General features: G+C 53.8%; 2 long non-coding RNA genes across 6 annotated transcripts; both read left to right on the top strand.

Annotated features, from left to right (window-relative positions):
* Positions 1-6,041: 6,041 nt before the first annotated feature.
* On the top strand, positions 6,042-7,051 carry LOC144292540 (uncharacterized). Its single transcript, XR_013359913.1, has 2 exons — positions 6,042-6,545; positions 6,797-7,051. It is a non-coding gene; the product is annotated as an uncharacterized LOC144292540 (long non-coding RNA).
* Positions 7,052-9,267: 2,216 nt separating this feature from the next.
* On the top strand, positions 9,268-31,014 carry LOC144292539 (uncharacterized). 5 transcript variants are annotated; one of them, XR_013359908.1, is made up of 4 exons: positions 9,268-9,468; positions 24,166-24,298; positions 24,448-24,758; positions 26,126-26,958. It is a non-coding gene; the product is annotated as an uncharacterized LOC144292539 (long non-coding RNA). The 5 variants fall into 5 exon arrangements; XR_013359910.1 differs by lacking the exons at positions 24,448-24,758; positions 26,126-26,958 and adding an exon at positions 29,854-31,014 and having other exon boundaries at positions 9,277-9,468; XR_013359911.1 differs by lacking the exons at positions 24,448-24,758; positions 26,126-26,958 and adding an exon at positions 28,929-29,151 and having other exon boundaries at positions 9,277-9,468.
* Positions 31,015-63,171: the final 32,157 nt, after the last annotated feature.

The following is a 63,171-nucleotide window of genomic DNA, read 5'->3' as shown; positions in this document are numbered from 1 at the left end:
ATGGAGGTGAGGGGGCACTCTGATGGGGACCTTGGTCCTCAGGGTGTGTGGTTTAGGTCCTTGTGCCAGGGCGGCCAGAGCAGCCTGTCCTCCGTTTGGGTGCTGGTGCCCACATTTGAGGAAGAGCCCTTTGGCCCTACCAGCCCACCAGATGTTTGCATCTGTGGGGCTGTGGGTCCCTTTCAGACTCTTTCTCCAACCTGGCCTCATCTGTGATGTGTTTCGAAATTCCCCAAAGTCCAGGGTGTGCACTTGCTTCTTGACCTTATTCTAACTCGCCAGCAATCCACACTTCTTGCCCCACCCCAACGCCGGTAGCTTTTCCAGTGATTTCAGTCAGGGCTGGAGTAGGATCCAGGGAAGTCAGGCCTCCATAAGCACACTTTTCTAGCCACCACACCTGGTCCACTCTTTGGCTCTGGTCTCATCTGTCCTGGGGGAGAATTGTCCCACCAGGGACACGGGATGAGAGATTCTTCAGGCTAAGCTTAGCATTGCCAAGTTGGTATGCACTGCTGGTGCGGGGATGCTTGCACACACCGGGCCTAAACCACCGCAGCAGCCGAGAACTGCAGGCACGGGCCACTGAGTCTTCCTATTTGCTAGAATCCCGATGCGGGGACAGCAGCTACCTCACCTCTATGGAGAACAGATCTCACGTGGTCCATGTGCCCACCTGCTGACCACATGGTGCTTCCAGCTGAGACACGAATGGTCACTTGAGGCAGGCATCCTCACTGGAGCAAAAAGGTCACACCCTTTGCCAGGGCCTAGAACATCATGGACTCAGAGATGCCTGGGTGGCTCAATGGTTGAACATCCACCTTTGGCTCAGGGTGTGATCCTGGAGTCCCAGGATCAAGTCCTGCATCAGGCTCCCCTCAGGGAGCCTGCTTCTCCCTCTGCTCGTGTCTCTGCCTCTCTCTCTCTCTCTCTGTCTCTCATGAATAAATCAATAAAATCTTAAAAAATACATATATCATGGACTCAGAGATTCAAGAATGGAAGCAACCTCATGGACTAAGAGCCCATCCCTCCCTCTACCCCTTCCCTGCCTGGAGGCCCTCAGCTTCTGTCTACATGCCCCCAGTGATAGGAAGCTCACTATCTGATGAAGCAGGCCCTGCTCTTTCTGGAAGGATCTGACTCAAAGTATTTCTTTCTCCCATCCTTCATCTGGCCCATCGTACCCCCTAGATCTCACTCTTGGTTCTGGCCTAGGCTTCCTCCACCCCATGATGGCCTCCAAGTATTTGGGGAGAAGGAGCAAATCCCCTGAGAGGCCCCCCCTCTAGGAAAGTTGGTTAATCAGGTCTCTTTCAGCTGCAAGTGCTAAAGCTCAGCTCTTAGCAGCTTAGGTAGAACCAGAGGACTTGATGGGCATCTCCCCTGGGAGAGCAGAATGCAGCTGGCTCCCAGAGAACGAACAGTGCCATCAGGAAGCTGGTGCTTGCTGGGTCTCCCCTTTCCTTGGCCCACCTGATTTCACTGCCGGGCAGAGTGGGAATGGAACGATGGTCCCAGGCACTGCCAAGGCCACATTCTGCCCACTGCAGAAAGAGCTCGTCTCTCCTGATGGCCCTAGGGCACTGGTCAGGGTTAGCTAGTTTCAGAGGGGATTGAAATTACAGGTGGCTCACGGAGAGTGTCTCTGCACAGGTCAGAGATGAAGAGTCAGAGAGCCAGCCCACTTGAAGGCTGGGGCTGACAGTTTCAGATTTGTAGCCCCGAGTGCCCCGAAGTCTGTGACAGTGAGCCTGGGGTGTCAACGAAGTCACAGGATGAGCCTGGCACCTTCCCGGAGAACTGCTTTACTTCGGTGGAAGTAATTTAAAGCACTATTTTTAGATAAAACAAAAAAGGAAACATCATGGAGCAGAGTACAGAATCTGTATGTAATTTTGAGTCAAAACCCAAGACTTCAAAGAGATGTCACACTTGTGTCAGGTTCCTTGGGCTGGTTGCCAGGCCTGCCAGGTAAACCTGTTCATTCTTGCATTAACATTTCAGGGGGGAGTTAAGAAAGTGCTGGAAGAGAGGCCCTGGGACCCACGGTCTGGGGCCTGGGCCTGGATCTCCCCATAGCTGCAGGGCAGGGCAGAGGGGAGATGGGTCGCTTCAGAGACTACTGCTCCTGCTGGGCCCTGGCTATGCGCAGCTCTGTGCCCCTGCCGGCATCAGCTCAGCCTCCTGTCCAGTTCCCCGGGTGTGCAAACCCATCTGGAGGACATCACAGGCTCTAGAACCCAGACCCAAGGGCAGGAGTCAGAACCCGGGCCAAGCGAGGGATCTGCAGGCCCCGGCAGGACATGCCAACTGAGAAGGGCAGGAAGCAGGTGCCAGCTCCTTCTTGCAGCTTTTCACTGAGCGGCGGGCACATAGGCAGGGCGTTCCCTGAAATATTTAACCCCAGAAGCTCACGGAACCAACTCTTTGGAACAGACCTCAGCCTAGTGCCTGGACAAGGTTTTGGGGGCCCCGTGGGACCAGGGTCGCCCCTCAAGGTTCTGGATCATGGGGAGATTTGGGAGTCCCAGGTGAGAGGCCTGGGAAACTGGGACATGGGGCTGCACACAGGGGGATTGGGACAGCAATTATTTCCCAACTGGCATGGACGTGTTTTGATGTCTTAACAACCGGGACAGCTGTCCTGGCTGAAAACGGGCCTGTAACATGGGTCCAAGAGAGAAAGATGAAGACTCAAGTCCGGCGCCTGTTATGTGCCAGCAACTGCTCTGAGAGCCCCCATGCATGTCATCTGGTTTAATGTTCCGGAGAGCACGCAGATCTAACATATCCACCTCAGAGGGTTAATATGGAAACAGAAGAGGGAGAAGCCAGGTGGCAAAGGTGCCAAGTAGAATCCCATTCACCCTCCTCCCTGTGCCCCACTCCGCTAGGGCTTGGCCATTCTCTCATGGGCAGATGGCGGGAGAGGCCAGCCATCTGCTCCCGGCCACCTCTTTGCCCCTCTTCGTTCTAGTTCATCGGTTCTCCAAGTTGGGTTTTCATTAGAATCGCTCCACGTGGTTGTACACACAAAACCGTGTGTACACGTGGGTACACGCTGGGGGGGGGCGGGGGCGGAATTAAGGGGCTTTCAAGGGTCGTGGTGTCTGTCCTCGTTTCGCCTCACCTGATTCAGACCTTGTACCGCAACAGGCTAGAACACACGACGCTGCGCATTATAATTAGCCCCACTTTGCAGGTGAGAAAGTGGGGTGTGGAGGCGTCATCTGTCCAAGGTCACACAGCTGGTGCAGACCAGGGGTGTGTGACCCCATGACCTTGAGCCTAGCCACCTCTGCATGCCTGGACTTTGAGTTCCATCATTCCTCAACATACTCGTCTGGGTCCACGCAAAGCCGGGGTTGCCTGGCGACTCTGGGGCAGAGCTGACCGAGCGCCACAATTCAAACCGGTGTTGATGTCTGTACATCACACGCTCCACTGAGGCTCCTGGGTCCCCGAGCCCCAGGCGGGTGCCCTCATGGAATGACCTTCAGCCAGCTTAGCCCAGCCAGCCCATCAGCCACCCTCAGTGGCTGTTCCCTCCTGCTCTAGGACAGAAACAGCTCTGTCTTTTGGCTTTAACCATCCTGCTTCATTTCTCCTCCCTGGAAACTCATTCCCAGAACTTGGACTCTGCTCTGGAGAGGCTTCCCTCCTTGCAGTAAAGCTTTCCACTCGGAGCTCACTTTTCCATCTCTTACTGTGGGTTTTTCCCTTCTGCAAGCCCAGCAGGTGCCCAGCTCCAGCTGCCTTGCTTCTCGACTGTAGGATTGCACGCTGGAAGGCAGGTTGCCTATTCTTTTCTGCAAGCGACCCACCTGGGTGCAGTGGTGTGGCAGACAGACTTCCCAAAGATGCCTTCCCATCCCATGTTCTTCCTACAGTATGACCCCGACACCGCCACCATCAAGGGGTAGGGCCTGGGCCCCTCCCTTCAACCTGCGTGGAACTTCGTGACCACCTCACCCAGGAGAATACGGTAGAAGATGCTGTGTGACCTTGTGGGCTATTGATCCTGCCTCGCTGTCTCTGGACAAAGTCTTGGAATCCAGCCACCTTGCGGGGGGGGAGGGGGCGGGGAACTAACACACACACAGAGACCTCACAGAGAGGACACCACAGTGCTCTAGCCCATATACGACGTTGACCACAAGATCCCTGAGTGAAGAAGCTGCCTCTGATGATCCCCGGCTCTGCCATCAGATCTCTCCCAGCCCCTCCCGGCCAAGGCCCCAGGCATTAGGGAGCGGAGACAGGCTGTGACCTGTCCGAATTTCTAACCCCTAGAATCATGAGGGTAAATTAAGTGGCTGTCTGATGCAAACCGTTTTTTTTTTTTTTTTAAGATTTTATTTATTCATGAGAGACACACAGAGGCAGAGACACAGGCAGAGGGGGAAGCAGGCTCCATGCAGGGAGCCCGATGTGGGACTCGATCCCAGGACTCCAGGATCACACCCTGGGCTGAAGGCAGGGGCTAAACCACTGGGCCACCCAGGCATCCCCAGGTTGGGTTTGGTTAAGAAACACAGCAATACAAACTGGAGCAAGTGGATAGTGACAGAGCAACATAGACAAAGTTGCCCCTGCCTGCTAAAGGGTCAGAGGCGGGACACCTGGGTGGCTCAGCAGTTGAGTGCCTGCCTTTGGCCCAGGGCATCATCCTGGAGTCCCAGGAGTGAGTCCTTTGTCGGGCTTCCTACAGGGAGCCTGCTTCTCACTCTGCCTCTGTCTCTGCCTCTCACTCTGTGTGTTTCACGAATTAAAAAAAAAAATCTAAAATAAATAAAGAGTCAGAGGCTGCAGGACTAGAGAGTAGCTGGAAGGCAATCCTGGCACATTGGGGCACCCAAAGTGCTGCCAAGGCCTCCAAGGGGGAATGGCTTCACAGCATGCCAAGGGAGGCTGGGCCGCAGCTGGAGCTGCCAACCTGGGCAGAGACCCCTGTCTCCATGGACCAGGTGCTCCTGGGCCTCCATGACCTCCAGAGGCCCTTCCTCCATCCTAGGGGCTACAGAAACTTCTGTGTCATCCCAGCTGGGGAACATTTACTCCTGGGTTAAGACCAAGAAGAGGAGGAACTCAGAAGAAAATTTGGAAGGAGACTTGAAATGGGTGATTTCTTGTACATCTGTGAGTTCGTGGAGTAAGATCTGGGCTGCCCAGAGGAAATTCTGTTAGAATGTTCTGTCCTGAGCCAACCTGACCTCAAGGTCTCAGAGATGCCCAACCGTGCCCCCAGGAGACACCTCTGTTCAGTTCACTCGGTAGCACTGGACCCTGGCAACAGGCACTTTGCAGGGAGCTCAGAGACGCTGCCCACCAGAGCCGAGGGCCTCTGGGGACAGCGAGGACCTCCCCGCCCCCAGCCCCCCTTCCCCCCTCCCCGCCGCTTCAAGGGGAGATTGGCGCAGAGGCTGGAGCTCCCCTGCGGGAGGGGGAAGGCGGGACCAGACACCGCTACCTTGCCCTGGCAATGCTCACTGTGGCCACTAGATGGCGGACCAGGGCCACCTAGAGGGACCTACCCTGGGAACCGGTTTCCTCCACGGAGCCCCAGGGTCACTATGGCTGGGGGGAGGGGGGCATGGGGTCAGCCACGGCTGTGGGTGCTGATCTGAGCCAACCAAAGGGCTGTGTGTGTTCCAGGATGCCCCGCTCTCCGGTGTCTTTGGCCACATCTTCCCATTTCACCTGCAGCAGGTCCCTGGTCTGGCCCTAGGACCCTACACTCCTGGACCTCTGTTCCCGTTTCTTCCCTGGGCTGTGTTCATGCCACAGCTCACCCCGGGGCGGGGCTGAGGGCTAGGGTGGGGGCGGGGTAGGGTCTGCAGCATTCAAACCTCAGTGTCCCCGGCGCTTGCCCACCTGCCAGCTCAGCGGGAGGGCAGGAGTGTCTTCACCCCCATGTCACTTGGCTGTCATGGCAATCCACGAAGCAGCAGGAAGGGCATGTATCCTCACCCCCATTATCCTCACCCCCATTGTGCGGATGAGGAAACCCATGCCCCCATGCGAAACGACTGGTCTCTGGCCACCCAGCAGAGCCCCATCTGCCCTGCTTCTCGCCCAGCCCACACTCCCATGCTGCCCTCGTCACCCTCTGCTCAATGGGCTGCCTGGCCCTTTCCCACTCGCTCTGCTTGAGAGGCGCCCTTTTTGTGCTTTGTGACCCAAATGATCCAGGTCTCCTGGGAGCCCGCAGCCAACACCTGGACCGGGTGCTTTGCCCTGCGCGGTGCCCCCTGGAGCTGCCCAGATGGCTCATGATGGCTTGAGGGCAAGGCCCAGGAGAAAGAGTCTAGGACACAGAATCAGACAATCTGGAGCACGTTTCACCAAGCTTCAATTCCTCAGCTGTGAAATGTAGGTCAATTTACAGAATTGTAAAGCTGGAAGCAAAGATGTCTCTGAAAGTGCTTGGTGATGGCGGTGATCGTGGTCACCCTCACGGCATCCTTACCGTGTGCCAGGCTCCCAGCTAAGCCCCTGAGTTACGGGGTCTCACTGAGTCCTCACAAAAGCCCTGCAAGGTCGGTGGCATTATTGTTCATGCTTTAATTTTTTTAAGATTTCATTTCTTAATTAGAGAGACAGAGAGCACAAGTGGGGGGAGAGGCAGTGGGAGAGGGAGAAAGAGCCTCCCCGCTGAGCAGGGAGCCTGATGTGGGGCTCGATCCCAGGACCCTGGGATCATGACCTGAGCCAAAGGCAGAGGTTTAACTGACTGAGCCACCCAGGTGCCCCTGTTCACATTTGACACACACGTTTATAACATTTAAAGTGCACAGGCCTGAAGTGTGCATCTCAGAGACGATTTACACCTGTGTAGCCGGCACCGCGACGGAGACCACTGCCAGCACCCTGAAGGCCCCCTCCTTCAGCCACTACCTCACCAAACGTAACCCCGCGGGGGCACCTGGCCAGCTCAGGGGGTGAAGCGGGCGACTCTTGATCTCGAGGTCGTGAGTTCGAGTCCTGTGCTGAGTGTAGCAATGACTAAAAAATAAACAAATGAAAGCAAAGGTGACCCTATAAAGTTGGGGTTATGTCCGCTCATTTCACACAGGAGTAGGGGCACCGGGAGGGGCTGTGCACAGCTGCTGATGGGCAGGACCCAGAGTGGCCTGTCTCTCACCCAAGGCCACAGTGGTCCCCGGAAGCTGGAAGGCAGTGATTTCTTCTTCGTCCTCCACCCCCCTCTCACTTTCCTCCTGTCCCTCCGCCTCCAACTTCTCCTCCATCACTTGGCCCCACAGCCTCTCCTTAAGGGCCACCTACTGTCATTTGATAAATTTACCACCAGATGGAACCAAAGGACTGAGTGGAGACTTGAGGCCGGCCTCTAGGGACCCAGACGGAGGCTGAGGCCTGGTTGGGGGGCAGGTCTGGGCGAGGCAGGGGTCAGTTGCTGGTGATGATGCTGACCCCCGGCCAGCAGAGATGGCTGAGGGGACCCCCACCCCGGCTCCAACCCATTGGCACCCGGACAGACAAAAGGGTGGAGATGCAGCCTGGGGCTCAGGCTGAGATGAACGCAGGGCTGGGAGCAAAGAAACCCAGGTTCTAGAGGGACCCTGCGTCACCGGCTCTCTGAGTCATCCACCTGCCCTGTCGCAGTGGGTGGTGTTCTCTACCAGTGAGGTAAAGTTGGTCCCACCTCTGCCTCTGCATTTACTCTCCCTTCCCCGGCACACTCTCCCGTCCAGCCTGCCCATTCAGCCAGCCAGCTCGAGAAGTTCATTGCCACCAACACCGCCCCCTGCCCGCCCCCGCCACCAGAAGGCTTCCCTGACTGCAGAGCTGTCCCCGCGTGTGTGATGATTCAGTGAGAGGGACTGGGCCCGAGGCTGGTGGTGGTCTTCTCCCAGCGGGGGTGCTTCTCCTTATGCAGGCAAGGGGGAGGGCTGGGAGGCTGGTCTGGCGTCTTCCCTCACCCGTGTCCAGCCAGCGCGCCTCTCCAGCCCCCCGAAAGTCAGCCTCGCAGCCGGCGGGCCAGGAAGAGCCTTCAGAGCTCCTGATTCACACACGGCCCAGGTCACACGGTACCTTGGTGCTCCAGACCGAGGCCCAGCACCCACTTGAGCCCTCAGCTCAGGGCTCCCCAGAAGGCCCCACCAGGGTCTAAGGGCCTGACCGCTTGCCTTCCCTGGCTGAAGTTCCTCGCCAGGCCCCTCCTCTGACAAAGATGCACTTGAAGATGTGGGCGGGAAGGGGAGGGGCTCCTCTTAGCTAGCGAGTCTGCACCTCTGTGCGGGCAGTGGGGGAAGGGGTCCGGGGAAGCTGCCTCCTCAGGCTGAAGTCCTTGGGGCTCCCTTGTACCCCTGTTGGAAGACACCAGGGCTGTTAAGAGCCTAGTATTTGAGTCAGACACTTTTGGATCCAAATTCCTTCTCTACCACTTATCTGAGTGACCTTGGCCAAATCCTTAGACTTCCGAAGCTCCTTCCCTCTCTCCTTCCTTCCCTCCCCCCCTCCCTCCCTCCCTTCCTTCCTTCCTTTCCTCCCCCCCTCCCTCCCTCCCTTCCTTCCTTCCTTTCCTCCCCCCCTCCCTCCCTCCCTTCCTTCCTTCCTTCCTTCCTTCCTCCCTTCCTCCCTCCCTCCTCCCTCCCTCCCTCCCTTCCTCCCTCCCTCCTCCCTTCCCTCCTTCCTTCCAGAAGGCAGACTGCTACATGCGGGCCTCATCTGGCCGTGTCTGGAGTCTTGGCAGTGTGACCACCCTACGTCCCCCTACAAATGGGCCCCGAGAGCTTCCTTGGAGGCTCCAGCAGGGCAGCCCAGCTACTTGTATTCCCTTGACGGAAGCACGGTCCTCCTCTTTTCAGGTACGGTCCCCCTTTTCGACCGAGCGCAGCTTCGGGGGGAGGGACACACGGGGAGCGGTGAGGGGGAAGGGGACACCCTTCACGGCCAGTCAACCCTGCGGATCAGGGGGGCGGCGGACGTCGCGGCCAGACCACGCTCACAAACAGGCGGGGGAAGCCAAGCCGCGGAAGTTCCTTAATCTGAGGAAGGGGACTAAAAGCCGTCGGGACCTCAGGCAGCGGTGCACGCTCCGTGGGAGAGCGCAGGCAAGGCCCCAGAGCACGACCTGCGCTGCAGCAGGCAGCCGGGCCGCCCGGGTCGGGGCGCTGACGATTGGCTGATGGCTATGCAAATAAGCCTATGATGTCACCACACGTAGACGCGAGAAGGGGCGGGCCGTTGCTCAGTGCCGTCTCAGCAGCCAATCAGCAGCAGAGCAGGTGTTGCGCACCTGCGGGGGGTGTGGCCTGGCCCGGGAGGGGGCGGGGCCGCGGCGCTCCAGCTGCAGGTCCGGACGCCTGCGCTCCACGCCTGGCCCTGAGGATGAAGGACGGTTTGGGCAGCTCTGGACAGAGGAGCGTGAGCTTCTCCGCCTGTGACATGGGCACGGCCCCTCTGCTGTCTTCCTCGTGGAGTAGCTGTGAGGATCAGGTGAGCTGAGGGTCAGGACAGGGTTCTGGAAGGTGCCCTGAAAATGCAAGGCACAAAAAGGTTTCCGTTCCCTGGATCCTAAGGGCAGTTAGCCAACCTGTGGAGCTGAGGGTTTGCTCTTTTAATTACTCAAACTTTCAAATTCTATTTTAGCCTTAGGATGAAAATATTTTTAAAAAAATACGACCTAATTCCCGACTTTATTAAACAGAGTGTCTTTTAATATAAGTTGTATTGCTGCTTCTGAAATCTACGGATGCCACTTTGTTATGCTTTCATTTATTTTCTTTTTTTTTTAAAGATTTTATTTATTTATTCATGAGACATACAGAGAGGGAGAGAGAAGCAGAGACACAGGCAGAGGGAGAAGCAGGCTCCATGCAGGGACCCGACGCGGGACTCGATCCCGGGTCTCCGGGATCACGCCCTGGGCCAAAGGCAGGCGCTAAACCGCTGAGCCACCCAGGGATTCCCCGCTTTCATTTATTTTCTTAAAGATTGATTTATCTATTAGTTAGAGAGAGAGCACGAGCAGGGGGTGGGCAGAGGGGCAGAGGCAGAGGGGGGGGGGAGAGTGAATCTCAAGCAGACTCCCTGCTGAGCACAGAGCCCATCACATAGCTTGATCCCAGGACTCTGAAATCATGACCTGAGCTGAAATCAAGAGTGTGCCACTTAACTAACTGAGCCACCCAGGCACCCCTGTTATGCTTTTTTGCTTTTTTATTTTTCCTTTCAAGTTTTGGTATCTTAACATCAGCCAGCATCTCTCACTGCTATCAGCTTGCCTCTTATCAGTTCTTACTTACAGTTTTATATCCTGTAAAACTTCCCACCTCTAATCTGTTGTGCATTTGGGAATCAGACCCTCAACGCTGTCAGAGGTATTTGTAAACTAAAATTAACTAGGTCTTGAGCAATAGGGGCCCACGAGCAAAGTGCACAAGCTTTAAATCAGGCAGTGGCTTCCTTTCTCTTGGTCTTGGCATGAGCCCTGGAGGTGTGTGGCCAGGGCCATTGGTCCTACCCACAAGGTCATGCCCTCCTCAAGGGCTCTTGTGGTCACACCCTCCATTGCCTCACCCCAGCTCCCCTCCTTCACCTGTTCTTCAGAAGCCCCCTGGCTGGATATGCCACCTACCCAGGGTCCCTGTCCTGTCCACCCCTCAGTTCACTGTTGCCCGCTTTCCAGAAGACAAACGTGAACACCTTCCTTCAAGGCTTGAAACCCTTTGTTTTCTCAGAATGAAATCCAACTCCCTGGCTTAGTACAACATTTCTCAAGGGCTCACCTTTGGGGACCCCTCTAGCCCTTCTAACCACTCTTCTGTCCTCATACCCTTTGCTGTAGCTACAAGGAAGTGCTGGAATGGGCTATGTTCCTCTGGCTCCACACCAGTTGTTCTCTCTGCTCTTTCCCCACTTCCTCACCTGGGAAAATTCAGCCCAGGTGTCCTCTCCTCTGGCATTCTCCGTTGGCCTCTTCTATGTTTATCCAAATGCCTCCCCACCATTGCCTCATGGACTGCGGTAGTGGCTTCAGTCACAGACTCTGGAGTCTGACCACCCGGTCAAGTCCCAGCTCTGCTCTTCCATCACCGTGTGACCCTGGGCAAGTCACCTGACTTGGTTTTCCCTGCTGTAAAACAGAACTAAAAGCAGTAGCTAGCTCATTTACATCATCTTGTGTGCAACTCCTCATGCCATGCTTGGCACATAGTAAGCGCCCAAGTAGGGGGAGCTATTTTGCTTATCTGTCCCATAATTATTGGTTTCTAGACTCCTCCACTAACCGCAAGCTTTTCAAGGGCAGGCACGGTCTTCATTCATCTGTATTTTTTCTCCACGATGTCTGGTACAGAAGCAGGCACACAGCGGCTGCTCAATAGCAGCCAAACACATGAATGGAAATCCAGTCCCACATTGGCTGGGAGGGTCCTTCCACAGCACGAGTGAACACCCAGCACTGTGTGAGTGAGTTTCCCTTGCATGTCACTCTTCTCCCTTGAACCAGATGGTAAGTTCTTGGGGATAAGGGAAGCAAGGCCGTCCTTTCCTTTGGCAGCGGTGCCAGTCACTGAGCCTGGTACACCAGGGCCCTGGTGGGGGGGCCTGAAAGGTGACTCTGGGGGTGCTGTCCGCGGTGCTGAAGAGAACTGACAAGTGACTAATTCTTCTGCCTGAGATGGATGCTGGGATTTGCTTCAGGGCAGCCAGGAATGGATTGTTCATCTCCAAATCTCAGCCAGCACATTTTGTTCTGACATTTCCTTGGCACCTTTGCCAATGACGTGATGTTTCCCGTGCGGCTCTTTCCCCTGCCTTCCAAATTCCTTGGAGAACTGTCATGATGTTCCCCACCATCCTCTCCCACAGCTGTAGGCACCTCCAAACTTGGATGCATCACCCAGAGACCCATATTAAAAGAGACTGAAATGTGACTTTTCTTTGATAGCAAAATTTTAGAATTTCAGTGGATGTGCAAGGGAACTGAGGCTTAGCCCGGTGAGGGGGATTTGTTTAAGGTCACATCGTCAAGAAGGGAGAGAACTCAGGATGGACAGGAATCTTCAAATTCACAAGCTTTTGATATGTTATGATGCCAGGATGCTATAGGCAGACATATGGGGTCGCCCACAGGATGGAGGTCAGAGTGTTTCTATTTAGCTGAAGGAGATGTCTTTGGTTTAAGCTGAAGGAAACCAAATCCCCTGGCCCCACCTTCAACCCATTGACCTCCCAACCGCCCTGCAAGGGTGGCATTGCCATTGTCCCCACGTTCCAGATGAGAAGACAGAGGCCCAGAGGGATGAGACCGCCATTGCGAGGCTACACAGCTGCCTCCCTGCCACGGTTGGTGTGAAGATGGTGTGAGGCACGCAGGCAGGAGTGGAGTTCCTGAAGCAGGCCTGGCAGAGGATGTGCTTGGAAATCACACATCTTCTTTCTTCTCCTGAAGGAAAGGATCCTCACATTTCAGAGTGGGAAGGAGCCTCTCTGCTCACGCCACCCAGCGCCTCTGTGATTTCACAGCCTTCAAGCACATTCTCCTGAGAAGATAATGGGAAAGACGATGAAAAGCAAAGCCAGTGAAGTGGCTGCCTGGAAGGCAACAGGCTGCTGCTTAGCAAGTGTGGTGAAAGGATGGGCTGAACAGGAGGCATTAAGGACATCTGAGGATACCTCTTATCTCCATGTGGCCAGGCCTGACCAGGATAATGAAAACCCACTGGACTCCATCCAGGAGTCAAATCCAGTCTCACAATTTAGAGCTCGGGGATCACAGTTTGAGTCACCTGTGATCTAAGAACCTCACTTCCAGATGGGAAACACCTAAGAGTGTCAAGAAGGCATGAATGTGAGGACCCACGTAAAGCATCCTGCACGGTGGCTGGCACATAGTAGGCACTCAATAAATGTCAGTTAATTTGCTTGTCATTTCTTGTCCTTCCAACCTCACCGATATTTATTCATCAAGTATTTATTGAGCACTTACTATGTATGGGGTGCTATTCTGAGTCCTGGTGACCTGTCAGTCAACATGCTAGGTGCCTGCTCTCATGGACTTGACGTTTTACCAGAGAAATCAGAAGAAAAGAAGTAAATAATCAAGAAAATGGTAGCTATCGGTAAGTGCCAGAAAAGAACATTGAGCTTTATTTTGATAGGGAGTGGAAGGTGATACCTCCTATTTAGATAAGAGAGTTGGGGTGGGCCCTTCTGAGGAGATAACAATGAGCAGAGGCCTCAATGAGGATCTGGAGGGGAGAGCATTCTAGGCAGAGGGAACAGCCAGTGCAAAGGTCCTGAGGTGGGTACCAATTTGGTGCCCTGAAAAGGAGGCCAGTATGACACGTGTAGGCAGCAAGAGGTGGGATAGGTGGGCAGGGACCCGAACAGGTAAGACCTCCTGGGCCCCGGTGAGACACGTACATATATTTACCTTCTCCCAGTCTTGACGGTCCTTCAGTTCTTGGAAACTTCTACTTTTCAGAGCCTGTTGTTAGGTTGTAAAATCAGTTCACCCTGGAGGTTGGGGTGGGGGCCTATAATCTTAGTAATGAACCTCTGCCCTAGGTGCTGACCTTAAAATTCAGAACAAGAAAGGTCCTTGGAGATAGTTTACAAGTTGGAAACTTTCATTGCTCCAGGGGATCAACTGAAGCCCAGAGGCAGAAAATGATTTGCCTAAGGTCATACTATAAGTTACAGATGCTACCAGTTAGGATTATATACCTCTACAAGTGACAAGAAAACCCCCAAATCGGTAGCTTAAAAAGCTCATTTCTCTCTCCAGTAAACAGAGAGGTAGGCACTCTAGGCTGGTACAGCAGCTCCACGATCATCAGGGACCTAGGGTGCTCCTAATTTGCTTTACCATTTTCAACCGTAACTTCCACCTCATGACCCAAGGTGGCTGCCCCAGGTGCGGTGATCATGTCTGCATTCCAGAGAAACACAAGAGTTGAAAAAGAACATACCCTGCCCCAAAAAGACATGTCCTCGGTGTTGTGATTATATTGCATTGGCTAGAACTCGGTCATGTGCCCACACCTACCTGCAAAGGAGGCAGGAAATGTAGTCTTTCCACGGGACAGCTATGTGCCCAGCCCCGAGTTCGGGCTGCCACTCATCAGGAAGAAGGGGAGAATAGATAGTGAGGCCAGCGGGCCAGCTCTGCGACAGTGCCACAGGTGAGACTGGAATCCACGTGTCCTGACACCCTGGTGTTCTCCGCACTGCACTTTGCCCCAGGCAGCCCCCACCATGATGAGCACATAGCAGCCAGATATAGGGGAACCTCTGTGGACGGTGGCCTGGAGGAAGTAGGGGAAGGGGAGGGTCAGCAGGGGAGGAGCCATGGCAGAGGGAGCCCCAGCTGTTGGGCCCCCCCATGGCTTTCACTGGGCTGGCAGCTGGCCCAGGGGCCCAGGGCAGGGAGACATTGCTGTCCCCTCCTGTGGAGGAGGCAGCTGGTGACACAGCTCCTGACAGCTCCCCATTGTTCCCAGTGGACGGAGTGGCAGGTTGGTGGGATCCCACTGTGGCAGCAGGTGGCAAGCCAGCCTGCCCTGCCCCCACCCCAAGCATTCCCCCCCCCCCCGCCCCCTAGGCCTGCAGGGGGATGGGGAGCAGGGTTGGCCTGTGGTCCTCACTGGGAGACCCTTTCCTTCTGTCCTCCCTCTCAGCCTCCCTGCCTCTACTTCTCCCCCAAGCCTCCTGCCCCCGCTTCCCTGTTCTCTCTCTGTCATTTGCTTCTTTCTGTTCCCCAGAGTCTTTCTGTCTTCCCCTCCCCCCTTCATTTTTTCCTTCCTTCCTGCATTTCATTTCTTCCCTCCTTTTATCCTTCTTTCCTGTCAGAACTCCTCCCCTATCCACCCTCTTGGCTGCCTACCCTTCACTGCCGGATGCCCCACTCTCTGGGGGCTCCCCGGCTGCTGGGAGAGACTGGGACAGAGTGCATCCAGAAGCAGCTTGGGTGGGAGGTCACCCCGCTGACCTCTCCAGCCCTCCCCCCCATCTCTGTTCACTGAGCTCCCACTACATACTAGCCACTTGGGCAACACTTGAATTTACTGACCTCCCTGCAGATGACTGAGGCTGGTGACTATTATTCCCATTTATAGGTGGGGTAACTGAGGCTCAGCGGCAGGGTTGTTAGAAGCCACCCAGCAAAGGCCGAGAGCCGGAACAAGGCAGGTGGGACCCTCAGTGTTGAGCCCCTGTGGGTCACAGCCCCTGGGCGGGCACAGAGAGTGAGAGACAGTGCAGGGTAATGACATTCTGTTACTGATGAAGAGATGGTGTTTCCAAAACACCATCCACCCAGCTCATGCTCGGAGTTAGACGGTGACCGGGCGCATCGCACCCCCCGAGTGATAAGGCTCCCTCCTCTCACTGCCTTACTGCACACCTGCAGCTCCTCGAAGTGACAAGGCCAGCCCTGCTGTGACCATCCAGCCTCCTAGGTCATCTCTGGGCAGCACTCGGGCCAGACCTGGGCTCATTTCCCCAGCCCTCCTCGGGTCCTTCCAGCACAAGCCCAGACCCTGCAGGCTGCTTATTCAGATCCCCCTCACGAGGCACCCCTGCGTTTCCCTGGGCTGTGTGCTCCCTTGTTGCTACAAGCTTAAGAAACCTCACGTATTCTTATTGCAAGCGTCTTCCTGGGTCTTGGGTGGGCTGGCTTCAGCACCGCATCCAGCCGGGTGGCTAACTTGGGTGGGAGGGGTGGGGAGCATGTACAGAGCTCGGAAAGCTCTGGCAACGTGGCTTCTTAGACTGGTAGTATCAGAACTTAAATTTAAGTATTTTTTTAATAGAGCTTTTGTTCTTTACAATGTCCGTTTTATAAATTTTTTATTTATTTTTTAAATTTATTTATTTGTGAGAGACACAGAGAGAGGCAGAGACACAGGAAAAGGGAGAAGCAGGCTCCCCACGGGGAGCCCAATCCAGGATACCCCAGGATCACCACCTGAACCAAAGGCAGATGCTCAACCACTGAGCCACCCAGGCGTCCCTGTTATATAAATTTTTAAAAGATTTTATTTATTTATTTGAGAGAGGCAGAGACACAGGCAGAGGGAGAAGCAGGCTCCCTGCGGAGAGCCCGATGCGGGACTCGATCCAGGACCCTGGGATCACAACCTGAGCCGAAGGCAGATGCTCAACCACTGAGCCTCCCAGGCGCCCCTGTTTTATACATTATTTTAATGTAAATATGTTTCACAATTTAAACTTACAATTAAAAAAGTTAATATAGGGCAGCCCCGGTGGCGCAGCGGTTTAGCGCCGCCTGCAGCCCAGGGCGTGATCCTGGAGACCCTGGATCGAGTCCCACGTCAGGCTCTCTGTATGATGCCTGCTTCTCCCTCTGCCTGTGTCTCTGCCTCTCTCTCTCTCTCTCTGTGTGTGTGTCTATGAATAAATAGGATAAAATCTTTAAAAAATAAAATAAAATAAAATAAAAAGTTAATATAAAAACAGAAAACCAAAGCCAGATCTTTGCTAAATGCCCAGGGATTGACTCTGGACCTATTCCTGGCACCAGTTGGGCTGAGACCCACAGGGCAGCTCCAGGCCCTGAGCTGGGTCCTGGGGGGAGTGACCCTGGAGGGAGGGGCCTGGGATCTTGACCCTGGAGGGAGGGGACCTGGATAAGCTATAAACAAACTGCCCCTTCCCTACCACCCTCTTTCCAGACCCTCCCCACTCACCCAGAATCTTTGCCCCAAGCCCTGGCTTCATCTCCTTTGAGTAGAAGAGGGGAGCTTTGAGTGTTTATTTAGGGACTTCAAGCCCTTATATGGCTGGATTTGTAAAAAAATGTATGTGCCTACAGCATTCCATCCCCGGGATGGCCCGGGGCGTCAGCAGCCAGAGGACATTCTGGACAGGACCTGGGGAACAGGTGGGCCGAGGACCAAGGAGGCAGGTCCTGAACTGCCTTGGGACCACCTCTTCCCTCCCAACCCCGACTTTAGGAAAAAAGAGGCCGGACACAGACAGGAGACAAGGAGCACACAGGCAGCTGGCATCCACCCAGCCAGTGACTTTGTGGGGGATTCCAACCTTCTCGGCTATTTTCATCTCCCTTAAGTATTTTCTTGCCTCTGGGCTTGGCACCTGATAGGCCTCCCATCTAGGACCACCCTTGTTTTTGTTGCTTCTAAGGTCGACCTCATTCCTCTGGTCTGAAAGCCACCTCTTGAGGGCAGCCTTCCCTACCCTCTGCAGCCTAAGGGACCCGCCACCGCTCCATGCCCCTGCCTATTAGTCACCCCATTGTCCTGCTGAATCAGTGAGGTGTGCTGAAGGCTGGCTACCTCGGGGTGGGTTTCCCCAGGGCAGGCGTCTATTGTCTTTAAACAGCAAACTCTGTTTTTTGTACTTATTTTTTTGCTGCTACATCAGAAAATCCAAAGGTACTTTAAAAAAAAATGCATTTACCTAAACTATTTGAAGCGGTCCTGTATTTAGCATGTGAACTCCTCACTCCCAGAAATAGGTTAATCCCCGCCCTGGTGAACACTGGATCTCTGAAACGTATCCAAGCCAGAAAATACACCGTTTAACCGAAAGAAGCGGCTTTGGCTTTCTGGTTCTTTTTCTATAGCCACACTCAGTATACTTTTAACAGGTCTTAGTTTTGATTTCTGAACTTTTCACCTCTTGGGCTTTTAAACTTTAAACTTTTTTTAACCGTTTGAAATGGTAAAACTGAAATAGAACAGTGTCAGCTTGGTCAAGAAGGAACTTAAAATTCGGAGTGTGAGGTTAATTTTCTTTTCATTTCCTTGGTTTTTCTCATTGCCAAGAAAAGCAGCACAAGATTTCCTGCTTTTTTAATTTCCCCGATGATTTATAGATTTGGCAACAACACTATTTATGGGAAAACAGAAGAAGAAAATAATCTTTCTGCCTTAACAGAAGGAATTTCGAAAGGCACCGTGGAATGAATAGTCTTCCTGCATTTGTGATTAGATTTTCTCCCTGCTTGAACCTTTCCAGGGATTCCACTCCAACCCTGTGCTCTTAGAACAGAGCCTGAGCTTCTTGGGAGCCCATGAGCCCTCTAAATTCTGGCTTCCAGGGATCCCTGGGTGGCTCAGCGGTTTGGTGCCTGCCTTTGGCCCGGGGTGTGATCCTGGAGACCTGGGATCGAGTCCCACATCAGGCTCCCTGCATGGAGCCTGCTTCTCCCTCTGCCTGTGTCTCTGCCCCTCTCTCTCTGTGTGTCTTTCATGAATAAATAAAATATTTTAAAAAAATAAATAAATAAATTCTGGCTTCCATTACCCTTCTTTGCTCATCTGCTGACCCCAGAACTCTATGCTCCTATTGATCGAATTTTCCTAGTTTCCTAAACAAAATCTGCCCTGTGCTCTATCAGCCTCCTGGCCCTTTGCACATGCTGTTCCCTCTGCCCCACTTGCTTACCCTCCCGACTCGCTGCTCATCAGTCTTTCCTTGCACAGCTTAGAGGTCACTTCTTCCAGGAAGCCTTCCCTGACACTCCTGAATGAGTGTGTGATGCACACTGCTCCTCTTTGCTCAGACAGCTTCCCACATGGTCCCACATGTTCTCTACCATAATGCTTGTCCTGCTCTATCATCTTGGCAATTCCTCAGTTTCTTCTCTGTCTCCTTCACTAGATTCTAAGTTCTGTGGGGGCAGGCACCATGAATTCTGCTTACTGCTGGATCCCCAGGATCGACTATGATGCTTGACACATGGCAGATGCTCAGTTGGGGCCAGGTGAATGAATGAATGAATGCATGGCCAGAATTTGACTGACAGCCACCACCAAATGCTGGTTTCACATCTCTTACAATTTATCATTCATAGTTCTTGGATGATTTTCTCTTAGTTTTTTTTTTTTTAAGATTTTATTTATTTATTCATAGAGACACACAGAGAGAGAGAGGCAGAGACACAGGCAGAGGGAGAAGCAGGCTCCACACAGGGAGCCCAATGTGGGACTCGATCCCGGGTCTCCAGGATCACACCCTGGGCTGCAGGAGGCACTAAACAGCTGTGCCACCGGAGCTGCCCTTCTCTTAGTTTTTAATTTGGTCATTCACTTCATCCATCCACTCAATTATCTACCCCTCTCCCTCCATCCCTCCCTCCATATATTTCTATGGCTAGGCAGAAGCAGTAGGTTAAAGTTATGTAAGTCTTAGGGAAAGAAGAAAGCCAGGATCTCTGATGTTAATGCCAGAATGTGGACCAGACTCAGAAAATTGGAACATTGCAGGTGCACCTAGGCAGGGAATACCGGAGAAATGGATTATCCAGTTAAAGGGATTCAAGGCTCACACGTGCACAGGGAGCCCATAAATGTAGACTCACTCGCCTCTCTCTCCCCCTCCTCCTCCCTCCCCCAGCCCCTCCTTCCCTCCCTCTCTGCTCCTCTCCCCCTCCTTCCCTCCATCCCTTCCCTCCCTCCTTTCCTTCCTTCCTTCCTTCCTTCCTTCCTTCCTTCCTTCCTTCCTTCCTTCCTTCCTTCCTTCCTTCCTTCCTTCCTTCCTTCCTTCCTTCCTTCCTTCCTTCCTTCCTTCCCCAAGCCTTCGTGGAGACCTCTTTCCGGTTCAGGCCTTATCCTGAGGACTGTTGAATCAGACCCAGATTTTAGCCCTTTTAAAGATGCGCTGAATTTATAGGGGACCCTAGAGTAGGTACAAAAAGTGGTACAAAAGGCACAAGTGGCCTGTGTCCTAAGAGTGTCCCAGATAATGTTTCCTGAGCACCAGCAGGGAGGTTGCATGGAGGAGGGGACATTGAATGGGACCTTTTTGATGGATGCGTAGGATTAAGATATGTGAGAAGGAAGAAATGAAAGGAGCAAAGGCACAGAGGTGGGATAAATCCAGGCAGGTCAAAGGGAATCTGGCAGTCTCAGAGGAAGGCAGTGTGAAGAGGGAGAAGAGGGGGAGCAGGGAGAGGGTTCAGCCTGGGGCTTGGGCCGGATCATGGCCCCTGCCTCTTTGGCCAGCTGAAAAACAACACAGTGAGTAACTGATTCATCTTACAAGTATTCCGCACCCCCCGCCCCCCCCCCCCCCCCCCCCCCCCCCCCCCCCCGCCTTGCATTGCCGCTTTAGGGCCCATTGCTCCTTCCCTGATGGTCTGTGGTAGCGCTTGGCCTGCTCCACCTGCTTCCAGCCTTGTCCGTCCTCCTCTCTTCCCCTGTAGGGAGCAGCAGCTCCATAAAGGAGTATATCATGGTGCTGCTCCCTTGCCTGTAGCCCTCCATAGCTCCCTTGTGTCGCGAGCATAAATTCCAAGCTCCTTGGCTTGGACTACAAACACCCCCAACCCCTGCCAACACACACACACACACACACACACACACACACACACACATCTTTATTCCCTCCATTCCTCCTAAGCTTCCTGGGGCTGCTTTCATTTCCTTACATGGCTCCTCCACTTTCCTCTGCTTGAGAAAGCCTTCAGCTCCCACTGCTCTAATCTGTGCAGGCCCCTCCGCAGATTCTGCAGGTTGGGGACAGATATCGATTCCTTGGGGACCCTTTCCCCCTCCCATTGGGCCACACCTGTTGTTGCCTGTTTATCTGGTTCCCCCATTGGACCTTGAGCTCCTAGGAACAAACTGAGGGGCTCGCTCACTGTTCTGTGGCCATTCCCTCCGTGGCTCAGGAGTCCCTGGTGTGGAGCAGGCCCCAGGCTCTTGGGGCTCCAAGGGCAGGAGACAGAAGGCCTTAGACTGGTAGGGAGGGGCGCCCCCTCCCTCCTCTCCCAGCTCCCTGCACCCCCAGAGGCTGGAGGAGGCCCTGGGGTGAGGAGGGGCAGCTGCCACCAGGGAGCCCAGCCCAGAGCCCAGCCTGATGTTGTGAGGGAGGACAGGTGCCCTTACAGGGAGGCCTGGGAAGCCTGGCAGGCTCTGAGGCTGCCTCCAGGTCCCACAGGGGTAGAGGGTGAGGCCCGGACACTCGCCCCCTCACTGGGCAGCGGCTAGAATCCAACCCTCCGGGTCTGGGTGGGAAGGTGCCACCCCCTGGGGGTCTGGCCAGGGAGCGCTGGTGACTTTGGACTCTGCATCCATTTTGCCCTTTGAACCAGTTTCTCTATCTTTCCAGCTAGACCCGCCTGGGGCTATTTCTGCTTCCTCCTTGTTCAGCTGCCTGAGCAGCCTTGTGGCTTTAATTGGCCCATTTTCCGCTTGCTGGGAAGACGTCTCTTCCCTCCTCGTCCTGCTGCTCACCCCCACCACCCATGGGACCTGAGAGTAAAAGCTAGAAGTGAGGCTGATGACGGAGTGAAAGGCAGACAGAGACAGCTCAGGAGGAGGGAAAAGGTCTGGAGACAGGCAGAGAGACAGGGACAGAGACACAAAGGCGGGGAGCAGCCACACAAAAGAAGAGTGGGCCCCCCCCCGGAGAAAAAAAGACAGAAAGGCAGGAGATTGAGGGAAACACATAAAGACAAAGGGACGCAGAGAAGCGCATAGAAGGATTTACATCCCCATTGGAGCGACAGGAGAAAGAGGCAGCCCCCCCCACCCCTCGGCAGAGGGGGACGGTGTCTCCAGGGAGGTGGGGGCTTGGGGTTACGATTCCCAGCAAGCATCAGCTTCTCTGGGCCCAAGTGCAGGGCAGGGAAGACACATCACAGACTCCCCCACCTGCCAGAGACTGGTGGCGAGGATGTCAAAGTGCTTTGTCAACAGTAATGTCTTACGGAGGCGGTTGGGAGGGAATCATTGTTCCGAGGTGTGGGGCTTCGGCTGTCTGGCTCTCTCTCCTCTTGCATTTTAAATGAGTTGGGGCAGGAGTGGGCAAGGCTGCCCTCACCTCTTTGTTCTTGATCCAGAAACATTTACTGACCACTTCCTAACCGTGCGCAGCCTCCTTCCAGGGCTCTGGAGATACAAGGCCATGGAGGCAGCGTTGCTGCCCTCCTGCTCGGGGCCGGGCCGGCATCAGGGGGGTCAGGGTGTTCAATGTCTACTGAATACACTGACAGGAGGAGAAGCCGACACAGCCACCCCCACTATACCCTGGCATTGGGGACGCCTGGGTGGCTCAGAGGTTGAGCATCTGCCTTCAGCGCAGGGCGTGATCCCAGGGTCCTGGGATCGAGTCCCACATCGGGAACCTGCATCTCCCTCTGCCTGTGTCTCGCCTCTCTCTGTGTTTCTCATGAATAAATAAATAAAATCTTAAAAAAAAAAATAAAACAAAAAATCCTGGCATTGGCCCTAGCCGAGGGGGGTCTGGAAGAGACCGTCCTGACCTCTACCTGGGCAGTCAGGGACGGCTTCCCAGAGTAGGCGACTCAGGAGAGAGCCTTGCAGGCTTTCCCCGAGTGGAGAGGGCAGGGAAGGAACCCCAGGGCTCAGCCTCTGCAAGGTGCAGGGACGTGGGGAGGAGAGCTACTCAGAAAATGGAGGGTGAGGGCGGCGTGGGTGGGGGAACAGGGCAATGAAGCCTGTTGGTGGCCATGTCCAGCAAAAGGACAGCGTGATCAAATGTGAGCGTTCTCTGAGAAACCAGCTGACACAAGCCCAGGCAAGAGCAGGGGGCCCTGGGGCTGGGACACCAAGAGGAGGCAAAGGTCTCAGGGAGAGGAGGAGGGTCTGGGTCTGGGTCTGGATGGGGGAAGGGAGTTCCCACGGGTGAGTAATCCAGCACTGGGCCATGTGGCCTCTGGGGCACCCAGGTGCCCCTCGCTCGCCCACCCCAGAGCCCACAGCCACAGAGCCCCAGAGAAGAGGTCTTTGGAAACTCTGAGACCAGCTCGTCCAGGGGGGTCACAAACTCAGGGGTCACGGGGAGGTAGGTGGAGTGAGACAGTAGAAAATGAGGGGACCTGGGCAAACTGGGGAGCACAACTTCAAACGGCAATATGTTTTTAAACGTTTATTGAATACACTGCATGGGAGCGGAGGGCAGGACAGAGAAGGAGAGACTGCCCAGGTGCAATTTTTTTGAAAATAAGATGTTGGTCAAAAGAAATGGCTGGCCAGATTGGTCCCTCTGTCGTCGCTGGGCTCTGACCTCACCCCTCTGACCTCACATTTCACAAGGGGGAGACTGAGGCCCCGAGTGGCCAAGAGGCTCGTCCAAGTGGGGGCCCCTTGTCATTATCCAGCTCGGTTAACACCTTGGTTTACAGGTGAGGAAACTGAGTCTCAGAGAGGTGAAGTAGCTGGCCTGAGGCCGCACAGCTGGGGGTGGGAGCTGGAGAGGGGGAGCCGGGGCCACTTCCTCAGGCGACATTCCTTTCAGGAAAATGACTCAGCCCCTTCCAGCAGCAGAGCCGTCGCTGAGGGAAGTAGAAACTCAGGAGGAGCAGGAACCGCTAATTGCCTGGCGGAGACTAATTGGCTGGGGGAGCGGGGAGGAGGGCGGGAGGAGAGGGTGGCTGGCGGACACCCTCCCGGTAAGAGCCAGCAGGGGGACAATGAGGCGACCCCAGAGGGACCTGCTCCGGCTCACGGACCCCCACTCCCACCCCTGACCAAGACCTGCCGCCGACCAGCTGCTGGGTGGGCGGAGGGTGGGGGGCTGGGGGCTGGGCCAGGGCTGGAGGCCCCTCCTCCTCCAAGGCCCAAATCACCCCAGCCCCGGGGCCTGCTGAGCTGCTGATTATCTTCCAAGCCGGACTTCAGAGAATAATCATCACAACCGATAATAATGCCTCCCACCAGCTCTGAGCTGTTAATGTCTTCGGGGAGCAGCGAGCAGCTTTGTCTCATTTGGAGGGAACGGGCCGGCTGTGGGGTTTGCGGCCTCAGGACAGCAGAGAGCCCAGTGGAGGTCAGAGGCAGCCTCGTCTGCCTCCCCGAGCCTGCTTCCTCCACCTCACTGGAGAGGCTGTTCTCTGCCCCTGTTTATCCTCGCAAGCCTCGCCTGGAGCTGGGACCTCTCCCCTGTGCTCACCCCACCGCCCACCCCGAATCCAGACCCACAGAACCGTTGCTCCACGGCTCTGGCTCTGACGTTTCTGCCTTTATTCTGCATCCAGTGCCGACCCCGTTCCAGGCTCAAGTCCTCAACAGTGAACTGCTCTGCATCCTACAAAACCCGATACCACCTTCTCTGTGAAGCCCTCCCTGATTCGCTCCCGCCAGACCTATCACTCCCTGCTCTGGGCTGTCACGGCTCTCCTCTCCGACGTTATAGGAAGATAGTACATCTCCTGTCTCTCTCCCCTTCCCTCAGGTCTGGAGCTTCCTCGAGGCCAGGGACACTGCACCTTACTTGACCTCTGTGTTCCCAAAGCCCAGCACAGGCCCAGCATCCGGCAGCTACTCACGGAATAGTTCTCGAATCAGATGGTCACACAGGCCTTACGGTTGGTGTTTCCTGTGTCTGTTTCCTCCACTAGACTGGGAGGCTCCTGAGGGCAGGGCTGAGCCCTGTTTATCTTCTCCTGCATGGTCTGATGCAGAGAAAGTCTTTTTTTTTTTTTAATTAATTAATTAATTAATTTATTTATGATAGTCACACAGAAAGAGAGAGAGAGAGAGGCAGAGACACAGGCAGAGGGAGAAGCAGGCTCCATGCACCGGGAGCCCGACGTGGGATTCGATCCCGGGTCTCCAGGATCGCGCCCTGGGCCAAAGGCAGGCGCCAAACCGCTGCGCCACCCAGGGATCCCTGGAGAAAGTCTTCAACGAGGGTTGGCAGGTCGGCGAACATAGGAAAGCGCTTTGATTGTTGTGGAGCAAGATCTAGGGGACAGACAGAGAAACAAATCCCTAGATGGAAAAGCACACGAACGAACACATGGTGCAGAGTGTGCCCTGAAGGGGGTGGGTATATCTATCTGCCTGCTTGTCCGGGAATATGTGTCTGCATTTGCGTACGTGGGTGTCAGGTGTGGGGCTGGGTGTGCAAGTAGGCGAGACCGAAGCCGTGCTTTGCCTGCGAGTGCGAGCGCGTTACCCTGTGCAGTGTACGGGCACCGTTGTACTATGGTGTGTACGTGTCATTCGTCTAGAGTTTGTGGGTAAGTCTGTGTGTATAGAACTGTACATGTGTCTCTGCTTTGTGTGGAGGTGTGTGCCTATATGTGTGAGTGTGTGTAGGTGTAGTGTTGCATCAGGGTTTAGAAGACGAAGTAGGAGGGAGAAGAAAATACAGAACTTGTGATTGTCAAATGCCAAGTGCAAAGAGCAAGAAGGCACAGGTGTTCCCAGCGGAGACCTGTTCGCACGCAGGCCCTGCAAGTCCCATCCCCAGCGTCGACTCCATTCATTCATTCATTCATTCGTTCCTCACTCGCGGCTGTGCAGCTGCTAACTCTGCTGGGCTCCGTGCTGGTTGCTCAGGATCTGACAAGCGTCCTCCTCCCGGGAATGCCCGTTCTCCGGGGGGAAGACAGACAACAAACAGTCACAGGAGTGCGCCATCAGCACCATGACAGAGGGACCCCTTAATGCAGTTGGGAGGTCCGAGCAGTTTCCCAGAGGAGGTGCCATCCCAGGACAATCGTCGGGCCTGGGATGGCTTTCCTGGGCAGCCGGACACGCTGGGGCTGCTGTGGGCTCGGTGTAGGGCTCCCTGTCCCTTCCTACGCCCAGTCCCCCCGCCCCGCCACCGTGCTGAAACCCCCACCTTTGCTGTCACCTGCCTCACTCCCACCACCCACCCTCCTAGCAGGCCCTGCAGAGAGGAAGGCTGTGCTAACCAAGGAAAGGAAGGAGAACCCTGGGCTGTGCAAGTGGAGAAGGCTCCTGGCACTTCCTCTCCTCGGCGGGCCTTGGGCCACGAGCCCATCTCTGGAGCGGTGGGCGCGCTTGTGGGCGTGTTTGTGCGTGTCCGGCCTGGCTGTTAGCCTGGCGGTTCCTGGAAGGCAGAGGACCATTTGTCCTGGTCTCCCCTTGCCCCGACCTCCCCAACAGGGCCCAGGGTGGCGGTGGGCTCAGGCAGGTCTGTCAGGCTGGACATTCTTGCAAATTCGACAGCCTGAGTTGGACCAGAAGCCCAGTGTGGTGGACGAAGGCAGCTGGTCCACAGACCAGACTTGGGGAGAGAAAAGATCAGGCTTCTGTGGCTGATATGATTTTAAATCCTTATTCGTAGGCAGGCCTACAATCCTTTTTTTTTTTTTTTTTTTTTTTTTAGAGATATTAGCCACCCTGGCTGCCCTCACTTTTTTTTTTTTTTTTAATTTCAGGAGAAAAAGCTTGATAGAATAAATGTGATGGTAAATGAACCAGAATCCTGAAGGCTTTCACTTCCACTCGTGCCTCTGTCTCACTGAGCACCTGTGATGCAGTTGGATCCGTGCGGCACCTGCAGGGAGAGGGGGGCCGGGATTTGATTCAGGATTCTGCCGCAGAGGAAGGGCAGGTTCTGCGTGGTTGGAGGAGAATCTCGAAGGGCTTCATGGAGAAGGTGACACTTGAGCTGCACTCTGAAGGAAAGATGTTTCTGAGGGAGAGATGAGCACGTTCCAAGGCCCAGAGGTGGGAATAGGCGGGTAGTTTTCAGACAATAGTAAGTGGCACCCTTTGGCTTCGGACCCAAATATGGGCCAGTTCAGGGAGGCATGAAACGGTGAATTCGAATGGGAGCACCTCGTGGCCACTCTGGGCTTCAGTCTTCTGTGACCTGCTGTGTGGCCTTGCTCTGTTCCCCTCTCCTCCGTGCTAGCGGGTGTGCAGGTGATAGAACCATAGACCCGAACCATGGAGGCCAAGACAGAGATGTGTGGCGCTCTCTCAACCCTGTCCGCTGTGCCTGGGCGCAGACACTGGCCGTTGGCTCCTGGGGAGGTTTTGTGTTGTTATGTTTGAGGGTGCAGTGTGATGGGTGAGGGTGCAGGCCTAGAGCCAGACTACGCAGGTTCAAATCCCAGCTCCGGGGGCACCTGGGTGGCTTAGCAGCTGAGCATCTGCCTTCGGCTCAAGTCATGGTCCCAGGGTCCTAGGATCGAGTCCCACATCAGGCTCCCTGCGTGGAGCCCACTTCTCCCTCCACCTGTGTCTCTGACTCTCTCTGTGTGTCTCTCATGAATAAATAAATAAAGTCTTTAAAAAACAAACAAACAAACAAACAAACACAAATCCCAGCTGTGCCCCACACTAACTGAATCCTGGTACAATGTCCCTAAACTTTCTCCGCCATGGGGATATCATGAGCACTCACTTATCAGGGTGCTGGTGTGGGGGTTCCGCGAGCTAGTACCAGGCACGGCCCCCTCACCCTGACCCCCACCCCAGGGTGCCTCCATACAGTGCTCGTGCCTCCAACCACTGCCTGTGGATTGTTGCTTTGTCCAGTTTAACCGGCTCTCCCTACTGTGGGTGGGGTGTGCGAGGTCTGGTTGGGGTCTGCGGGGGGGCGGGGAGGGCTGGGGGCTGGAGGGGGCTCGCTGATCTCCTGGCCCTCCCAGCTCTGCGGCTCTGTGACCTCACCCCCAGGGCTGGCCCAGGAGAGTTAGCCCTGGGGATGGGGGACGGCCAGCACCCCGTCCTCTCCGGCACAGTCTCCCCTCTCCTGGGGCCCAGTGCGTCCCCTCTGCTGCGGGGCTACTCCCCATGCTCCCCGGGGCCCTTACTGCTGTCCCTCCTCAGGAGCTCCAGCTCCAGGCAGGGGTCTGGGGCTTCTGGGGCAGATGGTGTGGCCCCTCAGGGACCAGCTCTGGGCTCTGGGGAGGGGGGACCAACTCTGGCTCACGGGCAGCCTGCATGAGCTGTCAGAGCCGCCCTGGGGCCAGATTCCCTGGGGCCAGCTTTGCAGCCAGAACCTCTTCCAGGTAGGTCCTGGTGCTTCCAGCCCTTGGGGACAAGACCCCAGGTGTGGTTCAAAGACCACCTGCACCGGAATCACCTGTGGCTGGGGGTGCGGCGGGCTCCTGACACAGGCCAGTTCCCTCCACCTTGCACCAGGCCTCCTGCAGGGGAATCTGGGGCTCTGGGGGCCTGGGAGCCTGCAGGGTCCCCAGTGTATCCTGCACATTCCAGTTGGAGAAGCTCGGGGGCAAGGGGCAACAGAGTTGGGGAAGCCCCGAGTATCAGGAATCCTAGTACTGTTTGCGCCTCGTCGCCCCACTTCCCGAAAGATGCCAGGGAGTCGGTTTGGCCCGATGAGCAAGCCTGAGCCCGAGCCTTCTCCTCTCCCAGCTGCCTACACTGCTCACACGTCCCCGCAATTTCTAAATTCAAAATGGGGCCATGTTCGCTGTGTGTCAATCCCTTCCCTTGGGCGCCGTGCCTTCGGAGGCTGCCCACTGGGGAGGCGTCTGGGCTCCCGTTCTCTGGGGCTCGCAGGCAGGAGACAGGGAAGGCACCCAGGAGCCCTGCTGCGGGCCAGGGGTGCGGGCCTTCCTGGCCTAGAGCGTGCCTCCGACTTTCTAGGCACAGCGAGCGCCTCCCAAGCCCCTTTCTCTCAGAAGTCCTGGTTTTTCCCTCCATCCCCCGTGGCAGCTTGGGTGCCAGCAGGCTCACCTGCAGAGGGACACCCATACTGGGCCCTGGAGCAGGCGCTGGGGTGGGGGCGGAGGAGTCTGACACCCACTCTGGCCCCTGCAGATGGTCCGATGCCTTACTCACGCAGCAAACGTTCCTTAACACCTGCTGAGTGCGGCTTGCAGTGCTGGTGCTGGAGGGGGGAGGGTGGGGGATGGGGAGACTGTTTGGGGGCGTAGAAAGAAATAGAAGACTGGGGGAGTGGAGAAGCCCACACGCGGGTTTAGAACAATCACTGAGCAGCCTGCCAGGCAAAGCGAAACACACTCATCTAAATCCAGGCTGCACGCGCTTGTTCGGCTGGCCCGCACTGGGGGTGGGGGGTGGGCGCTGTCTCAGAGGTATAGGGGGGTGCACTAGGCTGGAGGGGCAGGAAAGAAGCCTGGGCAAACAGGGCTTGAGTTCTAGTCCTGGGGCCACCGTGGTCTTGCTGTGTGGCCTTGGGTAAGTCTCTTACCCTCTCTGAGTCTCTGTTTTCCCCACTCCCATCTTCTCCCCCATATATAGGCCCTGGCAAATGGCAGACTTAAACCAAGTTTGCCTGACACCAAGTAAGGGATGTGGCTTCTTGATCACCTGAGTCAACTCTCAGCTGCAGGTCTGATGTTGACCCAACAGGCATGTATAGGGTAATGGTTAGAAACCCAGGGATTTGGCGGTCACAGACTTCCATGGGAAGCCGGCTCCATCACTGACACACCCATGTCCCCACTCTGGAGTGGGCTGGTCTTCAGCATCATTGCAGAGAGGATCAGGGGAGACGGTCCTGGCTGGGGCAGGGGTGCCTGGATAGGGACTCTAGGACAGGGCGGGGGCCTGTATAGTAATTATTAGTTGCAATACCTGCTTTTGGGGAGTTTCAACAAGTACAAAAGTGGAAAGAGTTTCGCTTCTTTGAAAGAGCATGAAGCCTGGGGTCTGAGGGATTCCAGGATGAGGGGTCCAGCACAGCGCCCAACAGGCCGTCAGTCAGCCCTCCCCGCTTCCAGGAGACCCTGCTCATCCCTCTGATCCCCCCCTGGAACGTCTGCAGCTGACTCTTCTTACCTTCCTCTCGTGCCGTACTTGCACCCTAGAGACAACCGGAGCCCTCCACGTGGCCTGGTGTCTAGCCGAGCCTCTCCCCCAGGCAGCTTGGTCTTGGGCTAAGCCTGCTCCCGCCCCTGACTGTGCTGCCTGTAGTTTAGGAGCTACATGTACAGGGTCTGAAATTAGAGACCTGTGTGCCAAATCTGGTTGCTATTCATTGGCTGTGTGACCTGGGACAAGTCACTTAACCTCTCTGTGCTAATGAACCAACATCATGGGACTCTGGTAAAGATGAAATGAACCAATGCGTGTGTAACACGTAGCACGGACTAAGCCCTCAACCAACATGTTGCTCTGCTTCGGGTGAAAGCCAGGGGGCTATCGGATCTGTTTTCTTCAACAGAGCTGTCTCCCGGCCTGGACCAGTTGTGCCGGAAACCGTAGGAGTGAGTAACGAGAAGGATCCATGTGAGTGTGTGGTCAAAATAGAAGCTGCCGTGGCGAGGCGAGAGATGAGGCGTCCAGGGAGAGCCTGCCTGGATGTCTTCAGCGCGGTGCGCCTATAGGTTCTCATGGAAGGAGCAGCCCGCTGAGGCCTGTGGAGCCACCTTGCACACACCAGGACCCAGGTGCACGGCCACGTCCAGTGAGCCTGTTGGTGGGGGTGGGGGGACTGGGTTCAGCAGGGAGGGCTCCCCCAAGGAGCAAGGGTGGAGCAGGGCATGAGCAGGGCACAAGCAGGTGGAGCTGGCCTCAGCAGAGACAGGAGAAGAAGAAGCCACGTGAGGGCGAGCAAAGTGGTCTGAGCCTGGAGACTTAAAATTCTTCCCCTGTCTTCCCTCTTCCCTCCCTTTTCTCCTTCCCGTGGTCTCCCGGAGGTCTCCCTGCCCTCCTCCAAAGTGATCTAACCCTGACCCAGCAGGAGAGAAAATCCAGCCCGACCGCGTTTTATGTAGAATGTCTCCAGAGTTGTTATATCCTAAGAGTGCAAAAGAAGGAAGATTCCATCCACTTCAAGACTCCTGACTTGAGGGATAAATATGTGTACATAGGGTCAGAAGAGAAACATGCGAATGTAAGCAGGCAATCAACCTTGTGTAAGCACAGCCAGATGAATTAAGGAGTGTATGTATTAGCAGAGTGCAGAGATTGGGCTAGGAGCTGCGGAGACAAGCCCTTGCGGGCTGGTTTTTTTTTTTTTTTTTTTTAAGCCCATGACAGAGAACCTGGAAACAGGGTTCAGGGAAGCCCTCGGAGCCACCAAGAACCCAGTAACATCCCAGGAGAAATTCCCTACCCTCATCAACCTCAACCAGCCGGCCTGTAACTGCCTCCTGGGGGGGCTAGGCAGCCCCAATTCACTGGAATAATGGTTTTTCTTAATGGGTGCCTATCTTCGAACTCCAGGACGATTTGGGGTTACATGTAGAGCAACTTAAGGCGATCAAAACTGTGATATTTTATTTTCTCTCAAATGCTTACTTGCAACGCCAAGATCATTTGGCCCATTAAAGTGAGAGCCTAATCATTCCAATTTAAAATATAATTGCCTAATTAACTTCAATGCGTGAGTTTAAGCTGAAATCTTTCTAAGCTTGGGCTCAGCGGTAGAGTATTTAAGAGAATTTGAGGTTCACCACCTACACTTATTGAATTCACTAGATGTAAAAAGCATTAAGTACCCAGGGAGATTTCCTTAAAACTTAAAAACAGGCAAAGGAATTAGGGAATCTAACTGATGAGTCTGAGAATGTTTTGGAGTTATCCCCTACTCTCAGAAAAGTCCCCAAAGCCCAGCGAGCCTGACCAAGGACGAGATGGAGAATTCCAGCATTGTTGGAACCACCCCCCACCCCCAGCACTCCTACCCATCACCTCCCATCTCCTCCTCTGGTCTCTCCCCATCCACTCACTCATAACATTAAGTTTATAAATACAACGTGGATTGTTTGAGGCCTGTGTAATCACTCAAGTTTGTAAACAGGACTAAGTCATTCAAAGACTTCTCAGAAGTGGTTGCTAAAACCTGCTCCAAACAAACAAAAAGATTCACAAGCGGACTTACCAGTTGCAGAGAGAACCGGGGTTCAGAAATGTCAGTTTAAAAAAAAAAAAAATTGAACTCTAGTTATTCAACTCAAAGTAAACCCATGAGTAAGTCGTCTTTTCTGGGCACAATCACCACTTGTGAAACCCTGCCAAAACTTCAATGAACTCCGTAAAATCTGGTTCCAAGTCATGGGCCCGAGCCCTGAAGGATTTTTCCTTAAATTACCGTCCTGCCTAATGACTTTCCCTAGGTGGAGGGCGCACCCCCAACAGCCAACGCTTGCTTGCCTACGACTTAACTTCCAAGTGCTTCAGATAGACGATGCGATCTATCTTTTCTGAGACTTTTATTTTTTTAATTTTTTAAGAAGATTTTATTTATTTGCATGAGAGATGGAGATAGTGACAAAGAGCAGTAGAGGGAGAAGCAAACTCCCCTTGAGCAGGGAACTCCCCACCCCGAAGTGGGGCTCGATCCTCCGCTTAATCGACTGAACCACCCAGATGCCTCTTTTTTGTTACTTTTAGTTTATTTATTTATTTTTATTTAAATTCAATTTGCCAACATATAGTATAACACCCAGTGCTCATCTCATCATGCGCCCTTCTTAATGCCCATCACCCCGTCACCCCATCTCCCCTTCTGCAACCCTTTGTTTCCCAGAGTTAGGAGTCTCTCATGGTTTGTCTTCCTCTCTAATCTTTTCCCCACTCAGTTTCCCTCCCTTTTAAACTGTCCTTGAGGGCAGTTAGTGAAAGCAAACCCGTGCACAGACTCGGGGGATGGATGGTTAGCATCTGAAGGACTCCTCAGAAGCCCACAGTTCATAGGGGCTACACAGCTGATTCTTGCACAACAGAGGGTGCTGGGGCGGGAGAGGGGGCATGAGGGGTGCAGTCCCCACACAGGCAAAAATCCCCCTACCCCACAAACACTTCATTAATAGCCTGCTGTGGACCAGGAAGCCTTACCTACCATTAACATCAACAGTCGATTAACACACATTTTGTGTGCTGTATGTATTATATATACTGTATTCGCACAATAAGCTGAAGAAAATGTTATTAATCATAAGGAAATACATCTACTGTGCCTTTCTGTATTTATTGGAAAAAAAAAACACCAAAATACCTCTACATATAAGTAGACCCACGCAGTTGAAACTTGAGTTACTCAAAGGTCGACTGTACGGGATTTAGTTGCCTTACCTGCCGGCAGCACCAGAGGGCTTGCTCCTTTGCATAATGGGTGAAGCCGTGACTTCTCAGTGAATGCAGTGGTGTAAACACTGTGTAGAGTGGCTGGAGATGCTGCGTAGGCACTGCCCCTCCTGTGGGAACAGGGTCTTAGAAACCAGTGGGTCCGACAGCCTACAGAAAGCCTAGTGTGCATGCCCATCGGTGGAGAATTTGTAGCCTGCCTCCTTCTAGAATCTCACATGAATTGGGCACTAGAGTACTACTGTTCCGTCTGCCTCGGGTGAATCTTTCAAGCAAGGAACATCTAACCAGGGACCTGGGTATCTGTGGAGTCACACAGCCGGCACCTTGGGGACCCCTCCTTGTTAATATAGTGTGCTTACTAATAAATGTGTGTATGTTTGGCCAAATTTGGTGTGAGACATGCTTTCGCTGTATCTTCCCATAGGCAGCCAGGTTGTGGGGGAGGAGAGGGTGGGTTCTCCTCTCCCTCTCCCCATAAGAAGTTACTGGTATTTATGGAAGTGAGTCCAATATTTGTGGATGACTCCGTTGGTTCAATAGAGAAGCCCAGCAGTGGGATGCCACAGGGGAGGCTGGGAGACGTACCTTGAGGTGGGAATGCCCCTACCCTACAGCCACCCCCAACTAGCTGTCGTCTGCTCCAGCTCCGGGTTGGGTATTTGGAGCTTTGCTCCTTCAGACTCCCTGAAAACCTACCTGGGGGCTCTTGGCCTCACCCCTGGCCAATCCCACCCAGGGATGGAAGTTTGGGCAGGGGTGGGAACTTCTTCCTTATAGTGGGTCCGGGGTTCCTGCTCGACCCTCCCATCTTCTCCTCTACTTGTTGTCAATTGGACAGCGTCGCTACCTATATGTGCGCATCTCAGCAACGCCATCCAGGCTGGAAGCGTCAGCCAAGTTTTCTTCGAAGTGCTCCTTGGAGGTCCCTTTGAATATGGCTGTTTTGAAGACAAAACGGCAGGTACTTAACCCAGTGCCTCCCCACTTCCTTCTTTCCTTCCTTCCTTCTCTCTCCCTCTCTCCCTTTCTTTCATCCTGAGTGTGAAGCTCTCTAGGCCCAAACTGAGTATAAGCCAATCATACATACATGTCATAACTTAATTCTCTGGGAGCCACGCTCAGCCTCAATGGGTGCTTTTGCGTCCTGCTCCTTCCCTGGCTCTTTCTGACAACAGAACAACTCACACTGGGGCCCGAAGAAGACATCCCCTTTGGGTCCAAACCCTCCCCCAACCACACCAACAGCAAAGCCCCTCCCCGCACCCCCAATCCCCGGGAGCTTCCAGAACACTCCAGACTGCAGGGGGAGCAGCCTGTCCTCTGAGCAGCCCCCCACCCCCACCTGTCTCTGGGAGGACTCCTTCCACTCCTAATAGCTTCCTTCCCCCAGCTGAGCCCCGGGCCCAGCCAGCAGGGAAGCTGCATTGTCTTCATATCCGCACCCATCTGCTGGCTTCCTGGTCCTCTGAGCCAGCCAGACAATCAGAGCCATGACGCTAGCGATTGGTTCCGATTGGTTCCTCGGAGGAAAACAACTCATACAATATGGGGAAGGCGGCTGGATGGGGAGGAAGAGGTAGGCCAAAGTGGGTGCTATTTTTGGAACAGTTTTCAAAGGTAACATGTAAATATGCTCCTTGTTAGGATTCCTTCCAGAAGGCATTGAAGGAAGTGGTGTCAAGTGGCCCTGGTGTCAAATGGCTGTCAACCGAACAGTGAATGGTAGGGAATGTGTTTAAAAGGCTTTTTATGTGTGCCCCCTGCCCCTCCAGCACAAGGACGAGGCTCCCCACTCGCCCCACCTTTGCTTCTTGTCTCCCACCTTTCCCCGCACCCAAGCACTCCTTGACCTCAGAACCTGGCTCTGCTGCTGGGAGGTGACAGTGGACTGCCCCGCCCTCCTGCCTCTCCCAGGTTGTCCCTTGACCATCCATCCTGTCACTTCCTTCCTGGCCTTAGGGGTCACTTTGTCCACAACATCTACACTTCCAGTGTCTCCTGTAGGAATTGAGCATTTTAAGCCATCAGATGGGGCTCAGGCTCTGCTGACATCGTTGCTCCCTCCGGGCTCTATGAGCGTCCCTTAACCCTTGAGGATGCTGCAGAATCCAGGATCCTGAAAAGAACATGGGTTTGGGGTCAGAAAGATCTGGGTTTGAAACTGGTTCCTTGAACTCACTAGCTGTGTGTCTTTGGGCAAGTCACTCAACCTCTCTGAGCCTCTGTCTCTTCATTTGAAATGTGGAGATTTGGAGAGTCCTCCTGGGGGTTAGCATGCTCATGGACCAGATCCACTTCCTACACATCCTGAGTGCTCAAGCCATGGCAGTCCTTCTCCCTGTCTGCCCACCTCCCCCATCCCCTTCCTAGGTGTGGAGGAGAGGAAGACGCTGGGCTGGCTGGCTCCGGTGCGGGGCTGCCTGGCAGACAGGAGAGGCTCCAGCCCCAGGGTGCAAAGAGTCCTGTGAGTCTTCGCCTCACTGCAAGTAGCAGCGCAATCTAGGGGGCCCCTGGGGTGGAGGTGGGGGTAGGGGTAAGAATTGCGGTCAAGGATGTCATCCTTCTGAGCCAGGAGCTGTCATTAGTTGTTCTGGCCCATAATTGGGCTGTAACTACCCTCTGACCCAAGATGAGTTTGGGGACCGTGATTATCTGTGATTAGTCTCTTCGTGCCTTAGAATGCTGATTCCACACTGTCTCCTTCCCACCCCCCACCCCAGCCCTTCTAGAAGGGCCTGCCAGAAACACTCAGACAAGAGCTTCTTGCTCAGAGGCCTGCAGACAACACTCTTGCTCCACTTTGCTAAGCCCGCACAAGCCCTAGCCCAACACCGGGAAATGGACTCAATTCCATCACTCTGGTTCTGAGCGGCAGGTGCCAGCGTCCTTCCTCTCCAGCTAGGGAGAGACACAAACTTAAAAAAAAATAAAACAGGCCCAGGGCAGTGGGGCCTGGTGGTACAGAGTGCGGATTGAGGGCAAGCAGGCCTGGGATCCCACACCTGCTCTGCCACTTAGTAGCTGTTTGGCTTTGGGCTCATTATGAAGGCCCTTCTGGGCTTTTCTCATCCGTGCGGTGGGGGACCTGCCTCACAAAGTTGCAGTGAGGATCATATAGGCCGATAGGTCATTCACCTGGGCAACTGGTCACAACGTCTTCGCTGAGCCCCTCCACATGGCTGGCACACCTGCAGTCAGAGGTGAGCAGCACCCAGGCCTGGGATTCAAAACGCATTTGCTCTGGGGAGACAGACTAAACATGCATATCAATAAAGCAGTTTCACAGGGCGCCTGGGTGACTCAGTCGGCTAAGCACCGGACTCTTGATTTTGGCTCAGGTCATGATCTCCAGGCCCTGAGATGGAGCCCCGTGTCGGCCATGTGCTGGGTGGACATGAGGCCTGCTTAAGATCCTCTCTCTCCCTCTCCCTCTGTCCCTGACCACCCCACCCCCACCAAGAAGCAACCAAATGCCATCCCCGCCTCTCTGCCCTTCTGTCCGCCTGCTTAGCCATCTTCTGTGGTCTCTGCTTGCAGATCCTGAAAGCAAGGTGCTTGTCACTTGCTGTCTACCCGTGGCTCAGAGTACAGCCGACTGGCTGACTTGGTAGGTTGGAGGTTGGAGAGGTCAGGGTGATAGTTGAGACTCAGGTTTGGAAAGCCACCTAGGCCAAGGTGCTCACTTGGTACTTCGACCCCTTCTGCAGTATCCCCGCTAGCATACCTGCAAGGATGGGGGTCTCACCACCTATGGGACTAATGTATCATCTGGGAAAGCCCTGTGGCTCATAGAAAGTATTTCTTGAGCAAGCTGAACCCTGACTCCCACTAACTCACTAACTCTTTCTGCGCCTCCCACACCTTTGGAGATGCGAGGTGCTCAGAGCCTGCTCTGTCTCGGGGCTCTTGCTGTGGAACCCCAAGTAGGCGAGCAAGTGCTTCACCTCCGCTTCTGGCGCTGTGCCAAGGAGAGCTCCTGACTCCAGAGGAAACATATGCCCGACGCTCTCTCATCTGAAGTCTCAGGGTGCCCATGAGCCCCTTCATCCTGGGCCTCCCCTGGCCCCCAGCTTTCCTGAGAGGGCTTGGGACCACAGGCCAAAGCCTGCGGACCTTTGAACTCACTGCTTCTGCAGCAGGCCTGGACCATCCATGCTCACCCTGAGCATGGTGCCCTCTGCTTCCTCTTCACAGCTATCTCCTCGAGACTCCGAGGGCAGTGCTCTCTTGGGGAGCTGTGGGAGTGCTGCTGAGGAGTCAGCCTCCAGGCTGCCTGGCATCTAGAAGAGAAGAGCCAGAGGGCATTCTCTGACACCCTCTTCTCTGCCCGTGGTGAGTGGTTCCCAGAAATTGAGAGCTCCTTTTACTGAACGGTGACTCTCTGCCAGGCACTGTGCTAAGCAGGGCTGTCAAGCACAGCTGTGAAGTTGTGCACTGCTCAATTCCCTGGAGTTGCACAGTGCCCGGCATGAACGCCCATACACGGTGGTACTGTAAGCACTTTGCCTGCTTTGTCTCACTTGTTCCTCACAGCAGCCCTGGGAGGGCATCCATTAGGATGCCTCTTCTATGGATGAGGAAGTAGAGGTACCTCGGAAAGATCGCGAAACAAGTCCAATGTCAGAACAGTGACGTAGTGGCCAAGATGGGATTTAAGGCTTCGGTTCCAGAGTCAGGGTCTTTAGCACTGTGCTCTCGCTGCAAGGAGTCACATGCAGAGTGTTCATGGCACAGATTTTGAATTTGGTCTTGCTTCAGACCCTGGCTTCGTCATTACCACCCTACCCACCCTGACTTTGGGGAAGTGGCTCTGAATTTCTGTCCCTTCTTCTGTAAAAGGGGAGAAGGGAGTCCTACCTCGAGGATGTCAGCAAGACTCAAAGAGATGGTACATAGCAGAGGACCTGGCACCGCCTGGCACCTTAGCAGAGAGAAATAAACAGTGGCTCAAAACCCCACACTGTCCAGAGGTTCGGGGCAGGGCTGGGCCCCCCCCCAGGGCAGCATCAGACACCAGCCCCCCAACCGCCACCAGCCTGGCAGATCAAAGCAGCAGCCCAGCATCTGCCCCTCACTTGACTTCCCAGCTCTGCCCTCACCAGGGGCCGCTGATGGATGTATTTTGGAGAAGGCTGGTGTCAGGCCAGCAGCGGGGCTCCGCAATCTTGCCTGAGGCAAATTGTCCCCTGCCTGGCGAGATCCAGCCTCTTCCAGGGCGACATGTAATCATCACAGTGCTTAGCGTTTGCCTTGTGAGAGGAGAGGCGCTCATCTGCTCCGAGGGGCCCTCTGAGCCCAGGGAAGTGAGGTACGGTGACAGCGGGTGACACGCGCTGCCGTCGCCTTGGAGGTGCCGCTCTTGGGACAAAGCTGGCAACAGTGGGGCTGAGCACTCCCTCGAGAAGGCGGAGCTGCAGATTTACAAAGAGGAGGCTAGAAACAGGGTGCCCCTCACGGACGCAGAGGCACAGACACGGCGAGGCCTCTGTCAGCTGAGGCCTTGGGATGCAGGAGGAGTTCTGGGAGGCGAGCTGCTGGCCAAGGAGGGCATGAGTGGGGCTGTCCCAGTCCCCAAGTCGAGTGAGGAGGATGCAAGAGGACAAGGTGGAGAACAGGGGGGCCTACTAGAGGCCATCCACCTGGCCTCTCTGGGCGAGTGCGGTGCCTATTCTAATCCAGGCAGGGGTGGGAAGCAGAGAGACTGCAAAGCAAGAGAGATTGGGAGCTGGGGGAGGAATGGGGGAGCTGCGTGAGTGCATGTGTGCCCATCACTTGGGGAGGCAAGGACTCAGGGCCTTGGAGTCGGCCCTGGGCCTGAGCCATCCTGCTGAATCCTCCAGTGAGGGGGTCCCTGCAGCAAGAGGTGAGGTATCCCCAGGGAGGGGTCTCCTGCTTCCAGGAAAGAAGGGAAGAGGTGACTTTTCTATCTCCCTACATATCTCCCAGGGCAGACCCTGGAGTAGACATTGAAGTTCAAACTCGTATCACTCTGGACTGGGCTTTTGTGAAGTGTCTGGAAGGCTGTGAGACTTGCCTGGATGCCATTGAAGCATTGAATGCAGAGGAGACAGCAGGCTGTAGCAGTGGTGAGAGAAGAATACAACAGGTTCCTGATTAGTCCAAATACTTAGTTCAGACTGTTCAACAGAGCAATGTTTAATGGACTTTTTTGATCTGTTTTCTTTAAAAGAGGCTATATCTGAAAATATAAATGTGTGAGTGTGAGAGAGAGAGACAGAGACAGAGACAGAGACAGCCTGGACCCTAGCACTTTGAGGGCTGACTGTTGCCTCCCTGGTCCCAGAGCAAGGCTATGTAAAAAGCTGGATGAGTGAACATAGGATCCAGTGTGATGGGTCAAGGCAAAATTTGAAGAATCATGAAGAAAGGAAAAGGCAGGCCAGTTGAGTGTTTCACAACATGGATTTAGGGGTCACACTGGGCCATACTGCAGGCTGTATGGCTTTGGCAAGACACTCAACCTCTTGGGTCATTTGAAATCCTCCTTTGCAAAATGTAGAAAATAAAACTTCTTTTCTTTTTTTTTTTTAAGATTTTATTTATTTATTCATGATAGACATAGAGAGAGAGAGAGAGGCAGAGACACAGGCAGAGGGAGAAGCAGGCTCCATGCCGGGAGCCTGACGTGGGACTCGATCCCGGGACTCCAGAATCATGCCCTGGGCCAAAGGCAGGTGCTGAACTGCTGAGCCACCCAGGGATCCCCTAAAACTTATTTTCTAGAAAAGTCACTGTGAGAATTAAATAAGATAGTCTATAAAAGTATTCAGCTCAGTGCCCTGTTTAAAAAAAAAAAAAAGGTATATAAAAGAAACAAAAATAAAGGAGTGAGGCTTTGCTTTACAAATATAGGGGGTTTTTTTTGTTTGTTTGTTTTTTGTTTTTTACAAATATAGTTATATTAAGAGAAGTCTCCCCATAATCACAGTCCTTTGGTATATAAGGCTCGTGCGCATTTGAAGTCAGGTTGGTCTAACTCTGACTTACAAGCTCCTTTTCAGGAATGGCAGAGGTAGGGGTGCCTGGGTGGCTCAGTGGTTAAGCATCTGTCTTTGGCTCAGATCATGATCCCGGGGTTCTGGGATCAAGCCCTGCTGTGGGATCCCTGCACAGTGGGGAGTCTGCTCCTCCCTCTCCCTCCCCTGCTTGTGCTCTTTCTCTCAAATAAATAAATAGAATCTTAAAAAAAAAAAAAAAAAAAAAAAGGAATGGCAGAAGTAGAAAGCACGGATTAAGTTCTTGCAGAATGCCAAATTCTGTTCCAAATGTTCAACTCATATTGACTCAATGTCTATTGCTTAGTGCAAGGTCAACCTGAATGAGGGAGATCCACTCTTCAAGCTGGACCCCCCAACTAAGCCTCAACTGGCCAGATACCCCTCTTCTGGTGGAAGACCAGGAGACTGAGGGGTCATGGGAAATGCCGGTGGTGGTGCCGTGTGCCAGGGGGCCTGGGTGCACAAGTGTGTGTAGAAGGCCACCACCATGAGAGATGAGCATAGATGTTTGAGATTCTGGGCACGCTTGCTAGAGCTCTGAATTGCCAAGCACTATGACACTGGGTTCTCTGCCTCCTGTCATGGACAGACCCTAAGGTGACCACCAATGATATCCTGCCTCCAGGTGTCCACACCTTAGTGTAATCCTTGCCCCTTGAGCATTAACAGGACCTATGACCTGCTTCTAAACAATAGAATATGACAAAGGTGATGGGATGTCACCCCTGTGATTATATTTCTGTCTTAACAGACTACAGAGGAAAAAAAAAGAGGGGTTTTCTGGCTTTGAAGAGGTAAGCTAGCATGTTGTGTGAGGACTTACAGAAAGGGCCACCTGGCAAAGAACTGTTGGTGACTTTTGAGAGCTGAAAGTGGCCCCTGGCTGGCAACCAGCAAGGAAACGGCCGTCTCAATCCTTGAGCTGCAAAGAGAAGAATTCTGCCAGCGGCCCAAAGGAACCCGAAGCAGACCTTTCCCCAGCTGAGCCTCTGATGAGACTGCAGCCCTGGCCACACCTGGATCACAGCCTGGGGAGACCCTGGAGCAGAGGGCCCAGCGAAACTGGGTCCACACTTCTGACCTACAGAAACTGAGATAACAAATGTGTGCAGAATGTGAAATCTCTGTGTTTATGGTTGTTTGTTGCACAGCAGTAGAAAATGTAGCCCCTCTGGAAGTCCCAGTTTTGGAGAATAAAAATCTAGGCTTCTTTCTTCCCTCCATGACTCCTGGCCACTGGTCTCACAAGTGAGGTGTATTGGATAAATAGCTGTAAATTGAACAATTTACAGATATCCTGGAGAAAAGCACTAATGCAAAATATAGTGATTATATCATCAAAGTGGCTGTTGGATTCATTCAAAAAGCAAATCTAATGAATTGGGTGAATAGAGGTTTTCAGAAGTTTGCAAATATAGAGTGTTTGGCAAATGCTGGAAATTAGGAAGCTTTCCATTACAGGTGCTCATTTCCCATGATGGGTAATTATCGAGGCAGAATGGGATCTGCAAAGCAGCCTCTTCCTGGGTCCCAACAATAGGCATAGAAAGATGAGGTTAATAATCTCTAATGAGGAAGATAACTCGAGTTGGTGTCTCAAAGGGTAATTGTCATCCCAAAGGACAGCAGAGCCTCCTTATTAGTCTTTCATCCTGGAAAGTTCAGATGGTGTGTTTTTTGAAGGTGGCACAGCATGGGGCAGCCATTCTTCTTGCTCGTAGGGAAGGTGACAACACCCACCTCATTAGACTGGTATTTTTCCACTTCTCCTCACAGCAGAAACATTTGGTTGCAATTAATAGACTGTGGTGGTTAATATCTTCAACTTTGGAATCAAGTCTGACAGACTGGAGTTCAAATCTCATCTGTATCTGTATCACTGTATCAGTTAGCTCATGCTGCATAACAAACAACCCCAAATTTAATAACTTAAAGCAACAAGAATTTATATAGCTCATGAGTCTGCAGGTTGGCTAGGAAGTTCCACTACTCTGCACTCAACTTGCAGATCTTGGGGCACCTGGGTGGCTCAGTGGTTCATTGTCTGCCTTTGGCTCAGGTTGTGATCCTGGGGTCCTGTGATCGAGTCCTGCATGGGGCTCCCTGCAGGGAGCCTGCTTTTCTCCCTGCCTCCATGGAGGGGGGCAGAATTTGTAGGCATTTTTGCCCTTCTAGAGGTTACCTGGGGGGGCAGTCTGGGTGGCTCAGCGGTTTAGTGCTGCCTTCACTCCAGGGCCTGATCCTGGAGACCTGGGATTGAGTCCCATGTCAGACTCCTTGCATGGAGCCTGCTTCTCCCTCTGCCTGTGTATCTGCCTCTGTGTGTGTGTGTGTGTGTGTGTCTCATGAATAAATAAATAAAATCTTAAAAAAAAAAAGGTTACCTGGGGAAATCTTCACCATTATTAAAATGAACCCCAGATGAGGCTAATGTGGCAAAATCTTGATAATCGTCAAATGCGAGAGGACAGCTGTCAGCAGGATGGTGAACGCAGAGCCAGCCTTACCACAGGAGTCTTCATACCCACATGTGTGCCCCAGTACCCTGGCCTTCAGCTCCTGCGCAGCTGTAACCCCTACCTTGGGCCCCACGCTTGAGAGCAGCATTGTGTGAAAGAAATCTGGTGTGAGCCACAGAGGCAGTCTTACATTTTCTAGTGGCCACATTAAAAAAAAAAAAAAAAAAGTAAAAAAGAGACAAGTGAAATTAATTTCAGTAATATATTTTATTCAGGATGCCTGGGTGGCTCGTGGTTGAACCTCTGCCCTTGGCTCAGGTCATGGTCCCAGGGTCCTGGGATCGAGTCCCACATTTGGCTCCTCATGGGGAGCCTGCTTTTCCCTCTGCCTATGTCTGCCTCTCTCTGTGTATCCCTCATGAATACAAATAAAATCTTTAAAAAATATATTTTTTTACTTAATATGTCTCAAATATTAATCACTTCAATAAGAAATCAATATAAAGATTATGACTGAGGTGTGATTTTGTTTTTTTTTTTTTTATGTCCTAAGGCTTCAGGACTCAGTATGTTTTTTACACATACAGCCCATCTCAGTTTGGACCAGGTACTTCTGAAGTGATCAATGGCTAGTGGCTCCTGAAGCGGGGTCCTGCTCTGGCCCTCCTCCAGCTGTACCTCTCTCATGGGGTGAGGAGTCCATGGATCCAAAAGGATGCACTCACTTGGAGTTCATACCCCCTGTTTCTAGACCGGACTCTAGGTACACAGGAACCAGAATACTCCAGACATCAGCTCAGTTGGCTTTAAGGGCTTCTTCCCAATTCCACCCTCCAGACAGCTGACTTGGTGCTCACCCCTAGGCCCAGGGAAGCCCCAGGATGACTGTCTGCTGGTAGGATGTGTGGACATTGCTTGGATGTGCATGTGTGTGGGCTCTTGGCAATGAGGGAGGGAGCTGAACGTGGGAAGAGAAGGTGGCAGGAGGCTTTGATCCAGGGGCTGGTACTCTTGCCCTAGGCCTTCCAGTGTTGGTGGCCACCACCCCTGCCTGCAAGCCAGGGCAGGAACACGGGAGCCCTCTCTGGTTCCTTCTGTCCCCACTTCTCATTCTATTGGCAGGTCCCATTGATTCCACCTTCAAATACAATTGATGCCATTTATTAATTTGCCCATTATTTAGAAGAAAAATATTTTATTTATTTATTTGACAGAGAGAGAGAGTGAAGGAGCACAAGCAGGGGGAGAAGCAAGCTTTCTGTGGGGCAGGGAGCCTGACGCAGGACCAGGAGCCTGATGTGGGGCTCGATCCAAGGACCTAGGGATCAGGACCTGAGCCAAAGGCAGACGTTTAACTGCCTGAGCCACCCAGGTGCCCCCTTGATGCCTATTATTCACAGTAACTATGTTCTCTAAAGTTGCACAAATGCTGAATTAGGGAATACTGTCACCCTTGCCCCTAGGAGAAACACATGATTAGGGTCCTGTGAGCCTCTGGTCACAACATTTTCTTTTCTTCAATCCTTTTTTTTTGCGGGGGGGGATTAAAAAAATTATTTGAGAGAGAAAGAGCACAAGCAGGGAGAGAGGCAGAGGGAGGGGGAAAAGCAAACTCCCGGCTCGGGGAGCCTGACATGGAGCTCAAACCCAGGACCTAGAGATCATGACCTGAGCCAAAGGGAGACACTTAACCACCTGAGCCACCCAGTTGCCCCTGGTCGCATTTTCTTTCTTTTTTTTTTTTCCTGGTCACATTTTCAACCACATTCTGTACACAACTTTGTTTTATGTGTGTTTCCTTAAAGATTTATTCATTTATTGGGGGGGGGGACAAGGGGAAGAGGGAGAGGAAGAGAGAATCTCAAGCCGACTCCCTGCTGAGTGTGGAGCCCGATGCGGGGCTCGATCTCACGACCTCGAGATCATGACCTGAGCTAAAACCGAGAGTTGGATGCTTCACCGACTGAGCCACCCAGGTGCCCCGTGTGTGTTTCTCTTTAAAGACATCTTATCTAATACATGTTGATGCATTAGCATTGAACTCCTGGTCAACAGCACTACGCCTGAACGAAGCTTTTCTAACACAAGTGTTTTCTCCTTGAGACACATCACAGCCTCCTCGTGCTCAGGAACAGTAGACGGCACTTCAGATGGCGCCTGGAGATGATTTTAAAGAACAAGATCAAAAAAAATAAAATAAAATAAAGAACAAGATCACCAACAAAAAGCACAAAGGTGAAAAAATGCGGCACTGCCTAGGCCGCCCGAAGACCCTTGCTTATAGTACGAGCTGAACCCAGAAGGCGGATCGTCGCCCCGTTTGCCCTCACCTGCAAGTAGGCACGAGGGCGACTCGGCAGTGTCGCCGTCTGCACATGTCCACGAATGATCAGGAAAGCGCAGCCAGCATTAGTTTGGGGCCTTACAAATAAATTGTGGCAAGCAGGTGAATTTGCAAATCCAGAACCCAGGACCGATGAGAGGAGTGGCTAAATATCTTCACCCTGTCTCTTTCCCCTGGGCCGGTGCCTCTCTGTCCCGGAGGAAAGGGAAGCCTCCTCCTGGCCGGTGTCCCTGTCTGCATGATTGAGGTTCCTACCACCCTGCACGCTATGCTCTCTGCTTAGAGCCAGAGTTGTCCTAAAACATCAAACCACCCATTCTGGGGTTCACCTGGGACTAGGGCAAATTCCTCACCATGGCCTCAAGGCCATCCTCGGCCCGCCTCAGAGGACATCTCAGGTGTCACCTGTGCCCTCTCCCTCCCTCACCTCTCTCCAGTCACACCGCTCCCCTCGTCCCCTCCCCTGGGGGCACCGCGCTTGCATCTTCTCCTCCTTCTGCCCACCTCCCATGGTAAGTCTCCCACCCCTCGGTTATTTCTCCAGCAGGGCCACTCTGTGAGTTTCTTCCCTGGTTCTCACGCCTCACAAAGCAGAGATGATTAATTGTGTCGCCAGGCCCACGTCAAGGGCCAGAGTTCATCTTTGCCCACGTGGCTGCCTGTTGCGTCCTGTAGGCCCTATTCCCACAGAGCATCTCCCTCCAGAGCAGGCTCTGCACTGACCCTTGTGTGGCAGACCCTTCATGCCTTCTTCGGGCCTGGGAAGGCATGTTTCTGCCCCAAAATACTTGACATCCAAGTGCTGATGCCCAAGGCCTTTGCAGCTACAGGGTTCCGTGGCTTCAGCCAAGAAGCTGACCTCTCCCTGTGGGAAAACACACATTCTCAAATTTAGAAACCACAGGGCTTTGGGATCTCAAATAACACTTCCTTATAATTTTGAGATCTTAGCATCTCAAGGGCTCCACCCAAGGAACTGACCACCCTCTCGTCCTCCAAAACCCTGTTTTAGGTCAGTACCATATTTTTATAATTATGAAGCTGCAGGATTTCATGGTCCACCCAAGGACTGATCACCCTTCGAAGACCCACAATGGAATAAACCCCACATCCTTATGTTTTGAGGCCACAGACCTTCAAGGGCCCCACCCATGAAGATGGGCCCCTTGTCATCCAAAGCCGCACTTTGGATAAACACCACCGTCCTGGAATGGTGGACCTCATGGCGCAACATAAAGAGATGTTCTTGGCATTAGACACGGTTTGAAATAAAAACACAAAAGAAGCCAGACTATCCCCACGGCGTATACCCTACTCCTGTAATTACAGAAGATTTGGCCTATGCCCGCCAAACATGCAGATGTACAAACAGTCCCCAAGGCAGGACGAGGGATGTTTTCTTCTCTACGTCTTCAACTTTCTGTACTATTGCTGCCTTTATAATAAAAACTGTGACCGAGAGAAGAAAAATGCTTTGTTCCCCTCCACGGGCGATTGGGGATGATTTATCAGATTTTAACGGCCGAGTTACCTCTCTGCCCCGGGCCAGCTGACCTTCTGGAAAATCACTGAGATTTATCATTATTAAAAAATTGATGCCTCGGGCCCTGATGTGGTGCACGCTGGTTCTGCACGGTAATGGATGAGGGTGCTGGTGGGTGCCGGGTGTGGACAGTGTGTCTGTCCTTTCACGGCTACAACAACGCAATTGTGATCCATTTTCTAGTGAGGACCAGCTCGTCCTGGGTGATGTCGTTAACCCAGGACGAAGCCCTGCCTGTTCTTTTCCAGAAGCAGCTGGAAGTGGGGAGGAGGGCTGCCCTCTAGTGGGCCCCACCCCACCCCAGATCCAGGAGGGCCAAACCTAGGCCCAGGGAGAGAGGCCCTAGAGCAGTGGGTCTTAACTGGGGGGGTGATTTTACTCCCACTGAGGACATTTAGTAAAGTCTGGAGACCTGTTTGGTTGTCACAGTGGGGACGGGGTGCTCCTGGCACCTGGTGGGAAGAGGTTTAGGATCCTGCAAGTGGGCAAGACAGAGAGCCTTCCACAGAAGAGGATTTTCGATAGCGCCAAGGTTGAGAAAGCCTACCGGAGAGTAAGGGACGGCTTTGTTCGTCTCAGTAGGTCAGAGGATAGCAGTCAAGGTCCTGATAAGGAGGGGGGGGCCTGGCACAAACAGAGGTGCAGCCAGTGACAGCTGGCACTGAGCAGGGAGGGAACTGGAAGGGTAACTTCTCTAAGGTCTTCTATATAAGGCTTCAGGGCCAAGGCCTGTTGGGCTTCCTAGTTTTGGTGACTCCCTCCGTTACCCCATTCCACTCCACCTGCTGTACCAGAGGGACCATGCACTATCCTCCATGCATGCCCTACACTCTGGTCCTCAGTCCTTTTTTGCTGTACCTGGGCCCTTTCTTCCCCAATTTCTCCCTGATATAGTCAGACCCATCCCTTAAGACGTAAATGCCGCTGCACCACCATCCATAAGTCCTTTTCCTTCATCGGGTAGAAGTAGGGAATTCCTTCCAGGGTGGACGGGGCAGGGTGCAATAGGTACCAGGGTTCAATGCACACACTTTGGTCTGGTGCAACTGGGCTGGCATCCAGTTTTTGCTGTTTGTTACTTAGTTGGGGTTGGACGCGTTGCTTTAAACGTGCGGAACTCAGCTTCTGTAGATCAGAAATGCGCCTCAATGTTGCTGGGAAGATTCGATGTATTAAAATGCATTTGCAGGGGCAGCCCGGGTGGCTCAGCGGTTTAGCGCCACCTTCAGCCCAGGGCCTGATCCTGGAGACCCAGGATCGAGTCCCACGTTGGGCTCCCTGCATGAAGCCTGCTTCTCCCTCTACCTGTGTCTCTGCCTCTCTCTCTCTCTCTGTATCTCTCATGAATAAATAAATTAAAAAAATATTTTTAAAAATGCATTTGCAGAACTTGGCACACAGTGGGATGGATAAACCATCAGAACTAACCCTTACCATGCAAATACTAAAGATTGAGCCTTACTCCCGAAGCTTTGTCTTTTCTGTGGGTGCCATCCTTGTCCCCACTTTCCAGATGAGGAACCGAGGCCCAGAGAGGGTAAGTGGCCTGCCAAGGTCACACAGCTAGGAAGCGGTGCTGCCTGCCATCTGCCGAAAGAGGTGAACGTTTCTCTTTCCCGAGCTGCTCTGGGTGATGGCAGGCACAGGCCCTTGGCTGATCCAACGGTTACTTTCTCAGTGCTTGGTGCACGGCTGGCTGTCTCTTACCTAGACTGCCAGGGCTCTCCATTCTGCTGTTCTCCTGATGGACTGTTGAGATCTGTACGTTATACAACATCATAGAACATTTTACAGATGAGAGATTGTATGAAATGTTCAGGGTCGCTTAGTGTGTAAGGGGCGGGGCCAGGTTCAAACCTAGGTCTGCTGACTCCAAAGCTAACACTATTGTTTTAATGACAATAGCCTCGTAATCATCACAAATGGTTAAAAACAGCTAACATTAGCATGCTCCTCGTTCTAGGTACTGTGCTAAGTACTCTACAGGGATAACTTAAAACTTCCAAGGCTCCCCTCCACCTATGGATCAGGACCCCAGTGCTTGCAGGGAAAATGACATTTTCAAGGTTCCCAGACGCTCTGACTCTTGCACCCCACAGACTGCCAGCTTCCTGGAAGCTCTCTGTCTCATGTCAGGAACTCTGTACCCACAGCAGGGCCCCTGCTCCAGAAGGCCTCAGGGAATTGCTCTGGCCATCACAACTTGCCCCTGGCAGGCCCAATCCTGCCCTGGGAGGCTGGGCTCAGCTGGTCCTTAATGAGCATCTCTGGAGACAAAGGCAGCTGGAGCTCCTTGTTCGAGGCCCTGTTGTGGGGACAAAGGCATGAACTGGTACGTTCTCTGTTCTTTTGTACTAAATAATTGGCCTCAATTACATGGGCTGGATGGAGCGTGGCACTTGGAGGAACGTGGAACTTATGAAAATGGAGGTCTTAGGATACAGACCAGGAGGGGGGGCTCCGATCGGCTCCCCAGGAGTCTATCCTCCCCAGCCACCTTGGGGAAGGGTCTTAACCTAGCTTCTCCCAGTTTCCTCTTTTGTAGAATGGAGAGAGGAAGAGGGAACCTCTGCTGGGGGTTCTTAAATGGCACTTGGCAAAGCTCTGAGGGTCCAGGAGGCTGGGCAGGACTCCAGGCAGATGCCCTCCATTCAGCCAGAACAGCTTCTTCCCTCTTTCCTGTTTTACATATTAGTCTGATGCCATCCACTCTGAGTTGAGCAAGGATCCCTGAACAACAACCAACAAGTTGGAAACTGGACAGAGAATATTTAGAGTTCATCCCAGGTGTAGAATTTCCAAATCCCACCTTGAGGTCTGAGGGTCTTATTTGGGGGGGGGGGTGCTACCTGTCATCAAGAGAGGCTTTGTCCAGTTGGCCTGAGCTCTGGCTACACTCTGTGATCCTGAACTCTACTCTTGGCTTTGGAGAAGAAAAGATGATGTTATTGCTGATGATGCTGGTGATGATGATGATGGTAATAATGATGGTGATGATGGTGATAATGATGATAGTCATAATGGTAATGATGATAATGATGATGGTAATGGTTATGGTGATGATGGTGGTAGTGATAATGATGGTGATGATGGTGGTGGTGATGATGATGATGATAGTGATGGTGGTGGTGGTGGTGGTGGTGATGATGATGATGATGGTGATGGTGGTGGTGGTGGTGATGATGGTAGTGATGGTGATGATGATGATGGTGGTGATGGCGATGGTGATGATGGTGGTGGTGGTGACGATGATGATGATGATGGTGGTGATAGCGATGGTGATGATGGTGGTGGTGGTGGTGGTAGCCATGACAATAACATTATGACTAGTCTTTCTGTGTGAACCCACATGCCCCAGCTTAAGCAACCAACCTGTGCTCTCTCATTGAACCCCAAACCCAGTGAAGTATGTGCAGAACTGCCCTCATTTTTACTTGATTCATTAACAGGTATTTCTTGAGCCCCTATCATGTTCTAGGTGACAAAAGAACATAGCAATCTTGCTCTCATGGAGCTTACAATGTAGAATGGTAACAATAATAAAAATCATAAATAAGCATGACAGGAAGATCAAGGGGAAGGAGCTGGTGAACAGAAGGATAGTGGAGCTTGCAATAGAAAATCAAGTGCTCAGGGGATCCTTGGGTTGCTCAGAGTTTTGGTGCCTGCCTTCAGTCCTGGGCATGATCCTGGAGTCCTGGGATAGAGTCCCATATCCGGCTCCCTCCATGGAGCCTGCCTCTCCCTCTGCCTGTGTCTCTGCTTCTCTCTCTCTGTCTCTCATAAATAAATAAATAAAATCTAAAAAAAAAAAAAAAATCAGGTGCTCAGGAAAGGCATCAGGAGAAGGCCAGATCTGAGCACGGACTTGAAGGATCCTTGTGTGTACCTGAGCCAAGTGCTCCTGCCAAAGGGAACAGCCACTGTCAAGGCCTTAGGGTGGGATGTGCCCCTTCCAAGTGTTTGAGGAGCAGTATGGGATCAGTGTGACTATAGTAGGTGAGCGAGGGGGGCAGTGACAGATCAGTGATGCTCAGGACCCTCTGGCTAGCTTCTCTGGCAGAGCCCAGTGATCATGTTGGGTCCTATGGTTCAGAGCAGGGACCTGGGCTTTTACCTTGTGAGATGGAACCTCTGAGGGCTGGTATTTGGGGCAGAGGAGTAACACGCAGGCATCACTCTGGAAGGGGGAGAGAGGAAGTGAGGAGTGGTCAGATTAGGGACACATCCTGGAGGTAGAACAGACAGGAAGTGGTGAAGGACCGGAGGGGACACCAGAGGAAGGAAGTTGTCAAGTTGTCCAGGAGTTGGGGTGAATGGTGGGAAGGGGGCATTCCTATTTTCTGAGATGAGGAAATATGGAGATTAGATAGCTATCAGTGGCGGGGTGGAGATAAGCAGTCGAAGTTGGTACGAGGCTGGGGGCCAGGGCACAAGTCCGGGTGGTATTTGTCACTGTAACACATGGTATTTGTGCTTATGATCCCCCAGGAGGTGAGTGTGGTCAGAAAGGATGAAGACAGGGCTCTCAGGGGGAAGAATTTCTGGAACACTGTTTTGTGTGTGAGAGGCGTGGAATCTGAGGCTCAAATTGGGGTTGGCTTGAAATAGGCTACAAAGAAAGAAACTGAGGCCCAGAGAGATGATGGGACCCACCCAAGGAGCTGCAAGGAAGCAGGGGTGGAGCAGGGGCTGAACTCAAGCAGTCTGACACCAGAGCCTTGTTTTGTCACCACAAGTGCTCTTGCCTTCCTGAGGCTAAGATGGGATGTCAGGGAGGGCCCGTGGGGCTCCCCACACCCAGCGCAGGGCGAGGCTCCAAGGCAGCGTCTGGGGTCCCAGCCTCCCACACCCCATGTGGCCTCCTTTCTGCTCAGCAGGCTCCCTCCCCGTCCCCTGCCTTGCAAGGCCAGTAGACTCCTGAACAAAATTCCAGGCTGGTGGGGCCCCAAGAGTCCGCAGAGTCCACAGAGAAAATGCCCACCACTCTGTTGGACTGTGTCTATCGGACGAACTCAAACCGGGCTTTGAGCTGGTGTGCCACACCCTGGAAGGGTCACTGTGAGGACAGACGTGAGGACAGGCTCCTGTCACTCCCCCACCCCACCCCCAGGCTTCTGCTTGAAGGAAGGGAGCACTGGTTCCCAGCCTCGGGCTGAGCGGAAGGGCCAGTGAGGGCTGCACACACAATCAGTGACACATACACTGGGCTTCCAGGCCTCCGGCCACCGGGGGAGCATTTGCATGTGGATCTCAGTTTGTGTTTGTGTCCCTGTGACATGCATGTGGTGCACATCCGGTGTGTGTGCGTGGATGAGCTTGCATTTGTGTTGTGCGCATACACATCTGTGCGTGTGGTGTATTAGTCAGCTGATGCTCCGGTACTGCCGAGGGTCAAACAGCAGCATTCTGTGGCCCTGCAGAGGCTAATAATTATTTTTCTCACTTCTGGGTTTGCAGCCAGCTCTGGTTCAGCAGCTCTCTGCTCAGTTTGGCCAGGAATGGCTCTATGCTGGGCACTGGGTTTGCACCAGATGCACTGGTTTTCTCCTTCTACTTGGACTGGTAGTGCTTGGGGCATGTTCTTTGGATGGCAGATGGCAGAAACACAGGAGACCGAGCCGGATTATGTAAGCATGTAAGCGCATTCCCAGTCCCTGGGCCAGAGCAAGTGATAGGGCCAGGCCCAACCTCCTGCGTCAGGGATGCTTATTTCCCTTATGGAAAATCTATAGCCAAGTCCCATGGCAAAAGGTGTGGATACAGAATTCTTCTTTTTATTAAGTTTTTTATTTTGATTCCAGTGTAGTTAACATAATGTTATATCAGTTTCAGGTGTACAAATATTAGGGCTTTAACAATTCTGTACGGTGCTCGGTGCTCATCATGGGAAGCGTGTGAGCTCTTGAATCCCAGTGGATAAAGAAGATGTGGGTGTGGGGCTCTAACGGGCAGGGAGGGAGGGGAGAGCTGAGACATTCCTCCAATCTTCCACAGCAGGGAGTGGTCTGCTCCCCTACATGGTGGGTCACATTGACAGCAGCTTCGTAGCCCCAACATCGTCCTCATTCACAGTGAGAGTGGCTGTCCTCCCGCCACCTCAGGCAGCTCCGTGAAACCACCAGTCCTTCCCCAGCTCCACTTCCCACTGGGCTTAGGGACTGAGTGATTGTTTTGATTCTAGTTTTTAGAGTTTTGGAAGAAAGGAGGGAGCCTTCTGGAGGGTCCTCGAGGCTGTAGACTCCTCTGGGTATTTAGTGGACTGAATCTGGTAAACCCAAGCCCTGACAAGAGGTCAAAGGTGATTTGGAGCCTATCATCCTCCGCTGCCCTCCAGGGTGCCCAGCCCCGAGCCTGGCTCAGCCCCCCGGAGAGTCTGGAATGCAGAGAAGCAGCGCCATCCCAACGGAGTCCTTCTGCAAAGCTGGTTTTTGGGCCCAAAGTACCAGCTGGTGGCCTTCATTCTTCCCCAGGGTTTTTGCAGGCAGCTTCTCTGAACTGGCACTGAGTGTTTCATCTCCTTGCTCCACAGTATTGACGCCTTGCAGATCCTTGAGGAAAGGCAAAGCATCATCTTGCCATTGGAAGTTCAGCCAAGAGTTTCTGGATTGGCACTTGGCTCGCCCAGTCTCCTCTCTGCTGTCCTGCTGATGGACATCTCCTTGGCAGCAGGGATGAGAGCTGGCGGGTGGGAGTGATGGCTCCCAGCACAGCCCCTGGTGCAGAGTGCATGCTCCTCAGGCTGGAGAGGAGAGAAGGGTCTCTCGCTCCAGCTCCCATGACGGGCTGGAGGAGTTGTGGAGACACTGCCATGGTAGGCAATGATTTCAGAAGGGGATGGTGCAGAAGGGGGGCCTCAGCATGGGCCTGTCCTCCTCCAGGCTCAGGTAGGAGCGTGCCCTCTCCCCACCTGAGACATCCTACCCATTCCCTGTCCAGATGGCTCTGGAGGGCGTGGGCTGGCCACAGCCCCAATCCTAATGTGGACTTGGAGTCCGGTCTCCATTTAAAGATAAGGTGGGGTGAGGATGGGCTAGATGGGCGACGGGCATGAAGGAGGCCGCTGGTTGAGATGAGCACCAAGTGTTGTATATAAGGGATGAATCCTGAATCCTCGGACTAATATTACACTGTATGTTTTATCTTTTAAAAGATTTTATTGATTTATTCATGAGAGACACAGAGAGAGAGGCAGAGACACAGGCAGAGGGAGAAGCAGGATCCCTGCGGGGAGCCCATTGCGACACTCGATCCCAGGACCCCGGGATCATGACCTGAGCAGAAGGCAGATGCTCAACCACTGAGCCACCCAGGGGTCCCACGCTGTATGTTAACTAACTGGAATTGCAATAAAAACTTGAAACTATAAAAAAGAGGGAAAGAAAGGAAGAAGAAAGAAAGAAAAAGAAAGAAAGAAAGAAAGAAAGAAAGAAAGAAAGAAAGAAAGAAAGAAAGAAAGACCAGGTAGGATGATGGAATATTAGCCAGCCTTAAACAGGAAGGAAATGCCAGCAGGTGCTACAACGTGGATGAGCCTTGAGGACGATACGCTAGGTGACAGAAGCCAGTCGCCAGGGGACAAATCCTTAATGAGCGCACTTCAGGAAGCGACCTAGAGCAGTCGGGTTCACAGAGGCAGGAAGGAGAGTGGTGGTTGCCAGGGGAGGAGGAGACAATGGGACTTCGTGACTAATGGGTTCTGAGTTGACATTGAACCCGATGGAAAAAGCGCTGGAGATGGGGGGTGGTGACGGGGTGACGGCTGCCCGGCGCTGTGAGTGAACCTGATGCCACCGAACCGTACACCTAAAAACGGTCGAGACGATCCACAATGGGCCGTGTTTTATCAGAGCAACCCTACCAGAGCAGGTGAAGGCCAGAGGAGTCCTTTGCCCCGAGATACACGATTGCTAGGAAGTGAAGCTTCCGGTCCGGTGGCCAGGACCGCAGAGCCAGCCAGAGATGGGGCTCTGGGCGCCTGACCCCGCTTGTCACCGTGGACACGGGGCAGGCCTCAGTCTGCTCCAATGCCGCCCTGCGGGACGGAGATTGTAAAGCTATCACGTCGAGGGGCTGGTGTGCAGGTGAGATGAGCTCATGCTGCCAGCACGGTGCTGGGCTTCAGGGCAGAGTTAATTATAGACAAAAATGATGCAGATTCAGGGCCACCACGTGGACCCTGATGCCGGAGCTCACTCTTTCCACGGTGGGAGTGACAAGGGAAGTAACGTGACTGCGACATCTCAGGCCGCTCCTCGAAAGAGGTGCCGTTTGTGTGAAGGGTAGAGAAGGGTTTCAAAAGGAGGTCTTGAGGTGTGGCTGGCATTTCTGGAAGAGGTTACAGCTTGAGTGACCATCTGCAGGTTGGGGGGTTGGTATCTGATATCTTCTGAGAACTTGCAACTAGGCTCCCCTGGCTGGAATAGAGGAGATAATCGGCTCTCTGATTTGCAAATCGCAGAAACTCAGCTTAAAGGGAATATTTTGCTCCTGTTATCAGAAAAGTGTGGGAGATGAGCTTCAGGCACAGCTGGATCCAGGGTTCACTCTTTCTTATTCCATCTCCTGGTCCCACTTCCCTTGCACTGGCTTCCTTCTGAGATAAATAAATAGCTCAGGGCTTCCTTCCCCCCTGCTTCAGGCTTGGTTGGGGAAGAACATTTTGTTCCCACCAACCCCAACCAAAGTCCCGGGGCTGACCCTGATTGAACGCAGCTTCTACGCCAAGCCATCTCCGAGCCAGGCCAAGCTTGGGGCTATTGTCTGGACTGGGAGTCAGACACACCCCTACATCTTGAGAGTGGGAAGGTGTCAGCCCTGCCTGTACAACAAGGCTGAGAGTGGGGGGGATGGGCAGTTCTTCCAAGGAAAACCAGGATGATGTTTCCAGAAGGAGGGATATGACTGCTAAGCAGGCAAAAACAGCAGACACATCCTCTACAGGTAGCAAGAGCTAAGGCTGCAAAGATAAGCCCTCCTCTAATTCACACTGCCACCCCCCCAACTTTTCCTGCCCCCACCCCCCTGCAGCTCCAACAAGATGTACTCATTCGCGCCTCGTTGGTTCCTCTCTGCACATGTTCCCAATCTCCCTGGATGCTGGGCGTAATCTCGTCCCCATCAGAGGTGCCAGCAACACCTTCTGGCAACACAGCATCTGCCAGCTGCCACCCCCCACCCTCGCCCGTAGCTAGCTGCATTATTTGAGTCAATGGAGATAAGTGGCTGGGGGTGCACTGGTCCCAGGCTGACCAGTGACTCTGGTCCCTCCAGCCTCCCCGTCCTGCCCGTGAGATCCTCGGCCTGCCTTCTAGGGGAGCACGTGATGTTCTGGCCCAAACCCACCTTAATCAGGTTTTTTGAGCACAATCCCAGCAGGCTCTTGCTGGCTCTGCTGATATGCCAGCACCAAATATAGAACAGGCCCAGCCAACCCCACCCTTAATTCTGTAATTTGCTAGAAATCAGATGATAACACTAGCCCGGGGAGACATAATTTGCGATAACCCAGCCCGGCCCGCTGGGTTCGGTCCAAGATGACATCAGTGGAGAGAAGCGTGCCTGTGGCTTCAGCCCCCTTCTCTGCATCCTGTTCTCTTTTTAGCCCTCACTCCTAGTCCCAGGAGCCGTCTGCTTGTTGCCACCTCTTCCCCCTCCCCCACCAAAGTCCCTGAAAAACTCACAGAGGCCTGGAGGAAACAGGCCATTTACTCATTCATTCACCCCACAGATCATCGCTGAGCTGGTACTGTGTGTGCAGATACTGCGGGGTGCTGGGGACAGGACAGGTCCTGGGCGCCCCGACTACAACAGCCTGGAGGTGGAGTAGAGTCCAGCATCTCTCTCAGGAGGATCTGAGGCTTCAGTGACAAGCCTGCCCCGGCAACAGAGCTGGGAGGGGGGTCAGGCACTATTTGGGGAGGGGTAGGGGCAGGGAATAGGGCCTCCTGGGGAGGAGGAGTTGCCTGAAGTGAGCAGCTCAGGGTGCAGAGCTCCTGAGGGACATCTGGCCCCTTGACCATGACCACGGGCTCCTGTCCCATCCAGAGGCCGAAGACCCGGTTCAGAAATGGCCTTCTCTCTCGGGGGGGTTGGGGGGTATGAGCACATGAGTGCTGCAGACCTTCCTTCTCTGCCTCCTCCCCGCTTCCTGGAATAGTTTCTGTTCAACTCCATGGCACAGATGGTTGCAGCACCCGCTAACTTGGGGACGGGGGCCAATCGCTGGGGTACAGCGGTGAGCCAAAGCCACCCCGCAGCCAGAAAGGAAGGCATTTCACAAGGCAACATTGAATGGTATCTGCCTGTCGTGAGGGAAAGGTCCAAGGGCTGTGAGAAAGAGCAGTGGAGCCAACTGACTCCAGTGGGAGGTGGGGCATGAGGAGCGCAGGGAGCCCCAGCAGCAGGGCTGGAGGAAAGAGGGGGAGAGGAAGAGGGTGGCGGTGAGAAGAACCATGCACTCTGTGCTCCGGGCGCCACAAGGACAAAGGGAGTTGGATCACAAGGGGCAGCGTGATGCAGGGTGGAGCCGGGAAGCGGGTGGGTCTGGCCGGGTGCCCTTGAACCTTGCGGGGAGCAAAGAGGCAGCTCCTGGGCCCCTGGATCCGAGGTCCCACTGTCAACCCGGCTCCAGGCCTACACACACGCACAAAACCCGCTTACACTTGAGTTGCAGAGAAACAATGAACAGTTTTTTAGTTCGAATATGTCCCAGCTTCAGTATGTTTATGTGAAAACAATGATTTGCTGCTTATCTGAAATTTCAGCAGGTATCCTGTTTTGTTTGTTGTTTCTTTGCTGAAGTGAGCAGCCAAGCTGCTGTGGGTGGGGAGGTGGAGAACGCGCCTGCTCCTCCTTAGGGCTGTCACTGTCACCTGTCAGGCTGATTAACCTTGTGGAAGGCCCAGCTCGAGGGACCCCGATGACAGGACTAAGATCCAGGGCCATCTGCTAAGCCCCAATCATGTTGGCCACCTCCTGTGTGATTGTCCTGTCGTCACCTGTGGCGTGGGCTCTTTTCTCGTCCTTGTACAAAAGGGAAAGTCCAGGTGCAGCAAGGCGGGGTGACAAGGCCGTGGACGCAGGCCTTGGCAGCGGGGCCTTGGGGCTGCCTGGTCCTCCTCGCTCCCAGAGGGCCCCTGGCAGTGCTGACCTCAGCGATGAGGACTATTCCTGCCAGTGGCATTTGCAGGTCACACAGACCCCACGCTCCCCCTCCCCACCTCTCCATTTCCAATTATAAATCCCAGTTTCCTGCTCTACCCAGCAGGAAGCAAGCTTTCCTGTTTCCTTTTAAAATTTCCAACTTGATTTTTTTGTTGTTGTTGCCTCCTGGTTCCCGGGGTTGGTCCAGCAGGACCCATAAAGAATTCTTGATTAAAAAAAATAAATAAATGGTAAGTCAGCCGTCTCCTGGACTTTGGGGTTTTTATCATCTTGAGCAATTTCAGGCTGCTTGGCCTGTGACTAGCACAGCCCCATGGATCCAGGTCCTCCTGCCCCAGCCCACGACCGGGCCCTCTGTCTTGCGTCACGGGCAGTCCCAGCCTGTGCTAACTGCCCCCTGGAGTTTGGCATCTCATACGCTCTGGGGTTAATCAGGCTGATTGGGTTTATTTATTTATTTTATTTTTATTTTTATTTTTATTTTTTTTAAAGATTTTATTTATTTATTCATGATAGACATAGAGAGAGAGAGAGAGAGAGAGAGAGAGAGGCAGAGACACAGGCAGAGGGAGAAGCAGGCTCCATGCAGGGAGCCTGACACGGGACTTGATCCTGGGACTCCAGGATCGCGCCCTGGACCAAAGGCAGGCTCCAAACCGCTGAGCCACCCAGGGATCCCCAGGTTGATTGGGTTTAAGCGGTTCCCCCACTGCCAACAAAACACCAGGGAGCGGAGTGGGGGTCGGCAGGGGAGAAAGTCTGATTCAGGGGGCATGTACTTGCTGTGTGTGACCCCTGAACACTTACCCTCTCTGGGCCTGTCTCCTCATTCATGTAAATGGGAGTGGGACGGTGTAATTCTGTGATAACAGAGGCGTTCATTCATGAGGTTTTTCTAAGCACTTACTACATGTGCTAGAAAATGTTTTAGGCCCTGGAGACATCCGTGAACAAAAGGGACAAGGCTATGCCATCTATGCATATATTCTTTTGGAAGGGACTGAGGCTATGGGCCCACAAGGGGGCAAACCACTAGCACAGGGTCTATTTAAATGTAAAGTAAATAAAATGAAATAAAATGGAAAATTCAGTTATGGGGCTCTTGGTGTCTTTGTTGGCTTTGGTGGCTTTTTGTGTCTGACGCCTGGTTTTGGCTCAGGTCGTGATCTTGGGGTGGTGAGATCAAGTCCCGTATCGGGCTCCCTGCTCAGCACAGAGTCTGCTGGAGAGTCTCTCTCCCTCTGCCCCTCTCCCCAGTCCTGATCTCTCTGTCTCTCTCTCTGTCAAATAAATAAGAAATCATCTATTTGAGAGACAGCATGAGCCTGCGAGGGGGGTGGTGGAGGGAAGAAGCAGAGGGAGACGGAGAAGCAGACTCTCCACTGAGCAGGGAGCTCGATGAGGGGCTCGATCCCAGGACCCGGAGATCACGACCTAAGCTGAAGGCAGACGTTTCACCGACTGAGCCACCCAGGCGTCCCTAAATCAATAAATCTTAAAAAGGAGAAAGAAAATTCAGCTACTCCATTACAATGGCCACATTTCAAGCACACAAGTACCATAAGTGGCCCGTGCCTGTGCCCTCAGTCGTGTTGGCCGGGGCTCAGCCACTATCTCAGGGGGTTCTGCTGGGTGGCCCTGCTGGGGACTGACATGTCACGTGCCCTCAGAGGGAGTGATGGCAGGTGCAGCAGACCAAGCGAGGGCTTTTTGAGAGACAATAGTCAGGGAAGGAAATATGTGAGCTCAGGTCCGGCCGCGGTGAGGAGTGCTCCCTGTGGACATCTGAGGGATGACTCTTCACTCTTCCCGGCAGAGGGAACAGCAAATGCGAAGACCTTCCGCGAGGAGTACAGTTGGGCCCACCGAAGGAGAAGGGAGGTAACCCCAGAAAAAAGTGATGGGAAACCATTAGCAGGCTTCAAGCTGGGGAGCGCCATGGCCTGACTCCCAAGTTAACCGAGTCCTCCGGGCCGCTGTGTGGGGTGAGAGGTCGGGGGAGGAAGCCAGGGGCCGGTTAGGAGGCTGATAATCCTGATGATTCTCACCACACAGTAGCCACGGAGGTGGTGGGATTCTGGAAATGCTTCGAAGTAGAGCATCAGTCTTGCTGACAGATTAGAAGAGCAGACTGGGGGAGAATCCAGAGGTTTCTGGCAGGGAACCCAGGTACTCGGCGGGGCCGTGCAGGCAGGAGAGGATGCTGGGGGCAGCCCGAGAGGGAGCCAGAGTTGTGTACTGGCCAAGTCCAGTGTGAGATACACAGCAGACGCCCGAGTGGAGGTGCTGCGTGTGCGGTCGTCTATCTGAGTCCGAAGACCAGGGCTGGAGAAATGAGTGTGGCCTTATCAGTCTGCAGGTGGTAATAACGCCCGGGATAGTGTCACATAGGACTTTGGGCTTAATGGCAATTACTGTCATTTCCCGAGTCCTGCTTCATGTCAGGCATCCTAGTATCGACCTTGTCCTATTCGGTCCTTGAATCGCCTCGGAGACGTAAGCATGATTACTTCCATGTCAGAACCGAGAGAAAGGAGGCTCAGAGAGGTTAAGGATGTTCTTCAAGGTCACGCAGGATCTGACCTGAATCTGTGGTTTCAAAGCCTTCATCCCCCCCCCCCCCCAAAAAAAAAAGCCTTCATCCCCTCAGCGGCCTGAGGAAAGCGGTAGCGTGTTCTGATTTGTGAGTGGAGTGGGCCGAGTGGTTGTCTGGGTTTGGATGTAGAGGACCACGGAGGCCGGGCCTCGGAGCTCAGACCCATGCAGAGGCAAAAAGTTTCCCAGCAAAGGAAACTTCCCAGCAAGGCCCTGGCCAACTGCCCCGGGGCCTCACCCTCATGGGACTTTCAGCCCTTTGCCGTCCCCTGCCGTCTGGGTCTGCCAGGGGCCGCGGGTGGCCCAGGCAGGTGGAGGGGCCTTCGAGCTGCAATCAGCTCCTCGGAAGTAAGCAGGGGGAGCACTGAGCCTGCGGGTTCCCTTCTGCCCCAGGAGACAGACAGCACTTTCCCCAGGACAGTCAGACTTCTCCTCCCCTCCCTAGGCATCCCGGGCTGGTGACAACTTCCCCCACTCCCCCTCCCCGCCCTGGGCCCCAAGACTCACAAGCCCTCAGAGCAGACAGGCCCGCAGAGATCATCTGGAACAGTGCGCTCACTCCCTATGGATGGGGAGACGGAGGCCAGAGATCCCAGTCTGGACTGGAGTCTGGGTCTCCTGCCTCCTCTTATGTCCACCTTCTGAGCTCCCAGGGACTGGAAACCTTCCTTTTCCTTCCCACGGCCCCACAAGGGCACTGGTGGTTCTCTGAGTGCTCCTTGGGCTTGCAGCAGGAGCAGCCCCCAACCGTGGCAGAAACGGGGCCCCAACCACCGTGCTGGCCTGAGCCCCCCCACCGGAGTCCGGGCCGGCCTCCCTTGCCAGATCCTTCAGGCCGTGTGTTCTCCACTCAAAACCAGCCAACGCTTCCACACACGGACACGCTCACGACGCTTCCCGGGCTCCGGGGATGAGACAGCTGCGGGCAGGCACTGCTTCGGGGCTTCTGGCCCTGCCTGACTCTAGCCACGGCCCGGACGCCCAGCTCCACACCAGGCATATCTGTTTTTCCTGTAGGTTTCGACGGGCTTCGCCTCAAGCCCTGTCTGTGCCGCTCCCCCTTCCTGGCCTGGCTGGGCCTTCTCGGGCACGAACACCCCCACAGCCTGGAAGTGCACGCTGCCCCTTGGGGTGAGCTCGGCCAACGTGGGAGCAGAGCTAGAGCTTCCTTCCTGGGCTGAGTGCCCCTGGCAGTCCCATGGGACAGAGCACCTCGGCTTGCCCCCTGCCCATTCCCACACCCACTCCTGGTCGCTGGGTCACACCCTCCATCTAGGTGCTCACGCGTCTTTGTCATGGGCTCAGACATGCCCTGTTACCTGCTCACATGCAGCCGTGGAGCATCACTTCCTACCGGGACGGAGATGACACCCGGAGCGAGACACGCTGCCCTCCCCAGGGCCCTAACAACCAATGCACGGTAGTCCTGGGGAAGGCGGGACGCCCTCCATGAGGCCTCCCCTCCTGGCCGTGGGGGCATGGGGTGGTGGTAACTGTGATATGAAATCAGACCCAAAGGGGATAGAGTGCCACGCTTTCGGGGAGCGGTGAGATCCCCTACCGTGTCCTTTTCTTCGACTTGTTCTCTCTCATCCTGTATTAGTTGGGCTCCTCTCAGCTCCCCCACCCTGCAATCCCCAGACCCCCAGCATCTCTTGATAATGACATAATTGTTGTTCCCACTCGCCGAGTGTCTGCTGTGGCCAGGCTCTGTGACAGTGCGGCTTCAGGAGCCAGACTCCCCGAGTTCGAGTCCTGGCCCTGCCACCTATCACCTGTGCAACCTTGGGCACGTCACTACCAGTCTGTGCCCCAGCGTCCTCACTTATAACAGGGGGGCAATACCTCCCGCGTAGAACTGTTAGGGAAGGAATGTGGACACATGTCAAGTGCTGAGAGCCACGCAGGGCACAAGGGACAATGTGAGTGTGGCTATTGTAATTATCAAGTTATAACCCTGTGGGCTGAGCGTCGCCATCCGATTATTCAGATAGAAACTGAGGTTTGAGAGGTTGACTTGCGGGAGGTCACACAGCTGGTCAGAGGTGGAGCTGGTGTTCGAATCCTGTCTGTTCCAGTCCGGAGCCCTTGGCACCGAGGGACTAGTCTACTCCCGGACTACTGAGTTGCAGCTTTAAACTTTCTTCCATCTTGGGGCACTGAGGTGCCTCAGTTGGTTAAGCATCTGTCTTCCACTCAGGTCATGATCCCAGAGTCTTGGGATCGAGTCCCACATTGGGCTCCCTCCTTCTCCCTCTCCTGTTGCCCCTCCCTTCTGCTCATGCACCTTCTCTCCTCTCTCACTCTCAAATAAATAAATAAACTCTTTAAAAACCAAAACAGAACAAAGCCACTTCCTTCCACCTTGAGGGGAGGGCCAGGCCCTGGTTGAGTCTCCTGCCTGTGGATGGGCTTTGATTATTTGATGGCCAAGATCACCCAAGGGGAACAAAAGGCTCCTGGGGGGGGGTGCCCTTGGGAGGCAGACTGGGCCCTGCTCCCCCAGACATCACCGCCTTTCCCCTGAATCCGCTTACCCATGCTCCTCGGCATCAGCTGTGGCCCAGTGGTGGCATCCAGGCTGCTGGGATCAGGGAAGGGATTTGCACATAACCGTGTTTCCAAAGCTGTATCCCAAGGAAAACTCATGTCCTCCGAGGCCCTACTGGGGTCTCTGTGAGTAGCCCCGTGGCTAGAAGTGCCTAGACTATGTCGGGGTGCCCCAGCGTGGGCTCCTTCCACCCGGGGACTTCCGAGAACCTGGATCATAGCAACACGGGCGGTGACTCTCCAGAGCAAAGTAGAGCCTGCCCGATTCCCAAACAAACGTCTGCAGGGAACCCTCTTTCCTGAGGACAATCTTTCTGATTTGCAGAACTCGCTTTGGGCACAGCTGCTCTAGTGTTTGGCATACTCTACCCTCTTCCAGACGGACAGATTGCCTCTGCCAGATGGGGGCTTCCCTGAGCTGGCTGCTCCCGCCGGGGAAGTCTGTTTGCCGGCTCTCGGGAGGAGGTGTGAGTCACCCCATCCTTGGGCTTTGGGTGCCAGCTCTGGGGTGCCGTGAGGGGTGTGTTGAGGGGGAGGGCCCCAGCGGCCTCTCTGGCCACACCCCTGTGGCCTAGAAAGTGAACGCCCCCTCTAAAGGCAGACCCAATAGTGGCTAAGTTTCTGCCGTGATACATCAGTCACTACAGCCAGGTTGGTTATTATCATCGAAATTCTTTCATCTCCCAGCCCTGGGTACCAGGTGGTAAATAATTTGCTTTCCTCCTTGATGTCAACTCTCAGCACCCGTCAGGTGCTCTAACATCAGAAGCCG

Source organism: Canis aureus, chromosome 21 (assembly GCF_053574225.1).
Source record: "Canis aureus isolate CA01 chromosome 21, VMU_Caureus_v.1.0, whole genome shotgun sequence".
Classification (NCBI taxonomy): domain Eukaryota; kingdom Metazoa; phylum Chordata; class Mammalia; order Carnivora; family Canidae; genus Canis; species Canis aureus.
The sequence above is the reverse complement of the archived record's forward strand: the minus strand, read 5'-3'. Positions and strand labels throughout refer to the sequence as shown.